The sequence below is a fragment of the Periophthalmus magnuspinnatus genome, chromosome 17 (genome assembly GCF_009829125.3).
Source record: "Periophthalmus magnuspinnatus isolate fPerMag1 chromosome 17, fPerMag1.2.pri, whole genome shotgun sequence".
Lineage (NCBI taxonomy): Eukaryota > Metazoa > Chordata > Actinopteri > Gobiiformes > Gobiidae > Periophthalmus > Periophthalmus magnuspinnatus.
Window position 1 is genome coordinate 30845577 of NC_047142.1, and position 51764 is coordinate 30897340.

A 51764-nucleotide genomic window follows, 5' to 3' on the forward strand; every position below is an offset into this window, starting at 1 on the left:
ACTTTTGTAAGCGTTTGGCTCGTGTTAATGGTTAGTTATGTTTAGACAGTAGAATAGTGCTTATGTCCCTCTCTCTGCCAGAGCCAGTCTTCTCTATCACTCTACCGTATTGTTTAAGAAGTCTCCAAAACCTAATCATTTATACATACCCTATCATACTCTATCATTTATACTAAAGTCTGTACATTTACTAGGCTATAGACATTTGACCTGCACTCATCAGGGAGGGCATCTGACACACAGGGATAGAGGACAATGTTAAGGCATCGGACACAGGGATATAGGAGGATGGAAGGGCATCTGAAAACGCACTTATTTTGCACCTGTATGATGTGTAATATTGACACTAGTTGTTTCCAATCACAACATTCTTGAGCCAAATTTCACGGAGATGGAGGCAGGTGAAATCACATACGCTGATTAGTATTCATAAGTTTGAATACTTTTGGTTTTACTTCACCACAGAATTATAGCTGCCAAATACCGCATTCTACAAACCTGTTGATATTCTGTAGGTATATTCTGATAGTTGGTTTTCTTTTCTTTCAGACATGAATTTAAGGAGGACGTCGCGTGTCCACAGAGCCCTGACCTTGCGGCCCTGACATCGGAGCATCTGTATTCCTCTCCCCCTCACCCTTCTCTCTCTTTCTCTCCCTCTCCCTTTTTCTCTTCCTCTCCCTCTGTCCTCTGACTGCATTCCTCTCTTTCTTCTTCTCTCCCTCTTGGCTTTGAGCCATGACAGATCGGGCAACCATCAGTGGCCCTAAACCTCCCTCCCGCCCCGCCATGGCCCCTGTGCTTCCCCCGGACCCCATCGACATCATCAGGACCAAAGCTAAGTCCCGTCGCGTGCATTTGAATGTCGGAGGTTTGACCCATGAGGTGCTGTGGAGGACTCTGGACCGACTCCCGCGCACTCGCCTGGGACGCCTCCGGGACTGTAACAACCACGAGTCAGTACTGGAGATCTGCGACGACTACAACCTGATGGAGAATGAGTATTTCTTCGACAGACACCCCATGGCCTTCTCCTCCATCCTCAACTTCTACCGCACAGGCAAGCTGCACATGATGGAGGAGATGTGCGCGCTCTCCTTCGGACAGGAACTGGACTATTGGGGCATAGATGAGATCTATCTGGAGTCCTGCTGCCAGGCTCGGTACCACCAGAAGAAGGAGCAGATGAACGAGGAGCTGCGGAGGGAGGCGGAGACGCTTCGGGATCAGGATGTGCAGGAGGAGGAGAAAGGCTGTTGCCCTGAGCAACGTCAAAAACTCTGGGACCTTTTGGAGAAGCCTAGCTCCTCTGTGCCCGCAAAGGTATGCACCAGTGTTTATACTAGTCATATGTATACACAACAGAGATAATACAAATAGAATCAAGTACTGCATACTGCAACAGGGAGGAGAGTGTTATAATATAATCATATACTGTAATATACTGGGTGACTGTTGCTCAGTTAGTGCGATTCCAGCTCCCAGAGATGAATCCGGTTGTTGTGTCCTTGGGCAAGACATTTAAACCACCTTGCCCCTAGTGCCTGCGTACACTGGTGCAGGGGCGTTGGTCTGGGTACTGTAGTACTGTTTACCCAGAGCCCAGTGTATGGAGGGGCCCCTCACAAATTCTGTCATATGCATTTTTCATAAGAAAAGATGTAGTGCGGCCCCCCAAAATGATTTTTACCTAGGGCCCGGAATTTAGTGGTGCGCCGCTGCACTGGTGTATGAATGTGTGTGAATGTGTGAGTGAATGTGTGTGTGAATGGGTGTGTGAATGTGTGTGTGAATGGGTGAGTGAATGTGTGTGTGAATGGGTGAATGAATGGGTGAGTGAATGTGTGTGTGAATGGGTGAATGAATGGGTGTGTGAATGGGTGTGTGAATGGGTGAGTGAATGGGTGAATGAATGGGTGTGTGAATGGGTGAGTGAATGGGTGTGTGAATGTGTGTGTGAATGTGTGTGTGAATGAGTGAGTGAAGGGGTGTGTGTGTGTGTGAATGGGTGTGTGAATGGGTGAGTGGTTCCTTCATGTAAAGTGCTTTGAGTTACTTGAAAGTGGAAAAGTGCTATATAAAAATGTGACCGTTTACCATTTACCATACTGCAGCAGTGATTATACCATAGCCATGTAGTGTAATGTACTGCAGTAGTGTTAATACTTGTCACATATTTATCCACCAGGAGGAAAAGGTTAATAATGTACTTTATATACTAGTATATACTATAGTCATATACTGTGTACTGCACCAGGGAGGAAAGGGTTAAGAATATTATAGTGTAGTCACAGACTGTGTACTGCACCAGAGGGAACAGGGTTCATAATGTCTATGCTATAGTCACATTGCTGGGTATATTCTATATTTCAATAATATTTAATACAGATGGGAGCAGCTGAAATGAGGTTTCTGTAACACAGTGAGGTCTTGGGTCTAGTCACTGATAGATATGAACAGGTTCAACATGTGAATTGACCTTGTGGATATTTCATGGTAAAGTTCAATGTAATCAATAGAGAAAAGTGTCTCCTGCCCCCACCTGAGTATGACATCATCACAGTCTAAAATACAAAAACCACCAACACCGTGTACTGCACAAGGGAGGGGTGGAAATTGTTAAAGGTGCACTATGTAACTTTTCTGGTGAAGGGTCAGCTATGGAGTTGTATTGCTTTGCCTGGAATGTTTCACAGTATGTTCTAAAGTGTCTTATTGCAAAAAACAGTTGCCTTTAAGAACATTATTACTGTGAGTGGGCTTTCCGCTCGCCTTGCCACAGATCTGACCGGTAACTTGGCCTGGTGGCATCATCTGCTTGTTTCATAATGTTTGTGATCTTAATGCTATATTGTGGAACATTTCAGTCAAAGCAATAATGTATCCATAGAGTATTTTCAATAGTTTTAGTATTAATCCTCATAATTTTTACTACTCCTTTAAATTAGTTTGACTTCAGCTTCCTCTTTGTCCCTGTGCACTCTGTGACCTGCACACAGATTCATTCCAAAGTGTGGCTGGCAAAGACACAACAGTGGTGGGAGTAGAACCAGCAACCTAAGCCACTGCCTCCCTCTGTTCTGAGATATTTTACAGTTCAAACAGTTCTGTACATCAAACATAGATCTGCCCTGCACTGTTGTACTGGTTGAGTTCATGTGACTTTACTACATTCTATTCTTTTTGACCTGGTTTGTGATTAATATCTCTGTAATTACAAGGCCATCAACATGAAACAAAAACTGATGATTTTTTCACAGTATCTTCAGAAAATTGTGCCATTATTCAAGCCCAAAGACATGTTTGTTGTTAGCTGAAAAGACTAAGATTAATATGACAAGTTTGTGGAGCCATTCCAAAATGAATAATGAGAAGGTTGTGGATCAGAAGTTGATTGTGATTCTTTTATTGCCATAGAATGAGAAAAAAAAACTTTGAAATTACTATTGGCAGCTTCCTCTGGTGGACACAGACAAGACGGCACAGTGAAGCCGTCCATGGAACTAGCTTAGCACACTCATAGCTGTTGGAACAAATTCTTTTTTAGCCTTGCAGTGCACATTACCATGGCCTGTGACTTCCTCAGGGTCACAGGTCAAACAGCAGGTGGTCAAGGTGCGGCTGGAGACTATTGGCGTCACTCTGGTCAGGTGACATTTCCAGTTCTCTTTGCAGCTGTCTGAACGGCTCCCCGCAGTGCTCTCCTGTCTGAGGTGTTAAGAGTTCTAACAGGTTATAATCATAGACCCATAATCCTCTTGTTCTCAGTGACTCAGTGACATTTAAAGATGGATACTTTCCACAGAGACCAGCTAAGATCAGCCAGGACCAAACCAGGACTAAACTAGGACCAAACCAGGACTAAACTAGGACCAAACCAGGACTAAACTAGGACCAAACCAGGACCAAACCAGGACTAAACTAGGACCAAACCAGGACCAAACCAGGACTAAACTAGGACCAAACCAGGACCAAACCAGGACCAAACCAGGACTAAACTAGGACCAAACCAGGACCAAACCAGGACCAAACCAGGACTAAACTAGGACCAAACCAGGACTAAACTAGGACCAAACCAGGACCAAACCAGGACTAAACTAGGACCAAACCAGGACCAAACCAGGACTAAACTAGGACCAAACCAGGACCAAACCAGGACCAAACCAGGACTAAACTAGGACCAAACCAGGACCAAACCAGGACTAAACCAGGACTAAACCAGGACCAAACCAGGAGTAAATCAGGACCAAACCAGGACCAAACCAGGACTAAACTAGGACCAAACCAGGACCAAACCAGGACTAAACTAGGACCAAACCAGGACCAAACCAGGACTAAACTAGGACCAAATCAGGACCAAACCAGGACCAAACCAGGACTAAACTAGGACCAAACCAGAACCAAACCAGGACTAAACTAGGACCAAATCAGGACCAAACCAGGACCAAACCAGGACTAAACCAGGACTAAACCAGGACCAAATCAGGACCAAACCAGAACCAAACCAGGAGTAAATCAGGACCAAACCAGGACCAAACCAGGACCAAACCAGGACCAAACCAGGACCAAACCAGAACCAAACCAGGACCAAACCAGGACTGATCTAGGTCTAAACCATGTCTAAACCAGGACTAAACCAGTGTGAACACACTGACAAAAACAAGGGGTCTATTCGGGTCTCATTTTTGTGGGAAAAGCATGAAGAATGTTGTTGTGCCCCTGAGCAAAACGTAATGTGTCAAAGTGCAGTTATGTAATGGCTCAGTCAGGCTGCCTCAGGGCGACTGTGGCTTCAGCAGAATGAGGATCAGGGGTAGGTGGCACTTAAAGTTAAAGGTGCACAATGTAGCTTTTCTGGTAGAGGCTTGTCTGAATGGAGATGTTATTGCTTTACGTCCATAGTAAAGTCTGTAACACACCTGTAATTGAATAAATATGAGATAGATCAGCTTAATGCTGTACTGTGGAGCATTTGGAAACAAAAGGGCCCCACTCTTGTTGCTCAGTGTGATAAAATAATGGCATTATGCATGTGGAACAGGTGGACCTAGCCCACAGGGAAGACGCAGGATTTTTGTTTCACATTCACTGATACGGTTTAGTCTGAGTCCAAACGTGGGGCACAAGAGCAGCACTAAAACATCTTTGTAAAGTACCTTTTATTGCATTATATAAACACAGAAAAACAGAAAAAGAGGCTTAGAGCAGAGATGTTATAACATGATCATTTTAGGGATTAAAAGGATTAGAACATTTAAAACAGGACAAAAGTGGAAATATTTTATCTCATATTAAACTGAGAGTTGGATGTTGATTAAAGCTGTTATAATGCACACTGCAAAAATGAATCTGTTTTGGCTTGAACTGTCAACATGTACCTGCATAGAGGAAGTTTCAGTGATTTTAGTTAAAGGTGTAATATGTAACTTTTCTGGTCCTATTTTGTCCCCATGGAGATGTTACTGCTTTGTCTGATTTGTTCCACAGTATGTCATTAAGTTCATCTATAAACAAGCAGGTGATAAATATTTCATTGGCAATAAAAAAAAGAGTATAATTGAATGAATGCAAACTAGATCAGTTTAATGCCATACTGAGAATAATTCCAGGCAAAGCAGCAACATCTTCATGGAGACAAGCAGGCAACATTCACCATAGAGACAGATAAGTTTTATGCCATACTGTGGAATATTACAGCCAGGAAGAGCCCCTCCTCCAGGCCAAATAAGAGTCAGGTTTGTGGAGATGCAAGCACGCTCCCAGAAAAGACAAATGCTTTTCTATATTTTTCAGAGCAGTAAACACAACCAAAATGAATAAAATGCTTTTGCTTTGCGATGCAATTTTTTGGCTAAAAGTTACATACTGTAGCTTCAAATATCTTGATTTGATGAATAGTTCATCTTTTTGGTTGTACTTATTGTACCAGGGCCATTTCCAATATAATTTATTTCCCTTTTTGTTATGTTAAAATGTGCTCAGCTCGTTTAGAAATAAAATCATCATAATCAATAATCTAGTGATGATAACTCTAAAACTAGTCAAAATCATTTTAACCTATCTGTAGTTTAGACATCTACAAACATGGGATTCTTGGATTAGTTCAGTCCTCAATGGGTTTAAAGTTAGACCAGTTAATTTACTCAATGTTAAATTTTAAAACAAAAATTGCAAATGTGATCACAAAAATTGATTGATGACATCACATCACTGTAGAATCCCTGTAGTTTAACCTGAGCTGGAGACAGGTCAGAATATGGTTAATATCTCTGTAATTCCTGGGGCTGGGGCTGGGGCTATCCACATGAAACAAAAACTGTCTCAAAGTCCAGCATCTCCTCTGGCCTTTGAGAGAGTGTGAATTTGCCTGTTGGAGGAAGAGTGACTAACATGGGCCTGGTCTATCCTTTCTAACTTTAGCAGGACAATCCACTTACAGCCAACTTAAATGTCCTGAGCAGAGACGGAGAGGTAGGACACAGCCCCTCCCCCATCTGCTACACTCCACAGGGGGGAGGGGTGGGGCTAAAAGACTGACAGAGGTCGCAATTCTTCTGCGTTGCATCTGAGTAGCCAAAAGTACATTTACTGTTACTTTAGAGTAATATGATGATTCAAACCATGACTTAAGAACATGTTTTAGTTTGTACTGTTAGCCCTGCTAACTACTGTCTGGGATAGTATCAGACAGCTGTTTCCTCACAGTTGTCATATCTCTGTCTTCTAATTATTAAACTGTCATATTTGATATTGTACTGTGATAGAACAAAGTATGTGGAATAGACTCAGGTAACTGTTACCCATGATTCATAGCATCAATGTACCTGATTGGACAAAAAGAGATGATTTGAGTGCAACATCTGTGTTTGCCTTTCCAGAGGAAAGCTGATGTAAAAAGAGTAGAATGAATGCTAAAATCTTATTTTATCCTTATTTAACTGCTTTTAACAAAAGGTGCATAGTGAACAGAGCATGTATCTTGACTTGAATAAATGAAAAGCAAATTTGTTGTTACAATAGACTGGAAAGACGTGGACTAAATGAGTGTGATTTCACCCATAGTGTTCAGCTCCAGCAGTTATACGAGCCAATTTGGAGCCGAATTCCACTTTTGGAATTCTTACTGCGAATATCATAGCAACCAAAGAGCCAATCCCGGGCGAGGCTGTTGAAGGTAATGCCTCTTCCCACGCGCATCGCTGGGTTAGCAAACCTGTTGCTAACGTTAGCGGGAGCGACCTCGGGGAAAGAAGGCAACTGATTTGTGTGATATTAAAGTTCATATCTTGATTTGCGGACACAATAATGAAATAAAAACACCAGGATCATGTAGAACGGGTTAATGTAAATATTTTAACACCAAAATGATGAGTCTGACAGCAGCAGTTACGGAGAGAGGGGACACAGATTATCAATAGAAAGTGAATTGGAGCCAGAGTTGATGGAGCTGGATACATGCCCATGCTCACTTCCTGTTTGGATTCAGCAGGTTAGCTACGTCAGTTTCTACATACAGTCTATGGCTGTTACACTTGAAGCTGTAATAACAACTTCTTCTGGCTTCAGGCATTTCATACTACATTAGTATGAAAAGGTGTTGCTATGGAGACTATCAGCAGTATATTGGCAGCTTAATTTGATAACTGTTGTTAATCAAAATGACTAAAGCTTTTATTTTTATCTTTGCTTCACAGAATATAATTAGATTTCAAATGAACCGTGCCCACTTTGAAAATCCAACCAGTCACAGTACAGTTGTGTGTGCAGAGAAATGTCCCACAGTGTAATCACATGTGTGGAGCCTTTAAAGGTACCATATTACACAAAATTGACTCTTGTGATCTATGTGTTATAACATAACATTCTCTCATAAAAAAAAATACCTGAAGTTATGTTTTGCTTCATTCACACAATTTATTATTAGTCTGTCTACATCTCCAAAGCTCAAAATGCTCTGTTCCACCTTGAACTGGTAGTTTTCAAGTTAACAGTGTTAACAAGTTAACACGCTCTCTGGATTAATCCGTTCCTTCTAAAGGTTCAAACCTGCTTCTGCTCCTCCTACAGAAAGGTTAGGGTTAGTTTTAGTTACATCCAATAGATTTATTTGTGCAATTTGACTAGACTAGAAGTAAATGATACTTATTTTGACTAGATTTTTTGCAGTGCACGCATGTTGTATCTTTAGGCAAGACACTTCACCCATATATGCTTAGTATGGATAGTGTGTGTGTATGTGTGGGTGTGGGTGTGTGTGTGGGTGTGTGTAGGGGTGTGCGTAGGGGTGTGTGTGTGTGTGTGTGTGTGTGTGAGAGAGAGAGAGCGTGTTATTGGTAGGAGACTAGCAGCCATACTTTTGTCAGTCTGTGCCAGGGCATCTGTGGCTACAGAAGTGACTCCGGGTGGTGCTTTGAGAGGCTTATCAAGCACAGTTCAAACTAATGCATTCTCTATGTTGTCGGTGGTTGGTGGGATTTGTTTTTATTTCATATTTCTTCATGATTTAGACGGTGGGTGACTTTAGATTTTGGGTTTGTGGAGTTGTCTGCCCAGCCCCTGACCTTGGCCTAAGACCCAATTTGGCACCGACATCAATCTGATCAAGAGCTTAATGCACCAAAGGCACTCAAGAGCACAGAGAAAACCAGGACTGAACCAGGACTGAACCAGGATGAAGCAAGGATGAAGCAAGGATGACTGACTGAACTGTCGGCTGCATTTGACCCATTCCCCAAAGCTGTTTGAGACAACCTGCAACATAAGACCTTTGTCAAGATCTTTAATGGAACAGTCAGGAGCACCCCACTGGCGGATTAGACTGATGGAAAATATTCAGTTAAACCTCAACATCGTTTCAATAAAATTACCTTACAATATGTCAGAAACCAGCGCCCTGCTTGTGTCTGGCCTCACAGCAAGAAGGTTCTATGCGGAATTTGTTCTCTCTGTGTCTGTATGGGGTTTGCATGTTTGCATCTTTCCGCTTCCTGGGCACCTGCATTACTCAGGACCTTAAGTGGGAGCCGACCATCAGCTCCCTCATCAAGAAAGCTCTGCAGAGGATGTACTTCATGTGGCAGCTGAGGAAAGCCAAGCTGCCGGTCCATATGATGGTGCATGGCCATTATTGAGTCCATCCTCACCTCTTCCATCACTGTGTGGAACAGACAGAGACTGCAGCGCATTGTGTGCTCTGCTGAGGGCCTGCTCGCCCCCCAGGACTTGGGGGCAAGCAGGCCATGTAGCAGCTGACACTTCTCACCCTGGACATGGACTATTTGAGCCACCTCCCTCTGACAGGAAGCTACGGTCCATTAGGACCAGAACCTCTCATCCTAAGAACAGTTTCTTCCCCTCTGCCTTTTGTCTCATGAACACTTTATAATATCTGCACAAAACTGGACACTTTATAACACCGGTCACTTTAATAAGTATGTTTGCACTGTTGTTCTGAGGCTGCTGTTGTATATATTTTCTACCTCTAAGTATTTTATTTTATTTTTAAGCATTTCTTTTTTAACTTTGTGCTGGACAAGACTAGCTCATCTGGAGATGGGTTTGCAGTGGCACTGAAGGATGGGTCAAATGCAACATGACACCTGAAATCATGGCTTTACAAATCTTAACATGGCATTTAGTAAATAATTATATTTATATCTATTGTCCGTAAAGTTTTTGTACTTTCAAATCAGTGTCCTGGATCAAAGGGTCATGTGATCAAGTGGTCATGTCACCTGAGCACTTCCTGTTCTTTAAGCCATGTGACAGATAAGGTCACTCAGAGGTTGCAGGTTGTGAGTGGGTTTTTTGTAAACTTACACCTCTAATCACTGTTATGTTCATGCCATCTGCATATTATGCTTTTAAAGCAGCTTAACAAGTGAACGTCTCCACTGTGTGGGTCAGTGTCCAGGAGGGGGCGCTCTTCGGTCTGTATTCATAACAGTGGCATTAGTGGGATTATCAATGTGTACCACGAAAACTACCTGTGTAATAATCATTCCCCCGCTGTCACCTGCTCCCTCCTCCTAGATAAACTTCCCTGTTCTGTACAAGTAGAGTTTGCCTGTTCCTTCTGACCTTCAACTCAGTTGAGGTCGGATCAGTAATCAGTGCATGGCAGACACACGCAGTGCCTTACACATACAGACTGCAGTGTTTGGGCTTAGCTGTTGTGGTTGTATTCAGTGGTTCCTATGACACCTTTTTGTATCACAAACTTTCTAAAAGCCATAACTGAAAGGAACTGTGACTATTTTGTTTAAAGTGGGACTAAACCCCTAAACTCTGCCCGCAACCACCTTTTTAATAGAATGCTAAACTGGGCAGGGCCTGGGGACTAAAGAGGAGAGTGAGTGGGAGGAGGGACGGGGTCTGGAGGACTAAAGGGGAGAGTGAGGGGGAGGAGGGGAGGCATTTGTAATCAAAATCACCTGGGTACAATCAAAACAGTCGTATGTTATGTCAAGTAGTGCACATAGCAGTGGCCATTGGAGGCACCACAAACTCAGTTTGAATACAGAGCTGCAAATTGACCTAGTTTACACTAAAATTGTGAAAAAAGGGTCTAGGAACAGTACACAATGCTATTCACTGAAAGTGTTTAGCTCTACTTTAAATAAATAGCATATTTATGTGGACTACAAAGATTTTCTTGTCTTATTATTTCAATTAGGATTATATTTTGGCAGTTTGCTTGTGTCCTGATTAGCTGTTTGTATAGTTGTAGTTAAAGTTAACTTGCTTCTTTTGTTGAAACCTAAGCAATCACAAAACCAAGTGGAAACATGTTTGATATCAATGCAAATGGAAACTATGAGTATGAGTTGGATATTTTGCTTAAAGACACAAGGGCAGCTGAAATTCAACTCTCCCAAAGGTGCACTATGTAACATCTTTAATACGAGGTCTGCCACCTGTTTGGTTCCATGGAGATATTATTCCTTTGATTACAATGTTCCAGTAGGTTGAACAAAGTTACAGGTCAGATCTGCGGAGAAGCTAGCCAGAGCCATAAAATCACATGCATTTGAATAATGCAAGAAGGATACATTTACTATGGAACTTGGGGAAACAAGAGCATCTCCATGGAGACAAGCAGGTGGTGGATGCTTGCTAAAAATGTTCATGGTGTTTTTGTTCTTTAGATGATTATCCAATCAGAAAGCAGAATGAGTCTCTCATTTGTGTTGCCAGTTTCAATGCTGAAATCCAGTTGGTTTAAATCTAAAATGCCTCTCTCTGATCTGAATGGTCTCTACCTAAACACCGGCACCTGCAGACATCTTGACTCAGTGCTAGTGCAGCTCAGTGACTGAATTCTGGAGGTTCTGAGCTTTCACATGAGGCCTGTCGATAAACAGAGAATGAGACACACTTGTATGTGTCTGTATCTGCAGGTGAAGGCTCTGGACATACAGCTGTAGCACTTTTTTATTGAGTGCAAGATACATACAGTTCCTTTAAGATGTGTCTTGCTCAAACAGTAGCAGTATAAAATAATTCTTCATATAAATGTTTCACTAACTTGTGTCTTCCTCTCTTTGTCAGATCCTGGCCATGATCTCCATCCTCTTCATCATCATCTCCACCATCTCTCTATCTCTGAACACTCTGCCGGAGCTGCAGGTGGTGGATGAGTTTGGACAGTTTAATGATAACCCCAGCCTGGCCCATGTGGAGGCCGTGTGCATCGCCTGGTTCACCATGGAGTACGTGCTTCGCCTCATCTCTGCTCCAAACAAGTGGGACTTCATCAAAGCTCCTCTGAACATCATCGACCTGCTGGCCATCCTTCCCTACTTCGTTACCCTGTGTCTCACCGAATCAAACAAGAGCGTCCTACAGTTCCAAAATGTCCGCCGTGTGGTTCAAATTTTCCGAATCATGAGAATACTGAGGATTCTGAAGTTAGCCAGACACTCCACTGGGCTTCAGTCGCTCGGTTTTACTTTGAGAAGAAGCTACAATGAACTGGGGCTTCTCATTCTCTTTTTGGCAATGGGCATCATGATATTTTCAAGTTTAGTTTTCTTCGCCGAGAAAGATGAAGACGCGACAAAGTTCACCAGTATCCCTGCGTCGTTTTGGTGGGCTACAATCACCATGACGACAGTTGGGTATGGTGACATCTACCCGCAGACATTGCTAGGCAGGATAGTCGGAGGGTTGTGTTGCATCGCCGGTGTTTTGGTGATCGCTTTGCCAATTCCGATCATCGTCAATAACTTTTCTGAGTTCTACCGTGAGCAGAAACGACAAGAAAAGGCTATAAAGAGGAGGGAGGCGCTAGAGAGGGCTAAACGTAGCGGTAGCATCGTCTCCCTCAACGTAAAAGATGCGTTTGTGCGAAGTATGGAGCTGACAGATGTCTTGGTGGAGAAGAAAGACGAAAATGAGCTCCTAACAGTTGAGAATCATCTGTCCCCGAGTCGCTGGAGCTACCACAAGCATTACTCAAACACAGAAGCCAGTCCCGGTCGCTCCCAGCCTCAGTACCAGGAGGTGGCCCAGAAAGGTTCACCGGAGAGGGGAAAGTGGTCTAACAAAGGGACCCCTGAGAAGAACCAGGAGCCAGAGTCAATCCTGGACAAACCACTGGAGATGAAGCCACTTACGTCTGCGGATATGAGCATCGCAAACAGGTACGGAGGTCATGGTGTCAGCTTTTTGTGTGAATGTGATAACTATCATAAAAAACCATGACCATAGTGGTGATATGTCTAGAAAACAAACGTAAAGACCAAATCAAACCGAAAGGCCCCTGAGGTACTGTCCAGGTTAGAGGTTATGCAGCAGAAAGTGTCCATGTGAGCTGGTTTATTTCACACATAATAAAAACATTTGCCCACAATGCCTGCTGCAGCCTCCCACCTTGAGCTATTGGCCCCATGACCAAAGAAATGAAAACAGTGACCAAATCAAATAGCAGAAAATATGTAAACAGTGAATAGAATCTTTAGCAGTATTCATTGTGAAGCACATATGACACGTGTTCATGTTTTTGTGCTCGGTTTGGTGGAATAGTTCCTTTGGTCAATATTTATCATAGTTTTGTATCAGTCAATTGGCAGTTTGTGGAGAAAAAGTTCAGAATAAAAGTATGTCTTTGTAATCCCTCAGTCATCCAGGTATGATCCATAGTAAAACAAAAATTGATTGATTATTATTCAAAACATGACTCAGGCACAGACCTAGCCAACAAACAGAACAGGTGTGTCAGTTTATTTAATAGGATTTTTCTTTTACTAAGAATTAAAGTTAAAAAAAAAATCAACACAAAAAATTCCATTCTAAATCCAGAGACAATTTATGCACAAGGAACTTATTTTTATGACAGGACAAGGATGAAGAAAAAAGTTTATTAAGAATCATTCAGGCTTTGTAACTACTTCATTAATGCCCTACGTTATAGCCCTTGACTCATTCATTCATAATTTTTATAAACATTTTTTTATCCATTTTATCAGCCTTTGTTCCTTCTTTATTAAGGCTATAAGGCTAAGTAGGTGACCAGCTTTATGAAATCCAACTTTAAAGTGACATAAGCGCATATTTAAGTTTATTTTTTTAGATTGAGTTGAAATGACTGAACTAAATGAAATAAAATAATTCTAATATTTCTTCTAAAAATGTGACCCGTCTAATCAGAATCAACGCTTAACTGAATCATCTTGACTTCCGTTCTGACAGGAGAGGCTCTAGCTCTGAGAGGAGGGGCTCAGCCAGCAGGTATCGCATCCCTCCTCCCCTGGACCTGAGCACCATTAGTACCCTGGAGCAGAGAGGGGGCGCCGAGGGGCTGCAGGCCGGCATGGACATCATCAAAGAGGGTGTGTACGAGATCGTTAGTACACCGACTGAACAGAGGGGGGCGAAAGAGAGCGCGGGGCCGACGTACGAGAGCGTGTGCAGTGCTCTGAGGGCCAGTCCCGGACGGTCCAGGGGTCTGAGGGTGGATTACATCGGAGCCAAAGACGACATCCTCACTGCCGTCATGACCCCCATCTCCTCCGCAGACTCACATCTCTCCGAGCTAACAGCGCTATCCGAGCTAGCGGCCACCCGCCTCTCCCCGCTGCCCTCCTCCAAACACGGCTCCTCCTCCCAGATGTCAGAGGGGGAGGGCGAAGCCGGGTTAAGCCCAGGGAGGAACCACCTAGAGCGGCCCACCACCTCCGGGAGCAGCAGCCCCCTCTCCAAGAGCAACTGTGCCCAGGAGAGGAGAGCCGTGGACGGGGCAGAAGCAGGCAGTGAGGGGAAGGACCGGAGAGGGAACCACGTCCAGGAGGGCTGTCTGTCCCCCCACTGTGAGACGCAGATGTGAGGGACTCAACAGGGACTAAACAGGGAATCAAACCCACGACCTGCTGTATGATGACAGGCGGTTTTGACCTGACTGAGATCCAAGCAGGGTCCTGATCTGGGTCTAGACCTGGTTTTGAGACAGGACTTGGGAGCTCCAGTGTGAGCCAGCCTTTTGTGAATGTTATCATAAAAAAAATGCACAAATGAAGATGATCTGATGTTTTGAATAGGTGGATTTTCAGAGTTTCAAATGTTTGGTATGTGGTGAAAAAGGTACCTTAACCATAACCTTACCTCAACTTAAGGGGCCTATATTACGCTATGTTCTGATCTATGTTATAATGTTTCCTCATCAAAAACATTCCTGGAGAGTAGAAAACACTGTTCCTCCTTGTGGAATTGCCAATCTATATTGAAGTAAACGTAAATGGTCGCTGTTAACCTGACATCAGGTTGCTTCCTGACATCACAAGGTGGAACAGACAATTTTGAGGATTGCAGATATAGACTAATAATAAAGTGTTCCTCAAACGTGTGAATGAAACAAAACACAACTCCAGGTGTGTTTTTGAGGAGATAAGAACATTCTAGCATGGCTTAAAGCTCACAAGAGCCCATTTTGCATAATATAGGACCTTTGAACTCTGAAATGTCTCTCTGTCTCTCGCTCTCTCTCTCTCTTTGTGGAAATTATGACATCATCCAGGATCTTTCCCATGATCCTCTCTGTTTTTGTAACACTAAAACATCATGGACTCCACAGCCTCACCCTAATCCTGCTGTACTCAACTTCATAAACTTGTTACATTTTATTTGTTTGTGGAAATTCCCAAATTCTCATTATTGAATGAATTTGAAAATATGTTTTTCATTGTCTAATATAATTTTATATCATTCACCCCACAGAAAATTCATTGCGGCGTCTGTTGGCAAATGGAAACGCTATGGCCCTGTTTGTTTAAATCCGTTGTTCCAGCATGCCAAAATTCTTAAAAAATATACTGGGATATATCCAAGTTGCCTAGGATTGACAGGTGGATTAGACAGTCAGGAACATGCATGGTCCATCCGTATCAAAACATATACAGCTCCTTACAAGGAAAACAAAAAGGAAAAAATATCATAGGGGACTGAAAAACATGGCAGATTTCTGCAGAATCAATGGGCGAAGCACTAAAGTCTATTAATCTGAGTTGAAAGAAATGTGATTTTGTTTGTAAATGATGAGTGACCAATGTGCTCCTTCGTTTCACGTGTCACTGAAACAAACAAACCTGAATGGACAATCACGTTTGGTTGGACTTAAGACGTAACATAAAGGCAGTAGGGACCAGACTGATAACCCTCTGTATATATAAGAAATACAGAGAGATATGAGTGTAGACTGGCCAGGCAAATATCCAAATATCCAATGATCAAACCAATGGATCATGTCAGTTATAATTTTGGCAACACTTTTTTTTTTTTAATAATTTAATGCGTTGCCAAATAATTTTAATGTTCACTTACCAATGAGAAACACCAGTATACCAATATACCACAGATGTTTCACAAAGGAAGACGATCCTAATTGTCAAAATCAAACAATATGCAGGTACAAAATACTACCGGATACATTTAAAATAATTGATCTTTTAGGTTTAAGTTTTGGGGGAGATGTAATTCCATGTTATGTTGTGTTGAAATACCCAGTTTGTGTGTCATGAAAGTCTATAAAGTATAGTTGGGTTGAATCTGAAGGAGACCCTTGTCATAGGCTTTGTATGGTCTTCATTCAAAGCTGGACGAAATGCCTTACAAAGAAGTCTCCCATCCCGGGTGTTAGGATCATCATTTTCCTCAAAGCAAATACTATATAGTTTTAACGTTGATTTCATGGGCATGTATTTTTGGGGGCGTTTCTTTCACTTTTTGTTGTAGATTTTGACATATTTTTGTCTGTAGAGTTGTATTGATAAATATGTTGTGGGTGCACAGTTCAAAATCATGAATTTAAACAAAGCACAAAATATGGGTTTGTTTGTCCTTCAATAAATGCATCACTGTCAAACTGTCTCCATTTTCATTTTGTGTCAGTGATATAAGCAGTAATGCCTTTGTTAGACTCAGGGTCTAATTCACGCTGGAGTTCAGGTCCCACTGGGAAACCTTCAGATTATGTTTTAGTCATAGGAGACACCCGAGCAAATCTAAAATAGGCAGAGGTGCCAGAGTAGCCAAGTAAGAGTAAAAAACTTCAAAATAATATTAGTCAAGTACAAATAGTGGTCCAAAAACATACTCAAGTGAGTTTAAAAAAGAGTTTGGGAAAAGTAAAAGTAACATCTGATTTATAATTTGAAGTGAATGTAATTTGAAGAACAAAACATAAACATAACACAAATATTTAAATCATTTCATACTGTCAGCATAAAACTTTTGTCACTTGAAGACTTACAGTGCGAAGAGAACCTCAACTTTTACTCAAGTAAAAGTACTGCTACATTGTACAATATATTACTCTCAAGTAAGAGTACTGTTACTTCAGTCAAATTTATTTTAAAAGTCAATGAAATAGGAGTAAAAGTATGCTGCTAGAAAAGTTTCTTTAAGTTAAGTTACTCAAGTAAATGTAACTGAATAACTGTAACAGTACTACCCACCTCTGAAAATAGCTGTAGTGTTATACAGGTCTGTCTGTGTTGTGCCACTGTCACTATTGCTGTATGTGCATCTCTTAGATCTGGTCAACTGCTTCAGACCCCAGACACAGTTGAAGGATGGATCAAATGTATTTCCGGGTCAATTAAACTCAACGTCAAGTGTCTTGTCCTCGTAGTATTTAAAAATGTTATATTATTATTATTAAGTAGTTAATATTCTCAACAGATCCCTCTTTGAAATGCCTACGTATTTCATTTTATTAATTCCTTTCCCTTTTTTTTAATTATTTAATTTAATTTAATTTAATTTCAGTATTTTATTCATTTATTGTTTTTCAGTTTCAATTCTTATATTTCATATTTCTTTCCAGTGGGATTTTTCTGTTGGTATGACGTCATGACCGTACGTCGCTACGTCAGTGTTTTGCTTCGGCGTGACGGAGGCGCACAGACAGGTGAGTGAATAACGGGCTAATTTACCGTTTATACGTGAAATACTTACACGAGCGAACACGACTCGGCCAGATGCACAAAAGGAGACATTTGTTACGTATTTACCGGAGGAGCACGTGCGGTGCGCCGCTGGATCTCCGGCCGCTGAGCGCGAGCGACGCTGCAGTGAGGCCGGGCTCGGGCACATCTGCAGCGGGCTGCGGTAGAGCCCCGGGTCGGTGCGGTCCTCGCGGCTCTGGAGGAGCTGACGGGGAGATGCAGCTCCAGAGCCTGATTTTAACCACGTGTGTGAATAATAGCGTGTAGCCTTTGTGCATTTACACTGAAATGAAATGGTTTGGTAAGTTGTGAATTGCAAATGGGCTTGTTCAGTTTGTTTATGACCAAGAGGGAGGATTCGTTCAGTCGTGAATCATTTGCACTGCTCGTGTTCTTCTGTTCACGCGTAAAGTCACATGTGCCCAGAGTGAATATGTTATACACGTGTTACTGTATCGTTTTTATTAGAGGACTTGTATTTTTGTCACAGATTTAGTAATTATTTATTAATATGTCATTTTTTTAATGTGAACAAATCAAAAGAGGTTGTAGTGGACTCCATTCCTCATCCTGAGCTCTGAATTGGAGCTCATGGTGAGGAAGTGACACCTGGACAGACAATTGAACAAGTCTCATCAGTGTTTAGGGGTTCAAGTGGACGATCATATGAGCTGGCATGAGTGTGTGACGAGTGTGTGTGCCAAGATACAGCAGCGTCTGTACTTTCTTATGAAAGTTGTTTGGGGTCAGCCAAAATATAACGTTGACGTTTTATAGAGCTAGTATAGAGTCTGTGCTCAGGTCTGGAATTGTCAGCTGGTTTGGAAACCTGACTGCCAAGTATAAATTGCAAAGTCTTAGACTGGTAAGGCTGGCTCGTACATCATGGGTGTGTTTAATGTTACTGGACCACAGAGCATCTTTGAATAGTCAGCTGTCAACACACAGAATGAGCTGTGCAGTCTTGGAGGGTTCCTTTATGTAGGAATAACAGGTATATAAACTCGTCCCTGCCCCAGTCCATAAAATTGATTAACAACATGGACTGACTGTGCACATGTGTGAAGCCTGAGTGATTGTGGGTTAAGTGTCTTGCCCAAGGACACAATGACAGGATTCATCTGAGGGAGCTGCCAATCTGTGGATCTGACTATTCTACCAATGATATTTATGTGAAGAGAGGGATTTGAACCTCTAACCCAGATTCAAAAAGTGTAGTCTTTTTACAAATTTTTTCTCCAGTTGTTGTTGTGCGAGGCCTGTGTGATTCCCATGTTAAGCTCCGTTCTCTGTTATAGATTCCAGGATGCGTTCCCTGTCAGAGCAGCTGCAGCAGACACGCACACAGACGGAGGTGTGTCTGTACTCGGGCGAGCGACAGGTGGAGGTGTGGGCAGGTGTTATGGCCATGGCCAATCTGCCCCTTCCACCCGGATCCAAGTACCACCACATCACTGCGGAAACGCTGGTGATCGAGAACAGTGCTGGGAGCAACCGCAAAGAAGTCTGACCCTCTCCTCTGCTCCTCTGGCCCTCTCCTCTGCTCCTCTGACCCTCTCCTCTGCTCCTCTGACCCTCTCCTCTGCTCCTCTGACCCTCTCCTCTGCTCCTCTGACCCTCTCCTCTGCTCCTCTGGCCCTCTCCTCTGCTCCTCTGACCCTCTCCTCCTCTGACCCTCTCCTCTGCTCCTCTGACCCTCTCCTCTGCTCCTCTGACCCTCTCCTCTGCTCCTCTGACCTTCTCCTCCTCTGACCCTCTCCTCTGCTCCTCTGACCCTGTTTTCTGCTCCATCTGACCCTCTCCTCTGCATCCTCTCCTCTGTTTAACCCTCTGTCTGCCCTGCCTCTTTCTGCTCCTGTCCTTTCCTCTGGCTCTGCTCCTCTGGCTCTGCTCCTCTAGCTCTGCTCCTCTAGCTCTGCTCCTCTGGCTCTGCTCCTCTGGCTCTGCTCCTCTGGCTCTGCTCCTCTGGCTCTGCTCCTCTGGCTCTGCTCCTCTAGCTCTCCTCACGTTTTGTCTCTTTGTTCCAGACCTTGGCGTCCTTGCAGAGGTTATCCACTGCTCTAAACATTCTAGAGAAATACGGCTGTAACCTGACCAACCCAAACAGACCAAAGTTCTGGAGAACAGTGAAGCACAACAACCCAGTGTTCAGAGCCACGGTGGACGCCATCCAGGTGAGTGGGAGTAGCAACTAAACTACAATTCCTCAAATCCTTTCAGCGCTACTTGGTCATATATTTACACTGTTCTGTATTGTGTTGGTAGTCCTGCGGTACTCCTTCTACATTCTCATGTATTGTCTTGTGTTTTATTGTGTCTCAGGGTGGTCGTGGGGTACTCTCCTTGTACGGGTACTCTCTGCAGGAGCCAGACGGACTCAGTTTCCCAGAGAACATATTGACTCCAGACGTGGGGCGAGTGGCAGCGGTCACTCTGGAGGTCATGAGCCTCAGGATGGAGATCGAGATGATTATCAAGGTGAGGTCCACACAACAGCACAGACCTTCTATAAACAGGATCTGATTTAGTTCGGTTGGCTTTTCTGTGTGGATATTGCATCTTCTTCTTGTGTCTGGCTGGGCTCTCTTGTTCCCCCCATCAACCCAAAACATACATGGTAAGATAATCCTTTAACTAGGTACTCGTGACCAAACTCCTGGCTTGGGTTTGGAGGACAGTCTTTGTGCTGCTCTGTGTTCACCCACTGGTCCTTGTGGAATAATGTCTTTTATTTCCTACAAGCACAAAAGGCCTTGACCAAACTCAATCACCAGGTGGCACCATTACCTTGGTTTGCAATAAATAACAGACATTCACATCTGGAAGCTCGGGCCAGTATAACTTTATGAGAGATTTGCTAGTTTTGGAACAACAATAACAATCTTTGGGGCTGAACAATGGCACTACTTTTTGAAGCTGACTGTGAAAAAAATAATTTAACTTATGCTTGCGGCTGTGTGGCCCATTAATCACAGAGATATTAAAGGGCCTATATTATGCTATTTTGTAAACTTTGTTCTAATGTTGTTTCCTCATCACAAACAGACCTGGAGTTGTGTTTTGTTTCATTCACACATGTTTAACACACAAACCCTGCATATTTAGGCTGAGCTCTTCTCTTAAACAGAAAACACTCTGTTCCACCTTGTGATGTCATGTGGTAAAACAGGAAGTGCTCCACTGTGTTTTTAAATTCCATACACTTTCGCTAGAATCATTTGGATCATTTCATTCCTGGAATTGCCAATCTTTACTGAAGTAAAGGTAAAAGGAGCTGTTAACTTGAAAACTACCACTTCATGACATTACAAGGTGGAACAGAGGATTTTGAGCTTTGGAGACTAATAATGTGTTAAGTGCTACTTAAACATGTGTGAATTAAACAAAAGACGACTCCAGGTCTGTTTTTGAGGAGGTAACAACATTATAACATGGCTTAAACCTCACAGCAAATTCCACCATATAATTCTGCTCTGTCCTCCAGTTCAGTTTAGTCTATAACTGTGTGTTGTATGTATGTGTACAGGAGGCCCATCCCCATCCAGAGTTTTATGAGAGAATAATCCCTACTCTCAGACACAAGGTAAATGTGTTTAAGGATTCAGAGAAGAATTTTTCAACTAATATTAATACCAACATGTAGTACTGTAATATTCACTGTAATATAACCTGTTGACTAATGTCTTTTCCAGGATGTGGGTCTGAACACCGATGTCGTTGGTTCTCAGTTCTCTGCTCATTCGTCTGGACACAGTAAATCTCTGGGGTTTCCCTCCAAACACCACTCCTCCAGGGGCCCCTCCCACACAGGGGCCGAGCGGGGGCCCAAGTCCATGCAGCCAAAGCACCCAGGTACGAGCAGGTTATGGGTTAAACTCCTGATCTCTGAGGATTGTACATGTCCTCTCTGTGTTAATGTAGTAGAGTGTTTTTTCTTCTGTCAGTGAGGAGGTTGTGGGATCAACTCCTTGTATGTTTTTTTCTTCAGAGAACTGTTCCATCTGTGGGATCTTCCGTATCTCAGTGCACTGTGTGACTTGCCTTCAGGGCCTCTGCTCCGAGTGTGATAAACTTTACCACAGTGGAGCAGAGAGAGCCGGACACCAGCGCACCAAAGTCACCTCCACACTGCCCCCTGGAGCCAAGATGAGGAAGCACAGGTCTGTATCCTCATTAACAATGAATCATTACCTAATTATGTAATCTTAATTTAACTTCCTAGTAAAGGCAAGGCGCTGATAATCTGGTTACAATGACAAAAGAGATAAAGAGATGAACATGATGGGGAACTGTTCATTTAACTGTCTCACAGCTTGTGCAAAGCTGTTTACCATCCTGCTGGATCTGCAGCTTATGATAAAAACATGTACATGGCTCAGCTCTGGGGCCAGGACTCCCATGAAAAACAGATTCCAAATCTCAGTGGGACTTTCCTGTTAAAATAAAGGTGAATAAATAAACAAATGCTGTTTCCCGAGAGCAACAGAGAGAACAGGTCATGTGACACTGTGATGTGTCTTTGATGGTAATGATGGTAATCACTCTGTTTTGGCATCACTTCCTATAGGTCTCCATTCTGCCTGCTGTTTTGACGATCTTGTTGAGCTTGTGTTGTTCATAATCTCTGCAGCTGCCAAACCAAGATGTGCAGCTAAGAGTGAGAACGCTTTCAATAGTGCCTCTGCAAAATGTAATGAGGTGAGAGGAGGGGAGTCCTGTTGTCTTGAGCTACCTGTGAGGCTTTGTGCTTTTTTAACAAGCCTTCCTGAAGTCAGTTCCCATTTTTTTTTGAGTCGATGAAGAGGATTAAGGCTTTGGTGTTGCTCTTCTCCAGGTTTGAGAGCAGTCTAACCCATATTCTTCTTGTTTCACAGCAGTTCGTCTTCATGGAAGTGCGTGCTCTGCTCCAGGACTAACTCCAGTCACGAGGTGCTGTGTGAGGAGTGTGAAAGCCCAAGGAGAGGCCTTAGCTCTGGCGTGGGAGCAGAAGACAAACCCCCCTCCTCCATCACTGGTGTGTAGGCTATCAAGCACATTACCTCGTATACAGTGCCCTCTACTGAAATGTTAAACAATAATAATGTGTGTGTCTCAGAGTGGCAGTGTAAGAGCTGTACCGTGGTGAACGCTGCCAGCAGTGTGTTATGTGAGGTGTGTGAGCGCCCCCGTCTGGCCACACGTCCTCCTGTCACCCTGTCGCACCCGCCCATCACCCCTCCCCGGCCTCCTGCTCCTGTGCTAGGGATGCCTGGTGACCCAGACAGCCAGGTGAGAGAGACCTCCTCTTCTCTCATCTCATCCTCCTCTTCTCCTTCCTCTGTCCTCCTTCTCTCCTCCTTCTCCTCCTCCTCCTGTCTTCCATCACCCCTCCTGTGCTGGGGATGCCCGCAGACAGAGATAGCCAGGTGAGAGAAACCTTCTCCTCCTCTCCTCCTGCTTCTCTCTTCCTATTTTCCTCCCTCTCTCCTCAATCCCTGTTCTTTCTCCTTTCCTCCTCTCCTCCTTTCCTCCTCCTCTCCTAATTCTCTTCTCCTCTTCTCCTCCTCCACTCCTCTCCTCTTCTTGCCTTTTTGATTACTTTATTAGTAAAATAATCATTAGCTGTCTCCCCATATTTTAAAGCACAAAGGATAGAAAATGGTTGCACTCAACAAAATTAAATGTTCTGCAGGATTAAAGGTGCACTTTGTAACATTTCTGAAGGTCTTCCACCTGCTTGTCTCCATGGAGATGTTTATGTTTTGCCCTAAACATTCCACAGTATGTCTTTAAACTGTTCTATCTCAAAGGGGACATGCATATTTTCAAGGTGTTTATCAGCACTAACTGAATAAATGCATATACTGATATACTGTGGAACATTCTAGTCAATGCGATAACATCTCCATGGAGACAAGTAGGTGATGGACCCTGTTTTATAACATTTAATTCATATATTTATGCAGGATCGTTAGAGGATCGGCGGAGCAACAAAACACAGAAACCACTTAGTGCTAGAATAATGTGTCTTTTATTCCCCACACAAAAGCAGCATACAAAATCACTTCATCAGACAGCAACTTTAATCAACCAGCGCCTTACCTTGACACAAGACTGGAGAGCCAACAGTCCAGTAGAGCGCTGCGCTGTCCGAAAACAAAGCTGGGCGACCGTACGTATCCCACAGCAGACTCTACCGAACCAGGGGCTACCCCGTCTTTATAACATGAAACAAACAAGGCCTGCATGGGGAGAGGAGCGGGCCAAGCTCCTCTCCCAGGCATTCCCCGGATAAGATTTTCCCGTTTCACTACCAGTTTCATAAACAGATAGTGAAAGGGGTCCTACTGGCGCCCAAAACATTCATAACAATCCCAACACTCAGTGTTTAAACAGCACAAGGTCAGGGAAGAGGGCAAACGAGGACACACTACACAGGGCTATAACCTGTCAGACCCCCTACCAGAAAATTTGCATAATGCACTTTTAAAAATGTAAATGGCTTCTTCTCTCTCCCCCTTCCTTTCTTCTCTATCCCCCACCTACCTCTCTCCTCTTCCCCTCTGTTACTCGCTCCTAAACGTCTCCCTCCCTCCCTCTCCCTCCTTCCTCCCTCCCTCATTCCTTCAGTGGGTGTGTCAGTTCTGTACGTACCTGAACTACTCTCCAGCCACAGTGTGTGAGATGTGTGACCTCCCGCGCCCTGAGCCCCCGCCCCTAAACCGCCGCCCCCCCTCCCCTGTGAGGCGGGTCCCTGCGCTGTCAATCAAGTCCAAAGACCCCTCCCCTGAGAGCCAGGAGACGCGCAGACAGAGGGTCCTGAAGGAGGAGGGGCTTAAACTCATACAACTCATCAGGGTAAGAACAAATAAGGCAAGTTCATTTCATAGAATTTGATTATATATTTTAGATTAAACCCACACTGCCTAACCAAAAACTCACCTAAGATGAAAACATGTTTTGTTAATTTTTGATATTTTATTGCACTGAAAAACATGTACCTTTTCTGTGAGTGGGCTTGCATCTCCACAAACCTGACTCTTATTTGGCCCCCTCCTGCTTGTTTCCATGGAAATGTTGTTCCTTTGCTTATAATCTTCCAGTGTATTGCATAAAACATATCCATCTCCTTGGAGAATGTTCTGAAGGATAGTTTTAACTTTCTATTTCCATGGAATCATGCAGGTGACATGCCACCTCCAGAAAGTTACACTTTTAAAGACCTTTCAATTGACAACCATCTTTGGGGTTGAATGAATGTCATTCATGAATGTTTGAGTATTTTAACAATCTCTCCTGGGCCCTATTCAAACCGTCCTTATGGTTAGCTATAGGATTTTGTCCAAGGCTCCGCCCACAAGCCTACGACACCCATGCTCCCACACGACAACTCTCCATAAATATACAAAAACATGAAACAACACTGTACACAGCAACTTGACAAACCTGATGTGATGTGTAGTAGTTCAGTTAGCAGCATGCACACTGATTGTGTTGTGATAGTGCTCTGAAGGTGGAGTGACTCAGCATGGAGAGCAAAGGGAGGGGAGAATACATTGCTTTTGACAAATATAGCATTTTCAAAAAAGGATCTAAATGGTGATCTAAATATGTAATGTGTTAGCAGTTAATACCCCATAGAAGTAAAATACCCTCTCGTGAAGGATTGCCTCTTGCCTTATCTCTTTTTAATATTATTTTGAAGGGGTTTTTTTTGTCCCCCTCCCTCTCTCTAGGAGGGCGAGAAGAAAGGCATCAGTCCAGAGGAAGTGTACACCAGTCTGACTCTGTCTCAGGATCCTCAGCCCTGGAGGTGGATGAAGTCTGACCTGCCCCGAGTCCTGGCCCAGATCCAACTCCTTGTCTCCACAGCAATGGTGCAGGACAAGAACCGGAGCAACGCACAGCACACAGTCAGTGACAACTACAAACAAACTACTGCTAACAACAAACCTACAGGTGTTATTGCTTTGCCTGGATGTTGCACATTATGGCATTAAACTAGCATATCTCCATGGAGACAAGCAGGCAATGCCTAGCAGGCCGAATTACAGGTCAGATCTCTGGAGAGGGGACAAACACCTGTAATTACACGATTTATGCAATACTGCGGAACATTCCAGGAAACATCTCAGTGGAGACAACAGGTGGCTCCTACCTAGAAAGTTACATAATGCATTTTTGAATAAAGTAAGAAAATAAGGTACTTAATATTAGCAAAATAACTGAGTAGAATAAAAACCAAAAAGTAGTTTGTGACAAGAAAATTTGAGAGAAAATGAGAAGACTTGGATGTGCCTTAAATGGACTGATCAAAGTGAATGCATGCTGATTGTGTTGTGATAGCGCTCCGATCGGGGAGTGACTTAGCGCAGGGAGCAAAGGGATGGGAGACTCCAAAACACAGCTGTAAAAAAGGTACTTTACAGGAAAATCACTCAACATGACATAGAGAAGGCATAATACAAGAAAAATACATCATCTGAACAGAACAAGAGGACATGGTTTACAGTTTGTTCAGTGTGTTGACAGCTGTGAGGGTGAGACTGTTTTTGAAGTGTGCTCTGGTCCATCTTAGAAAACAGGACAAACAGTACAGAGAACAGTCTCGATGATACTGGTGTCAGGTCAGTAGTACATGAGGTGAAACGTGGAGTCCTTTTAACTTGATAGTGATAGCAGAAAGTCTTTGACTGCATCTTTTTTGAATGTCCAGTGTGTCAAAGCTGAGTTAATTGTTAATTACGAGTTGAAGATATTTGAATCGTTCAACAATGTCTCTTTTATTAGGAGCCAAACAAAGAGAAGTGGTGTGCTCAGAGTGAGAGAGGGATTCAGATCTCTAAAGCTGAGGCAAAGCAAGCCTGGCTGTCAGCAGGGGGCGATGTTCAGCGTGCGGCCACACAGGCTTTGAGGGACCGACAGGCAAAGGTACTGTACAATATATATATATATACAGGCAAAGGTATGGACACTATTATTGTTACGGTATTTATATTATGGGTCTGAATATGAGGTTTGTCACTCCTCTGCCCCTTCTATCTCCTCCTCTCTCTCCCTTCCTCTCTCTTGTGTCCCCATCTCCCTCCTCCTCTCTTTCTCTTTCTGTCTCGCTGCATATTTCAGGTGGAAGAGCTGAGTTCCTTGGGCTTCTCTGATGTTTCACAGGTAAGAATGGTTTTGAATCAAATACAGTTTAACAATTCCCTCTTCAAGCTTGTAGGTAAACAGTTGTGTTGTTAGTGGTTCTAAAGAGTCTAACTCTTTTGTCAGAAAGAAGAGCAGTTAATAATTTATGTCCAGGGAGAGTGTTTTGACCTTATAACAGATCATGCCCAATAAAGAGGGGGGTATTCTTAGCTTTCTATCATGTTATAACATTGTTTCCTCATCATAAACACTCCTGAAGAAGTTGCAGATGTCATCCATGCATGTTTGAGTAATCTAGCGATCTCTCCTGGGCCTTGTTCGAATCCTCCTTACGGTTAGCTGTGCAGTGCTCAAACAATATAAGGTAGCGTGGTGATCTAGATATGTTATGTGTTAGCAGTTAACACCACATAGAAGTAAAATACCCCCTCTTTATGTGCTATCAATAAGAACAGAATTATAATGTCCCTCCAGGTGCAGGAGGTGCTAACCCAGGCAGGGGGGCAGCTAAGGGGGGCTTTGGCTCTGCTGCAGAGGTCGATGCTGGAGCCTTTTCATGAGCGAATCTGGAGCGACGACCCAGAGCCCCCTGTGGATGTGCACCACCCGGATAAAGACGTGAGCAGCTACAGCACTTTTATTTATGCTTTATGAAGCTGAGTTTGTCTATAGTCTACAACAGTGAACCTTCGGGTGGTATGCAAAGCTCTTTATAGTTCATTCATTCAACTTTGGGTAATGACGAGGATAGAACTAGGGTAGCAATAGTATAGTCATATTTTAGCCCTGATTTTGTCCTGGAATAGTCCTATTATACCCAGAAAGCCAAATTGTTTCTTGCATGGAACTTTAAAAGTTTAAAAGTTTGAGAACCACTCTGGTCTACTGTATTTCAAACCAAGTAACATCTTAGAAAAGATTTGGACAATGAAAATGAGAAGTAGCCAGGGTTTACCTAAGTTAGCCAGGTATTCCAAATCAAATAAATAATTGCTGAAAATATTTGATATATTTGTCATAAACTCAAACAATGAACAAATCTGAAGTCTTCCATGGGGTTTTTTCCTCCTGTCTGCTCCAGCGAATCTGTCGGCGCCTGCTGGCCGTGTATGACCTTCCAAGCTGGGGCCGCTGCGAGCTGGCCCTGTCCCTGCTGCTGGAGAACAGCGCCCCCTACGCTCTGGAGGATGTGGTGCAGGCCGTGAGGGAATCCCACGATCGAGAATTCATCAAGAGGGTCCTGGCCAAAGAGTGCCCCATCTGCCTATCTGTATTTCCACACAGCAAGGTAACAAAATTAGCATCAGTGTATATGCACTAAAATAGATCAGATCCAGACCTGGTTCAGTTCTGGTTCAGACTTGGCTCAGTTCTGGTTCAGTTCTGGTTCAGTTCTGGTTCAGTTCTGGTCCAGATCTGGTTCAGACCCGACTCAGACCTGATTCAGTCCTGGTTCAGTCCTGGTTCACACCAGTCCAGACCTCGTTTAATCCTGGTTTAGTCCTGGTTCAGTCCTGGTTCTTTCACAGATGCAGTCCCTGACCTCGTGCCAGTGCAGTGTGTGCTGTGGCTGTTTCCAGCAGCACTTCACCATCGCAGTTCGGGACAAACACATCAGAGACATGGTGTGTCCCGTGTGCTGGGAGCCCGACATCAACGACCCCGAGACCCTCAACAGCTACTTCTCCACCTTAGACATACAGGTAAAAAGACAGGTGCTGACAAGTTCAAAAACTTAGACACACAGGTACGACTGGTGTGGAGTCTTAGTCATACAGGTAAAAGACAGGAGCATAGGAGGAGATACTGTTGTAGAATAAATTGTAGTACCCCGAGAGTTGAAGAGAAGAGGCATGATGCTGGATATGTTTTTTTTACCATCAGCACAGGATCCAGCACCCAGAGACATGAACTCTCAACAAATTATGATAGTGTTGTCCTTTCCAGTCTTGTACAGACAGGTTTAGTTATGCTTCTGTTGTAGGGAGTATTATACCTCTAATGAAATAGGCCAAGATAACAAGATGCATAAATTTTGACATGCAGATACTGCTGACAGGTCCATAACTTATTAATAAAATGTGTTGTGTTTTGCTGCAGTTGCGTGAGTGTCTGGAGCCTGAAGTCTATGAACTGTTCCATAAGAAACTGACTGAACAGGCTCTGATCAAGGACCCCAAGTTCCTCTGGTGCTGCCATGTGAGTTTATACACACAAATATCACAGATGTAAAACACTGTCACAGTATGTTAAATGTGATCAAATAAAAGGTTTTAATACTGAGTAATTTTCATTTTTAAATGTAATATTTTTCTCAGTGCTCCTATGGCTTCATTTACGATGGAGACCAGCTCAAAGTCACCTGCTTCCAGTGTCGCAACAGTTTCTGTGCTCAGTGCAAGAAACCAGTGAGTAATGAACTGAATGTGTTCATGTTTACATTCACACAGCTCCTCACATTTTTACTAAAGGTGCTGTACCTGATTTGTACGGTCTTAAAAATGTGTAAAACAGAACTAAAACTAGTTCATTTTAAACAGTTTGTTGTGGTCCAAAATTATTCCTCACTTACCTTATGCATTCAGAGCATCCTAATTTTATTGTGATGAGTTTTTAAGTGATTTTCACAACTCTCAGATTTGCTAACAACTAGAATGCTAACAGTGCACTTCTTACAATAAAACACTTATTTTATACCATATATCTGTACTGGGTCAAGGCAAATTTTGCTCAAATACATACAGGCCATGTACACAAAAATGTGTATAGGCTAATGTAGTTATTATAAAGTGTTACCAGCCCCTCTCCTGACCCTGTGTCTGTGTGTGTCCCTGTGTGTGTGTCTGTGTGTGTATGTCCCTGTGTGCGTGTGTGTGTGTGTATGTGTGTTCGTGTACGTGTGCCGGGGTGTGTGTGTGTGTGTATGTGTGTTTGTGTACGTGTGCCTGTGTGTGGGGGTGTTCCTGTGTGTGTGTCTGTGTGTGTATGTCCCTGTGTGTATGTGTGTTCGTCTACGTGTGCCGGGGTGTGTGTGTATGTGTGTTCGTGTACGTGTGCCTGTGTGTGGGGGTGTTCCTGTGTGTGTGTCTGTGTGTGTGTATGTCCGTGTGTGTGTGTGTGTGTGTATGTGTGTTCGTGTACGTGTGCCTGTGTGCGTGTGTATGTGTGTTCATGTACGGGTGCCTGTGTGTGTGTATGTTCCTGTGTGTGTGTCTGTCCCTGTCCGTGTGTGTGTGTCCCTGTGTGTATCTGCGTGTGTCGGGGTGTGTCGGTGTGTGTGTGTCTGTGTTTGTGTCCCTGTCTATGCACATGTCTGTGTGTGTCCTGGTGTGTATCTGTGTGTATCTGTTTGTGTCCTTGTGTGCGTTTGCATGTGTGTGTGCAGTGGGAGTCGCAGCACGCAGGTCTCACCTGTGAGCAGTACCAGACCTGGAAGAGAGAGAACGACCCTGAGTACCAGAGACAGGGGTTGGCCGGGTATCTGCGTGACAACGGCATCAGTGAGACACTTCTACTCTCTGCATTTACAGTGACAGAGCTGATCTGAAGCACTTTGACTTTTAATATGTCCTCTTTGATGGATAGATGAACAGTTTTCCTCCTCTTTCTCCTCTGTCTGCTGTTTCTGTGTGTTGTGTCTCAGCGTGTCCACACTGCAGGTTCCAGTATGCTCTCTCTAAAGGCGGCTGTATGCACTTCTGCTGCTCTCAGTGCAGGTACCAGTTCTGCAGCGGCTGCAACAACCCCTTCCACACCGTGAGTCATACACATGTGTTATAAACATGGATTTTTATCATAGACTGTATACATAAATGGACATGGCTAACCTGTTGCCAGCTAATAGAAGGAGAGCACTGGGTGCGCCTCTGGCTCTATCAGCTCCAGTTCACTTTTTCATTGAAAAAACTTAGCCCCTCTCACTGTAACTGTTGCTGGCAGAGTGTTAGCAACAAGTTTGATTGACAGGGAAGGGGTGTTACTTTCAACAGCCTCGCTCCGGAGTAGCTCTTTGTGTGTGTGGGTGTGTGTGTGGGGGGGGGTGTGGGTGTGTGTGTGTGTGTGTGTGTGTGTGTGTGTGTGTGTGTGTGTATATATATATATATATATATATATATATATATATATATATATATATATATATATATATATATATATATATATATATATATATATATATATATGAGAGAGACAGAATAGAATAGTATAGTATAGTATATAGTATACAGTATACGTACAAGTATAATTCATATTCATATTTAACCCTCTTTATGTGCTGTGTGCTCAGACATGTGCCGTGGATGAGTGCAGCGTCTCCGGGCTCCACGCACACCACCCCAGAGATTGTCTGTTCTACCTGAGAGACTGGGAGCCCTCCAGACTGCAGGCCCTGCTACAGGTCAGACCTGGGTAAACATGGTTTAGACCTGTTTTAGTCCTAATTTAGATCGGTTTTATCTTTGGGTTAGACCTGCTTTAGACCTGGTTTAGTTCTACCTAAGAGACTGGGAGCCCTGTTGCAGGTTAGACCTAGGGTAGCCTTGGTTCAGACTTGGTTCAGACCTGGTTCAGGCCTGGTTTAGATGGGGTTTAGACATGGTTTAGACCTGGTTTAAACCTGGTTTAGGTCCATTTAAATACTGGTTTAGTTCTGGCTTAGTCCACAGGTCAGTCAGACAAACATTGCAAGTCTCTGTGCTTTGTGTTTTAATCTGACTGATTTGTGGCCGTAACTGGATCCTCTGAGTCTGAGTCTATTTTGTAGTTACAGAGTACTGAGCGTGGTTTGTGATTAATGTGGTTTGTGGTGAATGTTCTTTCCAGAACAATGGAGTGGCATTCAACACTGAAGCGCCCCCTGGGACACAGACGGGTAAGTACGGCTGATTACTCATAAATACACTGCACCATATGAAAACGTGGTATATTTAAGGTGCAGTATGTAACTTTTCTAGAGGAGGATCTGAAACCTACATGTCTCCTGCCTTTGTTATCACTTTACCAAATATGTTCCACAGAATTAAATGCTAAAACATGACCTAGTGGCATTACCCGCTTGTCTCCATGGACATAGAAGGTGAAACCGTATTTTATTTTTTATTTTTCATAAACACAGACATGTTTTATGCCACTGTGAAAAGTTCTTGTTGGCACCAGCCCAACCTGAGAAGTTACACATTGCAACTTTAAACAGCCACACATTTCTTTGTTGAATACAGTTCTGTTCCTGCTCATGTCCTTATTTCTTTAGATTTGTTGTATACTTCTTAGGTCATGGTGGTTTCTATATCCTCTTATATATTTGTTGTATATGCTTGGTGTAAAATACTGTGTGCATCCAGCATCTACTGATTGCCTATTGATCTTCAGGCGTGTAGCTCAGTGTGTTTATTGAAGAGGAGGGAGCATAATGGCATTGGTAAATGGTATAGCGCTTTTCTACCTTCAAGGCACTCTTTATCCTTTACATGGTTCCTTTACGTCAAGTAACCACTCACTCGTTCACACATTCATACACCAGTGACGCGGTGGGTTAAGTGTCTTGCCCAAGGACACAATGACATCATTCATCTGTGGGAGCTAGAATTGCACACCCATCCTGTGGGATCTGACCACTCTACCAATGACGTTTATGTTGAGAGTGGGATTCGGACCGCCAGCCTTTGGATCAGTGAACACTCTACCACCTGAGCTACTGTCGCCCCATTGGGCTGATTTGACTTATTTTGTGTGTGCAGTTGTGTGTTTGTGTGGTTATGAGTGTGGTTATATATGGATGCACACAGTTCTCATACAGACTGATAATTCTGTATGAGCCTCGTGCTGTTATCAGGCCATATAATTCATGGCCTGATAACAGCACGAGGCTCCTAACATCACACTGAAAAACAATAGTAACAGATGCATCATGGGTAATGTAGTTTCATGCACACAGGACTTTTAACAGTTGTTGTATATATATGTTGTAGGTCAGTGTGGTGTCCTGGAGCAGAAGGATGAGGGCGGGCAGCAGTCTGACTCAGCCTGTGGAGCTCAGACTCAGCCTGGACACGCTGGACTCTGCGAGTGAGAGTTTAATATGTGCACTCTGTATCCATCTCTCCTGATACCAGAAAGATATATTTATATAAAAGCAGCTCTTAAGGTCAAAATGAGAGCACCACGTGCCAGCTGCATCTAATTATTAAACGTTTTAATAGTCAGTGAATGTAAGGCTGGTGCTCTGTTAGCATGCTAGTTGTTGTTAGCTTTACTGTTACAGTAAAACTCCACACTGGTCTCTGAAAGTTGATAAACACACTTTTAAAGTCATTGTGGTGAATAATTAGGATGTTGTTTAAAATGTTTTTCACCTTTTTAAGACAGTAAAAATCAGGTACAGCGCCTTTAAACAAGAACAGCATAATCAGCATATCTAATAAATTGTAACTACTTGAACCTATGAAAAAGATTCATATTCTATCCACCTATGAATCCCTTTTTCAATCATTATTCACTGTCAGGTTACTCCATACTTGCATTTTGTCCTTTTGTTGTCATTGCTTTAATGTTAAATGTTTTATACATGGGTCTTGGCTTCACAGGAAGCATTACCGTGAGTACCTGGTGAGCCTGATCAACAGCAGCTCTCTGGACCCTGCTCCTCTGTTCAACTCCACTGAACTGCTCCTGGCCTGTAGAAGATACAAGGTGGACGAGAGCCGGCGAGAAGGAGAAGACAACCTCAGCTACTACACAAGACTGCTACAGGTCTGAAACTTCCTCTGCACCCTCCTCTACATCATCCTCTGCATCATCTGACCCTCTCCTCTTTGTTTCTTTACAGAAACTGATGGATGAAGTTCCACTTGGAGATAAGGTGCCTCGTAAAAAGGCCTAAACAAACTTCAAAACTGTTAAAAAAACTGAACTCTTCAAATGTAAATGAACTAATGGATATGCATTTATTACACTGTGTTACTACAAACATCAGTAGTGTCTGATGAAGGTGTGTGGGCTTTAAAAACATGGAGAAGCACTTCTGTATTGACACCAGATGACGACAAGAGGATTAGTCTAATATGACAAATGAAATAATACTCAACTCCAGGTATGTGTTTGGTAAGGAAACTACATTAGAACATTGTACAAAGCTTAAAGTGCATTTGCCAGGTCATACTCATCTCACTGAAAGTTTTAATCTTGCCTATTTTAACATTTTTGTTTTTGTGATGTTTATAATTGTACTTCCTGGTTGAAACAGGCAGCAGATATGACATACACAGAGGTAATTGCATAACATTTCACAAAACAAATGTGCTTTGACTAATAAAAATATATGACACCTTTATTTTGCTAAATGAAGGTTTAAACTGTTAGAAAATTGTCTTCCTTGTGCGTAAACGGCCGGATTTTGGATGTTTTCCGCGTTGATGACATAGGACGAGGGATTCTGTTTTACAACTCAATGCTACCTACTGTATTTTGATATTTTTCTCCTCATTTATTCAATTTTAAAAATAAATCCCACCAAACCAAGTCTGAATTAGAAAAACATGAAAACCTGGCATATGCACTTTAAAATATTTCCTGGGTTTTCCGATTCATTGTTACATCAGATGTTTTAACACTGTTAGATCTGTGAGTTACCTAATAATAAAGACGCACTATGGAACTTCTCTGATGGAGGGTTCGCCAGCTATATGTCACCATGGAGATGCTGTTGCTTTGTTTGGAATATTCCACAGTATTAAGTTAAATCTGCCTTGTATTTATTTAATTATGCAGATCTAAACTCCTGCGCATAGATATGGTTCATGCCTCACTGTGGAACATTCCAGACAAAGCAGTAACATCTCCCTTTAACTCTTGTGGACCACTGTTTACATGTGTCATTGTCACTGGAAAGACTGAATAAATATCACTGGTTTTATTTAAACTGGTAAATGTGTTTTAATAGAGTTGTACAGTACAGTAGTGAGCATTAAAGAGGAGGTATTTTACTTCTATGGTATATTAACTGCCAACACATAACACATTTAGATCACCATGTTACCTTTTATTGTGTTGAAAATGCTAAAACAACATTCTTGTGTTTTATAAGTTTCATTTTTGATGCTCTGAGTCCCCCCCTCCCTTTGCTCTCTGTGTTTGTCACTCCCCCTTCAGAGCGCTGTCATAATCAGTGTGCATCCCACTAATGAAACTACTGCATATCACATATTTATGTACTTAATTGTTGTGTAGGAGCATGGGTGAGGCTTGTGGGCAGAGCATTGAACAGACTCTTACAGCTGAACAAAAGTATTGTTCAAATAAGGCCTGCGAGAGATCACTAAATTACTCAAACATGTATGGATGACATCTAAAACGTGTTCAGGCATGTTTTTAATGAGGGAACAATGTTATAACATGGTAAAAAGCTCAAAGGCTTAAAGGCGCACTACGTAACTTTTCTGGTGGAAGGTCTGCACAAAGATATGAATGTTTTGCCTGGAACAGTGCAGCATTCATGTTTAAACTTAATTAATTCAGTAATTACAGGTGTTTTATTGCAAAGGAAAAACCTTGGAAAAACATACATTTTTATTGTGAGTGGGCTCGCCTCTCTGCAGATCTCACCTGTAGCACATCTACTCATCTAGAGGTGAGGTGCAGGCGCTAACTACTGAGTCACTGTGTCGCCTACAGCAGAGCACAGACTGTAGACTTATGAATGAAACGTGAGTGACTTAAATCATAAATATAAAAGTGGTGGCTCATGTTTCAGACCCTGACAGCTGCGGCGTGAGGAGGCCTTCAATTATTCAGCTGTAGGCCTGTGTAGGATTTATTATATTATCACACTGAACAAGCTGAACAAGCCTGTGAACCAAAGATACATAGTAACTACAGAGCCGAGGTGAACCGCAGTGTGCACAGGCTGAGCAGAGGCTGAGGCGCTGTCCGCGGTGCTGAAACTGCTCAGACCAGGGTTTAAACCAGAACACACTGAACAGAGGAGACTCTGACACGGAGAGAGGAGGAGAGGAGGAGAGAGCAGAGAGAGAGGAGAAAGAGAGGGGGAGGAGGAGGAGAAAGAGAGGAGAGAGAGAGGAGAGGAGGAGGAGAGAGCGAAGAGAGGGAGGAGAAAGAGAGGAGGAGGAGGAGAGGAAAGAGAGGGGGAGGAGAAAGAGAGAGAGGAAAGAGGGAGAGAGAGGGAGAAAGAGGGAGAGAGAGGGAGAAAGAGTGAGGGAGGAGAGAGAGGAGAGCTGGGGATGATGTCATTGAGGAAGAGGCTGCGGTCGGTTCTCTCTCATGCCCGAGCGGAGCAGCGTTAGCCCGGAGCGCAGCGCCTCGGAGCCTCGGAGCCTGGTACCGGAGCCTCATGACGGGGCCTGTCCGCTCGGGACGGTCCGCGCAGTGATATGAGAGGCGGCCACGCGGAGCGGGAGGAGGGGATAGCGGCAGGGCGGTGAGCAGGGCGGTGCGTTAGCTTCTGTGGCTAATGATGGCGGCTAAATCAGACGGAGTGCTGAAGATGAAGAAGAGCGACGTGGCCTTCACGCCGCTGCACAACTCAGAGCACGCGGGCTCGGTGCAGGGGCTGCACGTGGGCGCTCAGGCGGACCCGGGGCCAGGTCTGGGGCCCGCGGAGGGGGACTTCGTGAACGGGGACTCGCGCTGCTGCGGGCCGCGCTCCGCGTGCATGCGCCCGGGCTCCGAGCAGCGGTACTCGGTGTGGGACGCGCTGTGGGTGCTGGCCGCCGTGGCCGTGTACGTGGCGGACGTGGGCACGGACGTGTGGCTGTCGGTGGACTACTACCTCCGGCGGGACTACTGGTGGTTCGGCCTCACGCTCTTCTTTGTGGTGCTCGGTTCTTTCTCGGTGCAGCTCTTCAGTTTCCGCTGGTTCGTTCATGACTTCAGCACCGAGAGTCCCGCGGGCTGCGCCGCGGAGTGCACACAGCTGGACGGGAACAAGCTGCTGAGCTGCTCGGCCTCTCACGCGGACGTCCGGGGACCACAGCCCTCCACCCCGCAGAGACAGGCCTCCACAGCGAGTAAGAACACCACCACCGGCAGCACGGCCACCGGCACCGGGATCCCCGAGGCCCGCAGACCCGCGTACCGCTGCTGCGTGTGGGTCTGCCAGTCCGTGATCCACATCCTGCAGCTGGGCCAGGTCTGGAGGTACGAGCCGCTCATATATGTGTCTGTTCTGTCCTATTACTCTGTATCTATACATCCAGCTGTCTGCTCATATGAGGGGTCAGTGAAGGCACAAGACCAGACCAGGACCAGACAAGGACCAGACCAGGACCAGACCAGGACCAGGACCAGATTAGGACCAGACCAGGACCAGACCAGGTTCAGATCAGGATCAGACCAGGTTCAGACCAGGTTCAGACCAGATTCAGGGTCATGACTGGGGGCTGAGCTAAACGCACGTGTGCTCAGACATTGGCTTGAGGTGGATCTGCTGTTGTCAGTGTAACTTTAAACTGTTTAATCTGTTGCCTCCTCACAGGGTCAGCTCTTTTAGCATCTGTAGGCCTGTGTTAAGCTCCATGGTGCATTTGGGGCCTATAGGGCCTAACATGGCTCTCTGTTACAAAGACGTTATGAATGAATGAACACACGCGCTGGTTTTGACAGTGCAGTTCAGACACATTCATATCACTCACTGTCACACAGGCGTGTTCAGTGTGCACCTGACATTCAGATCAAGGACCAGAACTGTGGGATTTTTAGACACAGCCACAATTATCTGAAGGTCATATATTCTGTTAAACACGTTTGAATCCTGTGTCTTCGTAAACCTTCACTAAACTCATTCAGACCATTACAGCACTTACACCTACGCTTAACCTTGAAGCCAGCTATTGTTTTTAGCCTTAGTTGAACTGCTTTACTCCTACACTACAGCAGACGGTTCAGTGCTTAGAAAGTAGGCCTATTTTCCACCAAACATGTATAAACCATCAATACCACAATGCTAACTGCTGAACATTACGCCATAGACCTGCATGCAGAACCCCCCACGCCTTAATCTTAACAGCAGAGATGCATTGGACCACCACAAAATCTCAGTTATTACACTATTATCCATGCAGACACCACCAGGCTAAACTGCAGGTCAGATCTGTGGAGAGATGAGCCTGTTCTCAGTAAAAAATCTGAAAAGTGACATAGTGTTTCTTTAATGCCAGAAGGTATAGTTATATTCTTGTCTTTATGATCTCAGAAGGAGCAGCAAAGGCTTTTCCTATCAGTTGTGGAATGAATTATTAGGACTGTTACCATAGTGATTAACAACTGAAAACAAAATTTAAGATCTTTTGAATGGGAAAAGTTTTATATAATGAAATGCTGTATGAAAGAATCTATTTTCCAGGAGCAAGAGTGAGAGAGAGGAGGAGAAGAGGGGGAGAGAGAGACAGAGGAAAGAGTGGAGCTGATCTCAAACAAATAATGAGAAGGATCAACATTTGTGGATCATAAGTTTGGAGATTTATTTCAAAAACAGTGAATATTGAACCTGTTTCTGTTCAAATCATGCCACACAGTTCTCTATAAGTTCCTCCTCTCCTCAGTCCGTCTCTGATGGTGGTGACTTTTGACTGTAGCCAGAGTCGCCCTGGGGCAGAATGAGACAGATGTGGCTCCAACAGCAATAACACTCTCACCCTTTTTCTCTCTTCTTTCTCACATCTGTCTGCACCCTACTCTCTTTGTCCTTCTCTCCCTCCCTTTCTCTCCCTCTCCCCCTCCCCCTTCTCTCCCCTACTCTCTCTCTCTCTCACTCCCCCTCTCTCCTTCCCTCCCCCATCTCCCCCTCTCTCTCCCCCTCTCTCTCCCTCCCTCCTCCATCTCTCCCTCTCTCTCCCCTCTCCCCCCCCTTCCCCATCTCTCCCCCTTCTCTCCCCCCTCTCTCTCCATCCCCCACTGTCCCTCCCACCCCTTCTCTCCCTCTCTCCCCATCTCTCCCTCTCTATCTCTCTCTTTCCCCCTCCTCCCTCTCTCCCTCTCCCCTCCTCTGTTCCCCCTCCTCTCTCTCTCCCTCCCTCCCTTGCCTCCTCTGCCCCCCCATTCGTCCTGCTCTCCTTCCTTCCCCCTCCTCCCTATCTCCCTCCCCTCCCTCCCTCTCTGCTGTCCCTTTCTCTCTCTCTCCTCTTCCGTCCCTCCTTCCCCCTCCTCCCTCTTTCTCTCCCTCCCTCTTCCCTCTCTCTCTCTTTTTCCCTTCCTCACTCCCTCTCCTCTTCTGTACATCTCTCTCTTCCTCACTTTCCTTCTCTGTCCTTCTCTCTCTCCCTCCCCCTACTCCCTCTCTGTCCCCCCCCTCTCTCTCGCTCTCCTTGCCTCTCCTCCTCTGTCTCCCTCTCTCTCCCCCTCTTCCCTTCGTCTCTCTCCGTCTCTGTCCGCAGATACTTCCACACGATCTACCTTGGGATCCGCAGCAGACGTTCTTCAGACTCAGAGCACTGGAGGTTCCACTGGAGGATGGTGTATGAGTTTGCAGACGTGAGCATGCTCCACCTTCTGGCCACGTTCCTGGAGAGTGCTCCTCAGCTCGTGCTCCAGCTCTGCATCATCATCCAGACGTACAAACTGCAGCCCGTGCAAGGTACAGAACACACGGCTTTAGACCGCTGGTTAGGGCGTGGCAAAGCTCTCAGAACTATTATAAACTATGTCTATGTATCTGACCTAAACTGCACTCACAAGACTACACCTGCAGGGGGAGTTCATGCTAAAACTACTAAAACAATGTATTTATATAAAGCGGGGCCTTGGGGGTCTTGTTCACGAGTGAGGGAAGGATGGAGCGGGAGATTGACAGGCGGATCGGTGCAGCGTCTGCAGTGATGTGGTCGCTGTATTGGTCCGTTGTGGTGAAGAAGGAGCTGAGCCCAAAGGCGAAGCTCTCGATTTACCTCAATCTACGTTCCTACCCTCACCTATGGTCATGAGCTCTGGGTAATGACCGAAAGGACAAGGTCGCGGATACAAGCGGCTGAAATGGGTTTCCTCCGTAGGGTGGCCAGGCGCACCCTTAGGGATAGGGTGAGGAGCTCAGTCACACGGGAGGAGCTCGGAGTAGAGCCGCTGCTCCTACACGTTGAGAGGAACCAGCTGAGGTGGCTCGGGCATCTGCTCAGGATGCCTCCTGGACGCCTCCCTAGGGAGGTGTTCTGGGCATGTCCCACCGGGAGGAGGCCCCGGGGAAGACCCAGGACACGCTGGAGGGACTATGTCTCTCTGGCCTGGGAACGCCTTGGGGTCCCACCGGAGGAGCTGGAGGACGTGTCCGGGGTGAGGGAAGTCTGGGAGTCCCTGCTTAGACTGCTGCCCCCGCGACCCGGCCCCGGATAAGCGGAAGGAAATGGATGGATGGATACATCCATCCAGAATGGACTTGTGAGCTTAATCTGCCTTTTTACAGATAAATAACAAAAAATATCAAATCTTCAGCTCACTCGCTCACTCCTCCTACCTGATTTTTCCTGTGCATTTAAGTAAAATGTGTCTTGCCCCAGTACAGACATATTGTATAAGCAGATCTCAGAGCCGAGTTCCAGATTTGGAATTCCGACCGTGAGTATCATAGCAACCAAAGAGACAATCCAGAGCAAGGCTGTTGAAGGTAATGCCCCTTCCCACCCGCCTCGCTGGTTTAGCAACACTGTCAATCAAATCTATTGCTAACGCTAGCGAGAGCGACCTTGGGGAAAGAAGGCACCTGATCTGTTTGTTGTTAATGTTCATATCTTGATGTACGGACACAATAGCGAAATAAAAACACCAGGATTATGAAGAGCAGGTTAATGCGAACATTTAAGACAGAGGTGTCAAAACTTTTCTCATTAAGTGCCACATATAAAAACACAGAGCAGGGCAGGGCAGTTAGTAGATTTTCAGAAATGCACAGTAAAAAGTACTGTTTCAGGTAATATGGGCCAATTCACCTGGATCTTGAGGGCCAAGAAAAATTGGTTTGAGGACCGCATTTGGCTCCACAAGCCACAGTTTGAGGGTTTAAGACCAAAGTGACAAGTCTGACAGCAGCAGTTACAGAGAGATGAGCCACAGTTTTTCAGTTGAAAGTGAATTGGAGCCAGAGTCGATGTAGCTGGAAGCGTGCCCATACTCACTTCTTATGTGGAGCATGGTGGCTAGCAGGTTAGCTATGTCCATTTATATATATAGTCTATGGTTAGCATGCTAGTTGTTGTTAGCTTCACTTTAATGGAAAATTCTGATCTCTGAAATAGGATAGGATGGATAGGATGTTCAGAATGTGTAAGGTAAACTGCAGCTTTAGACTGACCAGCTTCTACATGGCATTACCCCACATCTCATCAATACTGTCCTCCCGTCTTACTCCCCTCCTCTCTTACTCCTCTCCTCTCTCTTACTTCCCTCCTCTCTTACTCTCCCCTCCTTTTTTATTCCCCTCCTCTTTTATGCCTCTCCTCTCTCTTACTCCCCTCCTCTCTTATTCCCCCCCTCTCTTACTCCCCTCCTCTCTTATTCCCCTCCTCTCTTACTTCCCTCCTCTCTTACTCTCCCCTCCTTTTTTACTCCCCTCCTCTCTTACTCCCCTCCTCTCTTATTCCCCTCCTCTCTTACTTCCCTCCTCTCTTACTCTCCCCTCCTTTTTTACTCCCCTCCTCTCTTACTCCCCTCCTCTCTTATTCCCCTCCTCTCTTACTTCCCTCCTCTCTTACTCTCCCCTCCTTTTTTACTCCCCTCCTTTTTTACTTCCCTCCTCTTTTACGCCTCTCCTCTCTCTTACTCCCCTCCTCTCTTACTCCTCTCCTCTCTCTTACTCCCCTCCTCTCTTATTCCCCTCCTCTCTTACTTCCCTCCTCTCTTACTCTCCCCTCCTTTTTTACTCCCCTCCTCTCTTACTCCTCTCCTCTCTCTTACTCCCCTCCTCTCTTACGCCTCTCCTCTCTCTTACTCCCCTCCTCTCTTACTCCCCTCCTCTCTTACTCCCCTCTTCTCTTACTCCTCTCCTCTCTCTTACTCCCCTCCTCTCTTACTCCCCTCCTCTCTTACTCCCCTCCTCTCTTACTCCTCTCCTCTCTCTTACTCCCCTCCTCTCTTACGCCTCTCCTCTCTCTTACTCCCCTCCTCTCTTACTCCTCTCCTCTCTCTTACTCCCCTCCTCTCTTACTCCCCTCCTCTCTTACTCCTCTCCTCTCTTACTCCCCTCCTCTCTTACTCCTCTCCTCTCTTACTCCCCTCCTCTTTTACTCCTCTCTCTTACTCCCCTCCTCTCTTACTCCTCTCCTCTCTCTTACTCCCCTCCTCTCTTACTCCTCTCCTCTCTCTTACTCCCCTCCTCTCTTACTCCTCTCCTCTCTCTTACTCCCCTCCTCTTTTACTCCTCTCCTCTCTCTTACTCCCCTCCTCTCTTACTCCTCTCCTCTCTCTTACTCCCCTCCTCTCTTACTCCTCTCCTCTCTCTTACTCCCCTCCTCTTTTACTCCTCTCCTCTCTCTTACTCCCCTCCTCTTTTACTCCTCTCCTCTCTCTTACTCCCCTCCTCTCTTACTCCTCTCCTCTCTCTTACTCCTCTCCTCTCTCTTACTCCCCTCCTCTCTTACTCCCCTCCTCTCTTACTCCTCTCCTCTCTTACTCCCCTCCTCTCTTACTCCTCTCCTCTCTTACTCCCCTCCTCTCTTACTCCTCTCTCTTACTCCCCTCCTCTCTTACTCCTCTCCTCTCTCTTACTCCCCTCCTCTCTTACTCCTCTCCTCTCTCTTACTCCCCTCCTCTCTTACTCCTCTCCTCTCTCTTACTCCCCTCCTCTTTTACTCCTCTCCTCTCTCTTACTCCCCTCCTCTCTTACTCCTCTCCTCTCTCTTACTCCCCTCCTCTCTTACTCCTCTCCTCTCTCTTACTCCCCTCCTCTCTTACTCCTCTCCTCTCTCTTACTCCCCTCCTCTTTTACTCCTCTCCTCTCTCTTACTCCCCTCCTCTCTTACTCCTCTCCTCTCTCTTACTCCCCTCCTCTCTTACTCCTCTCCTCTCTCTTACTCCCCTCCTCTCTTACTCCTCTCCTCTCTCTTACTCCCCTCCTCTCTTACTCCTCTCCTCTCTTATTCCCCTCCTCTCTTACTTCCCTCCTCTCTTACTCTCCCCTCCTTTTTTACTCCCCTCCTCTCTTACTCCCCTCCTCTCTTATTCCCCTCCTCTCTTACTTCCCTCCTCTCTTACTCTCCCCTCCTTTTTTACTTCCCTCCTCTTTTACGCCTCTCCTCTCTCTTACTCCCCTCCTCTCTTACTCCTCTCCTCTCTCTTACTCCCCTCCTCTCTTATTCCCCTCCTCTCTTACTTCCCTCCTCTCTTACTCTCCCCTCCTTTTTTACTCCCCTCCTCTCTTACTCCTCTCCTCTCTCTTACTCCCCTCCTCTCTTACGCCTCTCCTCTCTCTTACTCCCCTCCTCTCTTACTCCCCTCCTCTCTTACTCCCCTCTTCTCTTACTCCTCTCCTCTCTCTTACTCCCCTCCTCTCTTATTCCCCCCCCTCTCTTACTCCCCTCCTCTCTTACTCCTCTCCTCTCTCTTACTCCCCTCCTCTCTTACGCCTCTCCTCTCTCTTACTCCCCTCCTCTCTTACTCCCCTCCTCTCTTACTCCTCTCCTCTCTTACTCCCCTCCTCTCTTACTCCTCTCCTCTCTTACTCCCCTCCTCTCTTACTCCTCTCTCTTACTCCCCTCCTCTCTTACTCCTCTCCTCTCTCTTACTCCCCTCCTCTCTTACTCCTCTCCTCTCTCTTACTCCCCTCCTCTTTTACTCCTCTCCTCTCTCTTACTCCCCTCCTCTCTTACTCCTCTCCTCTCTCTTACTCCCCTCCTCTCTTACTCCTCTCCTCTCTCTTACTCCCCTCCTCTTTTACTCCTCTCCTCTCTCTTACTCCCCTCCTCTTTTACTCCTCTCCTCTCTCTTACTCCCCTCCTCTCTTACTCCTCTCCTCTCTCTTACTCCTCTCCTCTCTCTTACTCCCCTCCTCTCTTACTCCTCTCCTCTCTTACTCCCCTCCTCTCTTACTCCTCTCCTCTCTTACTCCCCTCCTCTCTTACTCCTCTCTCTTACTCCCCTCCTCTCTTACTCCTCTCCTCTCTCTTACTCCCCTCCTCTCTTACTCCTCTCCTCTCTCTTACTCCCCTCCTCTCTTACTCCTCTCCTCTCTCTTACTCCCCTCCTCTTTTACTCCTCTCCTCTCTCTTACTCCCCTCCTCTCTTACTCCTCTCCTCTCTCTTACTCCCCTCCTCTCTTACTCCTCTCCTCTCTCTTACTCCCCTCCTCTCTTACTCCTCTCCTCTCTCTTACTCCCCTCCTCTCTTACTCCTCTCCTCTCTCTTACTCCCCTCCTCTCTTACTCCTCTCCTCTCTCTTACTCCCCTCCTCTCTTACTCCTCTCCTCTCTCTTACTCCCCTCCTCTCTTACTCCTCTCCTCTCTCTTACTCCCCTCCTCTCTTACTCCTCTCCTCTCTCTTACTCCCCTCCTCTCTTACTCCTCTCCTCTCTCTTACTCCCCTCCTCTCTTACTCCTCTCCTCTCTCTTACTCCCCTCCTCTCTTTCTCCCCTCCTCTCTCCTTCAGGTATGACAGCTGCTGCCTCGTTGGTGTCTCTGGCGTGGGCTCTGGCCTCGTATCAGAAGTCCCTGCGTGAGTCTCGGGAAGATAAACGCTCCATGAGTTACCTGGGCGTGTCTCTTCAGTTCTGTTGGCATTTCTTCACGATGGCGGCGCGTGTCATCACCTTCGCCCTCTTCGCCTCCGTGTTCCAGCTCTACTTCGGCCTCTTCATCGTCCTGCACTGGTGCGTCATGACCTTCTGGATTGTTCACTGTGAGACTGACTACTGCATCACCAAGTGGGAGGAGATCGTGTTCGACATGGTGGTGGGCATCATCTACATCTTCTCCTGGTTCAACGTCAAAGAGGGACGCACACGGTGAGACTGGACACGGCGAGCACGACGATTATGATGATGAAGTCTGAAGTGATTACTATTTAAAGAGCACACGCTACACTGTTTTTACATGTTCTAATGTAGTTTCCTCATCACAAACAGACCTGGAGTTGTGTTTTGTTTGATTCACACATGTTTAACACACAAACTCTGCACATTAAGGCTGAGTGCTTCTCTTATAGAGAAAACACTCCCTTCCACCTTGTGATGTCATCTGGTGATACAGGAAGTGCTCCACTGTGTAAACCTCATTTACCTACACTAGAAACATTTGGATTATTTCAGCCCTTGTGTTGTCATCTGTTTGTGTTGTTGTGTTGTTGTGTTGGTGTACGGTTGTGTGGTTTTGTTGTTGTGTGCTTCCATAGTCGTGTTGTTGTGTTATTGTGTGGTTTTGTGGTTGTATTGTTATAATGTTGTGTCATTGTGTGGTTGTATGGTTGTGTTGTTATGTCGTTGTGTGGTTGTGTTGTTGTATGGTTGTGTTGTTGTGTGTTTGTGTTGCTGTGTGGTTGTGTTGGTTGTATTGTTGTGTGGTTGTGCTGTGTTATTGTGTTGGTTGTTGTTGGTTGTTGTTGTTGTGTGATTGCGTTGTTGTGTTGGTTGTGTTGTTGTGTGATTTTGTAGTTGTGTTGGTTGTGTTGTTGAGTGGTTGTGCTGTTGTGTAGGTTTGTTGTTATGTTGTGTTGGTTGTGTTTTTGTGTTGTTCAGTTTTCAGTGGTTCTCGTCCTGAACATCAGTGACTCACATGGCTCCTTCAGCTGTTTGTCATTATCCACAGTTTATGGAACAAGACACATTGACCTTCTATAATACACCCCCCCCACCCCCCACCCCCACACACACACAGTAAGACTTCTATGAGATTATTTATATAGGGCAAGTCAAGTTTATTTGTACAGCACAGCACACAAAGTAATTTAAAGTGCTTTACAGAATGAGAAAGACATTAAAATCACAGCACAAACAAATCAAAACATAAATAATCACAAATAATCATCATAAAATAAACATTAAAGTAGAAGAGCAGAATAAAAAGCTTTCTGTCATATGCACAGCTGAACAGAACCGTTTAGAGCCTGGATATAAAGATGTCACTTTTCTGATGAAGGGTCCACCCTTCTGCTTGTCTCCATGGAGATGTTATTGCTCTGCCTGGGAATTTCCACAGTATGGCATTAAGCAGTAAGACAAGCTGGGGACGGAACCAGGCCAAGTTTGAGGTCAGATCTGTGGAGCGGTGAGCTTAATCACTATGAGATAAATGGGTTTCATTGTGGTTTTGGGACTGATAACAAGTGTTAGCCCATAGCTCGTAGCAGGTTCACCTTCACCATGACTTTAAACTCTTTCAAGTCCATGTCTTAGGAAAAATATCTTACTTTTCACGAAGGACTGATTTTAGACCTCTCTATTAAGTACCCAAGCTCATCACTGAACATTAGAATGTCTAAGTCTTGATTAAAGTTTGATAATTCATGGGTTTGAAGCTATGGCAACCCTCTTCTGTGGTCATAGCAATTAAGAAAATCAAAATAATATCACTTTTGAAAGAGGAAAGGTCCTCACTGGGTCCTTCAGAGTCCTTCAAATCAAGAAGGAATTGTTCATCTGAAACCCTTGAATTGCACAGCCCAAGTTTATTGTAAATCCCATGCAGCTCTGTTCTAATGTCTGACCTCTGACCTCTCCTGTAGGTTCCGGTTGTTCATCTACTACCTGGTGATCCTGGTGGAGAACGCGGCGCTCAGTACTCTGTGGTACCTGTACCGAGCTCCGCACTCCACCGACGCCTTCGCCGTCCCCGCCCTCTGTGTCATCTTCAGCTCCTTCTTCACCGGAGTCCTGTTCATGCTCATGTACTACGCCTTCTTCCACCCCAACGGCCCGCGCTTCGGTCGCTCCCCCAGCGGCCAGGGCCTCAACCTCGACCCCACCGCGCACTTCTCCACGCTGCCATCGGAGGGCGCCACCAACTCGCTTCGATCCAACCGCGGAGGAGCGCTGTCCACTCTGGAGCGGGAGAAGGCTTCGGTGACGGACGGGAGCGCCGCGGTTTTCCAGGTTCGACCCACTGCTCCCTCCACGCCCTCGTCCCGCCCGCCCCGACTCGAAGAAACTGTAATCAAGATCGACCTTTGCCGGAACAGGTATCCGGCCTGGGAACGTCATGTTCTAGACCGCAGCATCCGGAAGGCCATCCTCGCCGTGGACTGCTCGCTGACTCCCCCTAGGCTCCAGTACAAGGACGACGCGCTGGTCCAGGAAAGGCTAGAGTATGAGACGACGCTATAGTTGAGCACATGGAGCTGGGGACCGCAATAACTGTTACACACACTGCAAAAAGTCGCACTTCTGGAGGTTAAATTACTTGAATTTGCAATGTTGGTCTAATTTTGGGTGGTTTTGGAATGTTTTTAGTTCATAATGCACCAGTTCTATAAATAGGACTGGACGATTTGGGAAAAAAAAAAAATGTAATTGGGATTTTTTTTGACAAACATTGCAATTGCGATTAGATTAAACGCACCTATCGACAAAGATTAATCCAACAATCACATTTCAGAACACATTTGTACAGATCTAAACTACAGGGTTAGACGTTTCTATGCAAAATAAGACAGCCTTTGTGATTTCCTAACTGCATTTATTCAAACTGTGATTTCGGTTCGATTGCGGTTAATCCGGCCGCCCTACCATGTTTGCAGCTCAGTTCATATTCATTCACTCTTCACACTCTGCCGCAGCTGCCCTGGAGCGAGCTGACACAGATGTGGCTGCCAATCTATGCCAACAAGTTTTTTGACAACCATGGCTCGCACGCATATATGCACATTATTCACCAAAGTGTCTTGCCCAAGGACACAATGGTAGTACAGACCAATGTGGCGACAACGCAACAACCTGACCTCAAAGATTATTCTGTTTTTCAATTATTTTAGTATTTCAAAGCTAAATATTTGCGAGTGAAGTAAGTAAATTATTCTTTGATGATGCCTTGACTTCTCGAGGGAGGGGTCTGCCTGTCTCCATGACGATGTTACTGTTTTATCTCAAATGTTCCACAGAATGGCATTAAACTTATTCAACTTGGTGTTTTGAAGGCTAAAAAAGTCATCATGAAGTATTCTTATTGTGAGTGGGGTTGCCTCTCCACAGATACTACCTGTAACTTGGCTTGGGTGCACCACTTGTTTGTCTCTATGGAGATAATTCAATGCCATACTGTGGAACATTCCAGACAAGCAGGTAGCAGACCCTCCCCCAGAAAAAATTAACTCAACCCACAAGATTAACTTTAAAACCAATGAAAAATCCAGTCTAAAATATTATGTATCTGACCTAAACTGCACTCACAATACTGCACCTGCAGGGGGTGTTCATGGAAAAGCTAATATTTATGCAGAAATAACATTAAAGGAAACAAGGTATTTATATAAAGATAAATTAAAACTGTGAATCATGAGTTTAACCTGACCTTTTACACAGAAATACCAAAACATCCCAAACCTTTAGCTATGTCGCTCACTCACTAGCGCCTCCTTTCTGCTCTTGTCTCATATAAATCCTTATCAAAACACTCAAAATGAAAACATTTGAATTCTCACAGTTTGAGCTCCCGCAGTCTGACTTTTTGCAGTGTAACTCCTGTTCCAGCACAAACTCTAGCACTTGTATCTGTGACATTTTGTGTTCTCATCAGGGATCCTCCTCCTTTTGAACCGATCTATCAGCGATGGCAAAATCAAACTTTATTTTCCTGAACACGGTGAAAAGTTTAATAGTTTCAAAATCACCCAGGGATACGGCGTTGGCCATCTTTGTCCCTCCTCTGACTCCGCCCCCGCGTTTCTCTCAAACTTCAGGCTCTGTCCATTCTTCACATGTTTTACATGTTGTATGTCCAAAAGTACAAAAAGAGCACAGCAAAAGAAAAAGCACATATTCATTTCTGCAGATAATTTTTAAAGGTGCACTATGTAACTTTTCTGCTTGTCTCCATGGAGATGTGATTGTTCTGCTTGGGATGTTACTGAGATTTGGATTCATATTTATTAGTTAGAGGTGTTTCTATTGCTTAAAAATACCTTGAAAAACATGCATTTTTATCATGAATGGGCTCGCCTCTACACAGATCTGATCTTTAACTTGACCTAGTGGTGTCATTGCTTGTCTCCATGGAGATAGATAAAGTTAAATCAGGCCATACAGTCTATGGCTTGGTTTTACATCATAAAGTTACAGCAGAACATCACGTTAAAGCACCTCGTCAGATTACAGTTTGATTGGTGGAAGTGGACTTTAAAAACACAGAGGCACTATTACCACCTGATGATGTCACAAGGTGGAACAGAGTGTTGTGAGCTCTGCAGAGAGATTTACTCAAATGTGTGAATGAAACATACAACTCCAAGTATGTTAAGGTTAAGGTCCACTTTTTTCCTGCAGGGAAATGTGCCCTCTGCATTTGACCCATACCTCAGTGTCTTTGTGCTAAACCTGCATTTGACCCATCCCTCAGTGTCATGGGGACAAACCTGCATTTGACATATTCTTTAGTGTCTCTGGGTTAAACCTGCATTTGACCAATCACTCAGTGTCTCTTGGTTAAACTTGCATTTGACATATTCTTTAGTGTCTCTGGGTTAAACCTGCATTTGACCAATCACTCAGTGTCTCTTGGTTAAACTTGCATTTTACCCATGCCTCAGTGTCTCTGGGTTAAACTTGCATTTGACCCATCACTCAGTGTCTCTAGGCTAAACCTGCATTTGACCCATCTCTCAGTGTCTCTGGGTTGAACCTGGATTTGACCCATCACTCAGTGTCGCGGGGCTAAACCTGCATTTGACACATTATTTAGTGTCTCTGGGTTAAACCTGCATTTGACCCATCCCTCATTGTTTCTGGGTTAAACCTGTTAGATCTCCAGATCTTGAGCTAACTGCAAACTGCACCCAGACACAGGGAGAACATGCAAACTCCACACAGAAAGGCCCGGGAGTCAAACCTTCTTGTTGTGAGGCGTGCTCAGCCACTAACCCTAACCCATATGAGGAGACAATATTAGAGACATAAAGATATAAATCCTTCTTTTTTAAAGCACAAACGTGAGAAGGTCCAGAGATTCTGCAGACGACGTCACAACATGCTGAATTTTTAGAGTAGAAACATAACATGAGGATCAATGGTGAGTCATGATATTTTTTCCTGTAAAAACACTAAATCTAACAAGCTAACACTCACAGCAGCAATTTGAGCAAAAAAATTGACAAGAATTAGATCCAAAGTGCCACCTCTTGAAGTTTGGACAGACCCTGAGCGACCAATCACAGCCAACCTCTGGAACGTAGCACCTCCTCCTTGTTCCTCCACCTGGATTTGACCCTGAAATCTGAACAAAAACTGAAACTACCTGTGAACTCGGCTCCTCTCTTTCTCTCTCTCTCTCTCCCCCTCGAAATGTTCTAATGCCAAGAAACTGGAAAAGCACTGAACCCATCACACCACAGCGGGATGGAGCCAAACGTGAGACTGTACAGAGATCACACAGATCACAACATGCAGCCTTTTCTACAGGACTCCAGATCCTCGTGAGCTTTGTTTTTTGACTGAGTGTTGAAATCCTGTGTGTCATATTGTGAATGGTGAGATTAGAGAAATAGAACATGGATTTGAAAGGTTTGGACCGAAAAGCAGCTGGTTTGGTTCGTAGGTTTACACACGATTCATGCCTTCAGTTTAAAGTGCCACAAATGTTTTTTATTTTTATTTTTATTATTATTATTATTATTAGTGACACCTGTCTGCAGAGATGCGCAAACTGTCCATAAGTAAGAGCACAATTCAAGTATGGGTTAAGTTAAAAAAGTATTTGGGGAAACTACTACTACTACTAAACTCAAATACTGTCTGGATCATAGACTGTATATAGCTGCCGTGTTGTAAATAGGAAGTGATCATGTGCGTGCTCCAATTCACTTTCTATTGAAAAACCGTGGCCCCTCTCTCTGTAACTGCTGCTGTTAGACTCATAGACTCATCATTCTGGAGCCGGACGCTGTGGGTGATGTCATACTCACTTACTCCACTTCTTTATACAGTCTATGGTCCGGATGTAAGAGCAGATTCATAATTTAAACTGTTTCCTTGTTTAGTCTAGTTTAAGTCTAAACATACATCACTGGCGTTTACAGAACACCGTAAAACTAGAACCCGTTTTCCCAGACTCAAGCACATGCACAGGGTTTAATGTGATAAAACGACAAATTTCATCTTATTGTTTACATTTAGATCTGATACTTTGCCTTTTACTGTTTTGTTTATTGTCAAAATGTGAAAAGCACATATCACAGATTTATTCAGACCCTCCATACTTTGGGCTGGAGACACGTGGGTGATAGAACATACAGGTGGAGCTGCCTTTTACACTTTTTGTTGCCTTGGTTTTGTTTGATACTTAAACTTCATTGTTATATTTTCTATTTATGTTTAACTGTTGTTTTTGTGCCATTTGAACACACAAGGCCTTTTATTTGACAGAAATACAACATGTCCAGGTTTAATCTTGGATTAGTTCTGGTAAAATCCTGGTTTAGTCTTGGTTTATACCTGATCTGGTTTGTCCTTGTTTAGACTTGGTTTAGTCCTGGTTTAGTCCTGGTTTAGTCCTGGTTTAGTCCTGGTTTAGTCCTGGTTTAGTCCTGGTTTAATCCAGGTTTAGTCCTGGTTCAGTCCATGGATCAGAGCTGTAAACTGTAGGTTTGGATCAGAAGTCTCCAGCTCATTTGTCGTCAAACTGTTGCCTGAATAAATATCATCACCTTTATACTTAATACTTAACACGACACATGTTTCAGCTGGGCCATAGGAGCAGTACTCATTCATCTTTCTAAAAACTGGTCTGTAAAGGTACACTATGCAACTTTTCTCATGCACAGTCTGCCACTGGCTTGTCTTCGTGGAGATGCTCATTCTGCTGTGTTCCATAGTATGGTAGAGGCAGCCACTGTGGCTTTTATTACTCAAAATACCCGAAAAAAAGATGCTTACATTAATGGGCTTGCTTTTCCACAGATCTGACCTGTAACTTGACCAGGCAAGTGTAATGCTATTGGTCTAGGCCATTGCTTTAGGCCTAGACCAACATGTTTAATGCAGATGGGAGCAGCTAAAATGAATCTTGTTCAATCACAGATTTAAGTTGTAACACAGTGAGTTCTTGGGTCAGTCACTGATAGAAAT

At 44.6% G+C, this 51764-nt stretch overlaps 3 protein-coding genes across 3 annotated transcripts; all 3 read left to right on the plus strand.

The window, feature by feature from the left end:
- The first annotated feature begins 738 nt into the window (after positions 1-738).
- Positions 739-14641, plus strand: LOC117384844 (potassium voltage-gated channel subfamily B member 2-like). The gene is made up of 3 exons (XM_055228381.1): positions 739-1323; positions 11551-12644; positions 13693-14641. Exons 1-3 carry the CDS (start codon positions 739-741, stop codon positions 14324-14326), a joined length of 2313 nt encoding a protein of 770 aa, XP_055084356.1. The 3' UTR covers positions 14327-14641.
- Positions 14642-17681: 3040 nt separating this feature from the next.
- LOC117385747 (E3 ubiquitin-protein ligase RNF31) lies at positions 17682-33453 on the plus strand. The gene is made up of 25 exons (XM_055228396.1): positions 17682-17742; positions 18740-18945; positions 19469-19615; positions 19764-19919; positions 20968-21024; positions 21134-21293; positions 21430-21601; positions 22316-22455; positions 22537-22709; positions 24051-24278; positions 25157-25381; positions 26241-26351; positions 26547-26588; positions 27045-27188; positions 27652-27858; positions 28100-28273; positions 28671-28769; positions 28889-28978; positions 29956-30070; positions 30214-30326; positions 30856-30966; positions 31392-31440; positions 32537-32633; positions 33152-33317; positions 33394-33453. The coding sequence occupies exons 1-25, from the start codon at positions 17730-17732 to the stop codon at positions 33445-33447; spliced, it is 3249 nt and encodes a 1082-aa protein (XP_055084371.1). The 5' UTR covers positions 17682-17729; the 3' UTR covers positions 33448-33453.
- A 2580-nt stretch (positions 33454-36033) lies between these two features.
- xkr4 (XK related 4) lies at positions 36034-46814 on the plus strand. The gene is made up of 4 exons (XM_033982705.2): positions 36034-36719; positions 38954-39153; positions 44147-44501; positions 46217-46814. The coding sequence occupies exons 1-4, from the start codon at positions 36034-36036 to the stop codon at positions 46812-46814; spliced, it is 1839 nt and encodes a 612-aa protein (XP_033838596.1).
- Positions 46815-51764: the final 4950 nt, after the last annotated feature.

Excerpts from the sequence above, each read along its gene's own strand:
- LOC117384844 (XM_055228381.1), top strand. The coding sequence starts at position 739 with ATGACAGATCGGGCAACCATCAGTGGCCCTAAACCTCCCTCCCGCCCC. Across the intron at positions 1,324-11,550 it reads GCTCCTCTGTGCCCGCAAAG|ATCCTGGCCATGATCTCCAT; the intron begins GTATGCACCAGT and ends TCTCTTTGTCAG. Across the intron at positions 12,645-13,692 it reads GATATGAGCATCGCAAACAG|GAGAGGCTCTAGCTCTGAGA; the intron begins GTACGGAGGTCA and ends CCGTTCTGACAG.
- LOC117385747 (XM_055228396.1), top strand. Across the intron at positions 22,456-22,536 it reads ACCCCCCTCCTCCATCACTG|AGTGGCAGTGTAAGAGCTGT; the intron begins GTGTGTAGGCTA and ends TGTGTGTCTCAG. Across the intron at positions 32,634-33,151 it reads GGACACGCTGGACTCTGCGA|GAAGCATTACCGTGAGTACC; the intron begins GTGAGAGTTTAA and ends TTGGCTTCACAG.
- xkr4 (XM_033982705.2), top strand. The coding sequence starts at position 36,034 with ATGATGGCGGCTAAATCAGACGGAGTGCTGAAGATGAAGAAGAGCGAC. Across the intron at positions 36,720-38,953 it reads CAGCTGGGCCAGGTCTGGAG|ATACTTCCACACGATCTACC; the intron begins GTACGAGCCGCT and ends CTCTGTCCGCAG. Across the intron at positions 44,502-46,216 it reads GTCAAAGAGGGACGCACACG|GTTCCGGTTGTTCATCTACT; the intron begins GTGAGACTGGAC and ends CCTCTCCTGTAG.